Here is a 72089-nt window from a genome sequence, read left to right as displayed (position 1 = left end):
CCACCCTCAAAAGTATAATTAGCAAGCATGGTGGAAATTTTAGCTTCTGGTATCTTTCTTTTATTAGTAACAATATCTTTCATATACTTAGCATAAGGATTCATTTTCAGCATATTAGTTAATCGCATACGCAAAAAGATAGGTCTAATCATTTCAGCAAAGTGCTCAAAATCCTCATCATCCTTTTTCTTGGATGGTTTGGGAGGAAAAGGCATGGGTTTCTGAACCCAAGGCTCTCTTTCTTTTCCATGTTTCCTAGCAACAAAGTCTTTCTTATCATAACGTTGATTCTTTGATTGTGGGTTATTAAGATCAACAGCAGGTTCAATTTCTATATAATTATCATTACTAGGTTGAGCATCATCATGAATATTATCATTAACATTATCACTAGTTTCAGGTTCATTACCAGATTGTGTTTCAACATCAGAAATAGAAATATCATTTAGATTCTCAGGTTTTTCAGCAATAGGTCCACTAGAAGCATGCAAAGTCCTATCACTTTTCTTTTTCTTTCTATTAGAAGGACTAGGTGCATCTACATTATTTCTCTGAGAATCTTGCTCAATTCTCTTAGAGTGGCCTTGAGGATACAGAGGTTCCTGAGTCATTCTACCACCTCTAGTCATAACTCTAACAACATTATCATTATTTTTACTATTCAATTCATTGAGCAAATCATTTTGAGCTTTAAGTACTTGTTCTACTTGAGTGGTAACCATAGAAGCATGTTTACTAATAAGTTTAAGTTCACCTTTGACATTAGCCATATAATCACCCAAGTGTTCAAGCATATTTGAATTGTATTTCAATTGTCTACCAAAATAAGCATTAAAATCTTCTTGCTTAGCCATAAATTTATCAAACTCATCTAAGCATGGGCTAGCAAACTTAGTAAATGGGATTTCAGCTTTAGCATAGCTATAGAGAGAATTTACCTTTACTACCTGTGTCGGGTTATCAAGACCATGTTTTTCTTCAACATGCAGTAAATTAAGACCATGCATTTCTTCAATAGGACATAAATTCTTAACATCTTCAGCTTTAATACCTTTTTCTTTCATAGATTTCTTTGCCTCTTGCATATCTTCAGGAATGAGAAATAGAATACCCCTCTTCTTCAGAGTTGGTTTAGGAATAGGCTCAGGAACTGGCTCAGGAAGTGTCCAATTATTTTCATTTTCCAACATATTATTCAATAGAATTTCAGCTTCATCTGGCGTTCTTTCCCTGAAAACAGAACCAGCACAACTATCCAGGTAATCTCTGGAAGCATCGGTTAGTCCATTATAAAAGATATCAATTTTTCATTTTTCTTAAGAGGATGATCAGGCAAAGAATTAAGTAATTGGAGAAGCCTCCCCCAAGCATGTGGGAGACTCTCTTCTTAAATTTACACAAAATTATATATATCCCTTAAAGCAGCTTGTTTCTTATGAGCAGGGAAATATTTAGCAGAGAAGTAATAAATCATATCCTGGGGACTACGCACACAACCAGTATCAAGAGAATTAAACCATATCTTAGCTTCACCCTTTAATGAGAACGGAAATATTTTAAGGATATAAAAGTAGCAAGTTCTCTCATCATTAGTGAACAGGGTGGCTATATCATTTAATTTAGTAAAATGTGCCACAACAGTTTCAGATTCATAGCCATGAAAAGGATCAGATTCAACCAAAGTAATTATATCAGGTTCAACAGAGAATTCATAATTCTTATCGGTAACACAGATAGGTGAAGTAGAAAAAGCAGGGTTAGGTTTCATTCTAGCATTTAGAGATTGCTTATTCCATTTAGCTAATAACCTCTTGAGTTCGTATCTATCTTTGCAAGCTAAAATAGCTACAGAAGCTTCTTTATCAAAAATATAACCCTTAGGAATAACAGGCAAGTCTTCATCATTACTTTCATCAATATTATCAGATTCAATATTTTCATTCTCTCTAGCCCAAGCAAGTTGTTCATCAAGAAATTCACCAAGTGGCACAGTAGTATCAAGCATAGAAGTAGTTTCATCATAAGTATCATGCATAGCAGAAGTGGCATCATCAATAACATGCAACATATCAGAACGAATAGCAGAAGCATGTTTAGGTGTCGCAAGCTTACTCAAAACAGAAGGTGAATCAAGTGCAGAGCTAGATGGCAGTTCCTTACCTCCCCTCGTAGTTGAGGGATAAATCTTGGTTTTTGGATCTCTCAAGATCTTCATAATGATAAGCAGATATAAATCCCGAGTGACTCAAAGAATAGAGCTATGCTCCCCGGCAACGGCGCCAGAAAATAGTCTTGATAACCCACAAGTATAGGGGATCGCAACAGTTTTCGAGGGTAGAGTATTCAACCCAAATTTATTGATTCGACACAAGGGGAGCCAAAGAATATTATCAAGTATTAGCAGCTCAGTTGTCAATTCAACCACACCTGGAAACTTAATATCTGTAGCAAAGTGTTTAGTAGCAAAGTAATGTGATAGTAGTGGTAACGGTAGCAAAAGTAATATTTTTGGTATTTTGTAGTGATGATAGCAATAGCAACGGAAAAGTAAATAAGCGAGGAACAATATATGGAAAGCTCGTAGGCAATGGATCACTGATGGAGAATTATGTCAGATGCGGTTCATCATGTAACAGTCATAACCTAGGGTGACACAGAACTAGCTCCAGTTCATCAATGTAATGTAGGCATGTATTCCGAATATAGTCATATGTGCTTATGGAAAAGAACTTGCATGACATCTTTTGTCCTACCCTCCCGTGGCAACGGGGTCCTTACGGAAACTAAGGGATATTAAGGCCTCCTTTTAATAGAGTACCGGAACAAAGCATTAACACATAGTGAATACATGAACTCCTCAAACTACGGTCGTCACCGGTAAGTATCCCGATTATTGTCACTTCGGGGTTAACGAATCATAACACATAATAGGTGACTATAGACTTGAAAGATAGGATCAAGAACTCTCATATATTGATGAAAACATAATAGGTTCAGATCTGAAATCATGGCACTCGGGCCCTAGTGACAAGCATTAAGCATAGCAAAGTCATAGCAACATCAATCTCAGAACATAGTGGATACTAGGGATCAAACCCTAACAAAACTAACTCAATTACATGATAGATCACATCCAACCCATCACCGTCCAGCAAGCCTACGATGGATTACTCACGCACGACGGTGAGCATCATGAAATTGGTGATGGAGGATGGTTGATGATGACGATGGCGACGGATTCCCCTCTCCGGAGCCCCGAACGGACTCTAGATCAGCCCTCCCGAGAGGTTTTAGGGCTTGGCGGCGGCTCTATATCGTAAACGCGATGATTTCTTCTCTTTGATTTTTTATCCCCGAAACCAAATATATAGAGTTGGAGTTGGAGTCGGAGGAGCTCCAGGGGGCCCACGAGGTAGGGGGACGCGCCCCCACCCTCGTGGACAGGTGGTGGGCCCCCTTGGCCTTCATCTTTTGCAAGGATTTTTTATATTTTCCAAAAAGGTGTTCGTGAAGTTTCAGGTCATTCCGAGAACTTTTGTTTCTGCAGATAAATAACATCATGGTAATTCTGCTGAAAACAACGTCAGTCCGGGTTAGTTCCATTCAAATCATACAAGTTAGAGTCCAAAGCAAAGGCAAAAGTGTTTGGAAAAGTAGATACGACGGAGACATATCACCTACCTGGCGTTCCAAGTAAATTTGTATGTGCCAAACTCTAAACCTTCAAATAAACATTATGTTTTGTATGCTCGAATAGCTCATGTATCAACTAGGGATGTCTGTATCCTCCATGCTAGGCAGGTTATTCTCAAGAGGAGTGGACTTCGCTCCTCACTCACGAGAAAATGGCTGGTCACCGGGATGCCCAGTCCCATGCTTTATGCAAATCAAATCAAAATAACTACAAACAAAACTCCCCCGGGACTCTTGTTAGTTGGAGGAACTCGTTGTTTCGAGCAAGCCATGGATTGATGCTTGTTGGTGGAGGGGGAGTATAAACTTTACCATTCTGTTTGGGAACCGCCTATAATGTGTGTAGCATGGAAGATATCGAGATCTCTCGGTTGTTATGTTGACAATGAAAGTATACCGCTCAAAATATTAGTCATATCTATTTCAAAACGAGCTCTAGCACGTCTACAAATCCCTGCTTCCCTCTGCGAAGGGCCTATCCGTTTACTTTTATGTTGAGTCATCATCCTCTTATTAAAAAGCACCAATTGGAGAGCACCACTGTCATTTGCATCCATTACTGTTAGTTTACATTGAGTATGACTTGACTGGATCTCTTTTACCATGAATTACAATGTCTAGTCGGTCCTTGATCTTTAAAGGTGCTCTGCATTTATGTTTTGCGGTCTTAGAAAGGGCTAGCGAGATACCATCTTGTTATATCATATTATGATTGTTTTGAGAAAGTGTTGTCATCCGAGATTTATTATTATTGCTCGCTAGTTGATTATACTATTGATATGAGTAAACATGAGACCTAAATGTTATTGTGAATATGGTTAGTTCATAATCTTTGCTAAAAACTTGAATGCTGGCTTTACATATTTACAACAACAAGAGCAAACAGAGTTTGTAAAAGTTTTTCTTTATCACTTTTAGTTTATCAACTGAATTGCTTGAGGACAAGCAAAGGTTTAAGCTTGGGGGAGTTGATACGTCTCCGTCGTATCTACTTTTGCAAACACTTTTGCCCTTGTTTTAGACTCTAACTTGCATGATTTGAATGGAACTAACCCGGACTGACGCTATTTTCAGCAGAATTGCCGTGGTGTTATTTTGTGCGGAAATAGAAGTTCTCGGAATGAAGTGAAAATCAACGGAGATTATTTTTGGAATATATAAAGAATACTGGAAGAAAGATCCACGTTAGGGGCCCACACCCTGTCCACGAGGGTGGGGGCGCGCCCTACCCCCCTGGGCATGCCCCCTGCCTCCTGGCCCCCCTGACGCTCCACCGACCTCAACTCCAACTCCATATATTCGTGTCCGGGGAGAAAAAAATCAAAGTGAAGGATTCATCGTGTTTTACGATACGGAGCCGCCGCCAAGCCCTAAACTTTCTTGGGAGGGCTGATCTGGAGTCCGTTCGGGGCTCCGGAGAGTAGAATCCGTCGCCATCATCATCATCAACAACCTTCCTCCGCCACCAATTTCATGATGCTCACCGCCGTGCGTGAGTAATTCCATCATAGGCTTGCTGGACGGTGATGGGTTGGATGAGATTTATCATGTAATCTAGTTAGTTTCGTTAGGGTTTGATCCCTAGTATCCACTATGTTCTGAGATTGATGTTGCTATGACTTTGTTATGCTTAATGCTTGTCACTAGGGCCCGAGTGCCATGATTTCAGATCTGAACCTATTATGTTTTCATGAATATATGTGAGCCTGCCAATAATGTTTTCATGATTTCATGATTTCAGATCTGAACCTATTATGTTTTCATGAATGATTGTCACTATCAGCTTCACTAGAGCCCGCCAATAATGTCATCTTACTTGGGGATGACCCTTTCTTAACTCTCTTTATGTCCCTCGGCTAAACATACGCTGGCGGCAGCGGTGGCGTTTGCTCCTTCTGATCAGCAGGGCGTAACAAGGGTGCATATGTCCTAGCATGAGCAGTAGGGGTCGGCGTAACCACGGAGACCGCCATCTTCTCTTTCGCGGTTGTACTGTCTGTCCTCATCACAGCAGGGATCACGGCGCTCACATCTAGCTCCTGGTTCAGATTTCTTCGCGCCGTCGAATCCTCCTTTACCTGCCCGACACCATCAGCTTCGGTATCCTTCAGAGGGCTTGTAACTTCATCCATAATTCCGTATCCTCCGGTTCATCACCCAATCCAACTTCCTGCGAAGACCTCTTATGTGGTGGTGATTTCCCATGAGGTGGGCGCTGCGGGGGAGCAGCACCCCGGCCGCCGGACCTCCCATCTCTACCCCGTCCACGGGTCGAGCGAACACCTTGCGGTCCAGGAACTATCTTCCTCCGTCGAGCCAACATCCAGCCGCCCCATTGCATGTGTTTCTCCTCCCAAACTCCATCTCCACACTCCTCGTGATTATGTCCCATCAGGCCACACACCTTACAAAAATAGGGGATCTTCTCATACTTGACAGGGAGCAGTTTTCTTTATTCACCCGTAACATTCAGCGGTATCACACGTGTAAGAGGTTTATCCACCAGAACCCTTGCCCGGACTCTGACATAATCTCCCTCATAGAAGAGGTGAGGCGTAAGCTGAGTTTCCTTCACTCTCCTGATGCGCCTTGCTAGTTGGTCCACGACCTCTGGCTTGCGGTAGAGCTCTGGGATTTTGTGAATCTGAGCCTGCACAAAAAGGCCATCGAAAACCATAGACGTAGGATCCACCTTGCCATCATAGTCCTCAATCAACATGCCCATCCCTCTAAACAGCCACGGACCACCATGGACCCCTTCTTCCAATCCCCTAAGCAAAACATCTGGAAAATAAAAAGGTTCTCACCAGCTTCTCTGTAGGTTGGCACCCGTGCTAGCCCCAGACTGATTTCAAAGTTTTAAACATCGCCGATGAGCTGAAAGTACGTGTGGTGTTCACCTTCCCGATTGCCAGCCAACATGCATCTGTTTCAAATTTCTTCACCTCCTCTTCCCCAACAACCCCATCATCCAGTTCATCATATTTCAGATCCAGGTGTTCCAGCATCTCTTCCAGCTTCTTCCCTTGCCATCCCGACGAGGAAGACGACCCCTCCTGAGCCGCCATCTAGGGTTTCGCCCGGCTGCTGAAGACAGGCTAAGAAAACCTTCCGGTCACCACCCTACCCCCACACCCTGGTAGCAGATCAAAGCGATCCGTGGGTGGAAGAGGGAAGGATTGGCCGGCGGTAAAGCAGAAGACTCGACGGTGATCGAGTCGCCGCCAGAGGCGATAAAACCCTAAGCGAGAGGGTCAACAACAATGGAGCGGATGTCCGTATACTTGTGTCAGCTAGCTCTATCTCTAACAATATGGGACATTTATCTGATTTTGCCGTGGTTAGATGTTCAACATAGGTGAAAGGGAAGAGCGCCGACCAGCAAGGCGACCCCAAAGCTCGATCCAAGCGTACGTGGAAAAATTGTCCACCTGCCACCTTCTTCTCCCATGTCCAGTCCAATCCTCGATATCCCAGGTCAGCGAGCCCACAAACATCCACATCCTCTCTAAAAGCCTCAATCTGAGTACTGTCTCTGTAATGCCCCGAGACCGATGTGCCAGGTGTCCTCCAGTTATTCGCTGTTGTTGCTTTGTCATTGCTTGCGTGTCATGCATTGCATATCATGTCATCATGTCCATTTCATTTGCATACATGTTCGTCTCATGCATCCGAGCATTTTCCCCGTTGTCTGTTTTGCATTCCGGCGCTCCGTTCTCCTCCGGTGGTTATTTCTACCTTGTTCTCGTGTGTGGGGATTAAACATTTCCGGATTGGACCGAGACTTGCCAAGCGGCCTTGGTTTACTACCGGTAGACCGCCTGTCAAGTTTCGTACCATTTGGACTTCGTTTGATGCTCCAACGGTTAACCGAGGGACCGAGAAGGCCTCGTGTGTGTTGCAGCCCAACACCCTTCCAATTTGGCCCAAAACCCACCTAAACCTCCTCCATCATCTAGAGCGTTCGATCACGATCGCGTGGCCGAAAACCGCACCTCATTTGGACTCTCCTAGCTCCCTCTATGCCTATAAATAGCCCCTCCTCCGAAATTTCGGATCTCTTCCCCCGAAACCCTAATTTTTCCTCTCTCCTCGCGCCGCCGGACGAAATCCGGATGGCCGGACACGTCCGACCTGCGCAGCGCCGCCGCCCGCAGCCATTCAGGGCGTGCCATGTGGCACCCCGGCGACCACCGCCGCCGCGGCCCGCCAGGCCCATCACAGGCCCGCGCGAGCCCACAGCCGCTGCCGCCTACCTCCCGCGCCTTGGAGCGCCCGACCTCCGGCGCCTCCTTCCTGCCATCCGGCGCCGCCGCGGGCAGTTCGCCGCGCCACCATGCCATCTCACCGGGGCCCGCACCTCGCCACTACCCATCGCCTCGCCGCGCTCGCCGTCTGGCCCCGTTCCTCGGCGTCCGCGCCCGGATCTGGCGAGATCCGGCCGGATCCGCCCCGGATCTGCCTCGCCGGCGCCGCCCCTGCCGTCTCCGACGACCTTCGCCGACGAGCCGGCCATCCTCGTGAACTGCCCCGTTGACCACTGTTGACCCGAGGTCGTTTTCTTCTAAGTCCCCGAGATTTCCATGTTTCAAATGCCCATGTTCATCATGTCGTAACTTTGCATCCGTAGATCCGTTTTAGGTGTGTAGCATATCAAAATGTTCGCTCAGAGAGCACATCATTTCATCTCATTGCATCATTTTCATTTGAGCTCATCTTGATGCCCGAAATTCTGTTGGAAGAGAGCTATTTGAGTTAATTGTCAGATCTGCTGCACCAAATAGCTATTTGTCATTTTTGCCATGATTATTGTGTGCATGATATGCTCCTGAGCTCTACATGAGTTTTGTTATATGCTTTGCCATCTTTCCAGAGATGCTATCCATGTATTTTTTTGATATGTGTGGTGACTAGCACAAGCTTGCAAAGTGGAGCGTTCGTTAATGCTGATTTCAGGGACTTAGCAATTCCACTAAGTCCTTGGACTGTTTTTATCAATATGCCATATGTTCATGTTGTTTCCTAGTGATCCGTGCCTCTTTTGAGGATGATCAGTAAGGATGTTTTGTTAATCTTATAGTGCTATATCCATCCATGTCTTTGTTTGCAATTATGGAGCAACCTAGCTTGAGTCATTCGAGCTCTACTTTTGCTATTTCGTAATTCCGGGCAGATTGTCTACTTGTTAGCGATTTTGCCGAGGATGTTGTAGTTGATCCGTGCATGCTATGTTGTTGTTCTTGCCATGTATAGCTTATATAATATGTATTCTTGATGGGTGTATGCTTAGTTTGTCATGCTTTGCTCTGTAGTGAGTGCATCGAGCTCGTAAACATGCCTACTCGTTAACAGATTTGCATGCTCCAGTTTTTCTCCAAGTCTGTAACATGATTATGTTTTTGCCATGTTCACATGCTTGCAATTGTATTTTCTGATCCCTTTTGGCTCAAGATCACTAAGGGACTTTTGTTAAGCTCTTTGAATAGCTTCATTACATGCTTTGCTTTGCCATGTTAAGTTCCTATAGCATCTAGTTTTCTTGCTCCTAAGTGTGCTACCTGATCTGAAATTCTAGGCTTGTGTTAATTTCACTAAGTTTGAAACCTGTTTATCAATTGCACTTTTTCCATGCTTATTTGAATCTGTTAATGGATGAACTGGCCATAACTCAGTGTTCATCTTTTGTCAAGCGTTACGAATGGATCCCTGCCATGTATTTTGTTGCCATGTTTGAGTGTTGTAGCATGTTTAACTTGTTGCATTTAGATGGCTACTTGCTGTTTATCGCAGACTGGTGCCATATTTGTTTTGCTTGCCATTTCCAAACCGTGCATCCGATTCCGGCGATCTTTATATCGATTTCAACCGAAATCACCTCACCTTTCCAGTGGCACTCTTGGAATTCCAAGTTGAGGCCAGGTTCATTCATTCCTTTGCAAATCATGCATATGCATCACATACCGCATCCCGCATATCATCCCATGTTCACGTGTTGGTTGTTTACTATGTTGTGTGCTTCTTTTCCGGTGTTGCTTCTTCGGGTTGGTTCCGGTAACGTCGCATTTGTGAGGACCCATTCGTCTTCGTCCGCTTGTCTTCTTCATGAACTCGTTCTTCTTCCTTGCGGGTTTTTCAGGCAAGATGACCATACCCTCGAAATCACTTTTATCTTTGCTTGCTAGTTGCTCGCTCTTTTGCTATGCCTATGCTGCGATGCCTACCACTTGCTTATCATGCCTCCCATATTGTTGAACCAAGCCTCTAACCCACCTTGTCCTAGCAAACCGTTGTTTGGCTATGTTACCGCTTTGCTCAGCCCCTCTTATAGTGTTGTTAGTTGCAGGTGAAGATTGAAGTTTGTTCCTTGTTGGAACATGGGGATGTTGTTCCTTGTTGGAACATGTTTACTTGTTGGGATATCACAATATCTCTTATTTAATTAATGCATCTATATACTTGGTAAAGGGTGGAAGGCTCGGCCTTATGTCTGGTGTTTTGTTCCACTCTTGCCGCCCTAGTTTCCGTCATATCGGTGTTATGTTCCCGGATTTTGCGTTCCTCACGCGGTTGGGCTATAATGGGAACCCCTTGACAGTTCGCCTTGAATAAAACTCCTCCAGCAATGCCCAACCTTGGTTTTACCATTTTCCACCTAGCCTTTTCTTTCCCTTGGGTTCTGCAGACTCAAGGGTCATCATTATTTTAACCCCCCCGGGCCAGTGCTCCTCTGAGTGTTGGTCCAACCCGTCAGCCGCCGGTGGCCACCAGGGGCAACTCTGGGCTGGCCTACCGGAAGTTTGGACAATCTGAGTGTGCCCTGAGAACGAGATATGTGCAGATCCTATCGGGATTTGTCGGCACATTCGGGCGGTGTTGCTGGACTTGTTTTACCATTGTCGAGGATGTCTTGTAACCTGGATGCCGAGTCTGATCGGATTGTCTGGGGAGAAGGAATATCCTTCGTTGACCCTGAGATCTTGTGATGGGCTAAGTTGGGACACCCCTGCAAGGATTTGAACTTTCGAAAGCCGTGCCCGCGGTTATGGGCAGATGGGAATTTGTTAATGTCCGGTTGTAGAAAACCTGAAGTTGACCTTAATTAAAATACATCAACCGCGTGTGTTACCGTGATGGTCTCTTTCCGGCAGAGTCCGAGAAGTGAACACGGTGTTGGAGTAATGTTTGACGTAGGTTGTTCTAGGATCACTTCTTGATCATAGTTTCATGATCGTGCTTTGCCTTCTCTTCTCGCTCTCATTTGCGTATGTTTAGCCACCATATATGCTAGTCGCTTGCTGCAGCTCCACCTCATACCTTTACCTTACCTATAAGCTTAAATAGTCTTGATCGCGAGGGTGTGAGATTGCTGAGTCCCTGTGACTCACAGATACTTCCAAAACCAGTTGGCAGGTGCCGATGTTACCATGCAGACGACACAACCAAGCTCACGGAGGAGCTCGATGAAGATTTTGTCCTTTGTGTTGTTTCGTTCTAGTTGATCAGTAGTGGAGCCCAGTTGGGGTCGATCGGGGACCTTGTCGCATTTGGGGTTTTTCTTTTATTTTGGTTCCGTAGTCGGACCTTGATTGTATCTGATTGATGTAATGTTTTAATTCATGTATTGTGTGAAGTGGCGATTGTAAGCCAACTATGTATCTTTTCCCTTATTGTATTACATGGGTTGTTTGCGAAGATTACCTCACTTGCGACATTACTTTCAATGTGGTTATGCCTCTAAGTCGTGCTTCGCACATGGGAGATATAGCCGCATCGAGGGCGTTACAGTCTCGTGCATTGGGACCATGTTGTTCTTCCGGCCTCAGGATCTTGTTAAAGTCACCGATACACAACCAGGGGAGAGTGCTTTCCCCTTGCAATCTCTTCATTGGGTTCCAAGTTTTATATCGTAGGGTCCGGGTTGCTTCTCCATAGAAACATGATAACCTGCACTGTTCCTTTCCCTGCTCTTGCACCCAAGCATCCACATGATACTCTGAAAAAAATTGCAACATCCACCGAGTTCTTCCAAAAGATACAAATGCCACCACTCCTACCATTGCTACCAACACCAAAACTGAAATCGAATCCTATGGAAAAGCGAAGACCTTCAACACGACTCTTCTGTAATTGAGTTTCTACTAAGCAAAGGATAGAAGACGAACTAAGCTCCACTAGATCGCGGAGTTCTCGAACTGACGCGGGATCGCCTATCCCACGACAGTTCCAGCTTAGGATTTTCATTGGGCCTGGCGGCGCTACGAGCTGGAGCCCACCAATAATGCCATCTTCTCCTTGTCATTCTTCAAAGGTGACCCTGACTTCTTCGCTTTCTTGGCGTCCCGAGGGGACACGTAAGTTGGAGGCAGCGGTGGAACGTCCAAAGCAGCGCCGTCGACCACTGATGTCTACTACACAACCTTCTTCTTGTAGACGTTGTTGGGCCTCCAAGTGCAGAGGTTTGTAGGACAGTAGCAAATTTCCCTCAAGTGGATGACCTAAGGTTTATCAATCCGTAGGAGGCGTAGGATGAAGATGGTCTCTCTCAAGCAACCCTGCAACCAAATAACAAAGAGTCTCTTGTGTCCCCAACACACCCAATACAATGGTAAATTGTATAGGTGCACTAGTTCGGCGAAGAGATGGTGATACAAGTGGTATATGGATGGTAGATATAGGTTTTTGTAATCTGAAAATATAAAAACAGCAAGGTAACTAATGATAAAAGTGAGCACAAACGGTATTGCAATGCGTTGAAACAAGGCCTAGGTTTCATACTTTCACTAGTGCAAGTTCCATCAACAATAATAACATAATTGGATCATATAACTATCCCTCAACATGCAACAAAGAGTCACTCCAAAGTCACTAATAGCGGAGAACAAACAAAGAGATCATGGTAGGGTACGAAACCACCTCAAAGTTATTCTTTCCAATCAATCTATTGGGCTATTCCTATAAGTGTCACAAACAGCCCTAGAGTTCGTACTAGAATAACACCTTAAGACACAAATCAACCAAAACCCTAATGTCACCTAGATACTCCAATGTCACCTCAAGTATCCGTGGGTATGATTATAAGATATGCATCACACAATCTCAGATTCATCTATTCAACCAACACATAGAACCTCAAAGAGTGCCCCAAAGTTTCTACCGGAGATTCAACACGAAAACGTGTGCCAACCCCTATGCATAGGTTCATGGGCGGAACCCGCAAGTTGATCACCAAAACATACATCAAGTGGATCAATAGAATACCCCATTGTCACCACGGATATCCCACGCAAGACATACATCAAGTGTTCTCAAATCCTTAAAGACTCAATCCGATAAGATAACTTCAAAGGGAAAACTAAATCCATTACAAAAGAGTAGAGGGGGAGAAACATCATAAGATCCAACTATAATAGAAAAGCTCGCAATACAAGATCATATCACCTCAAGAACACGAGAGAGAGAGGGAGAGAGATCAAACACATAGCTAGTGGTACATACCATCAACCCCGAGGGAGAACTACTCCCTCCTCATCATGGAGAGCGCCGGGATGATGAAGATGGCCACTGAAGAGGGATTCCCCCTCCGGCAGGGTGCCGGAACGGGTCTAAATTGGTTTTCGGTGGCTACGGAGGCTTCTGGCGGCGGAACTCCCAATTTATTCTGCTCTTGGATGTATATATGGGAGGAAGAAGTACGTCGGTGGACCTCCGGGCTGTCCACGAGGCAGGGGGCGCGCCCCTCACCCTCATGGGCAGCCCAGAACTCTCCTGGTCCATCTCCGATACTCCGTGGGCTTCTTCTTGTCCAAAAATAAGTTCCGTGAAGTTTCAGGTCAATTGGACTCCGTTTGGTTTTCCTTTTCTATGATACTCTAAAACAAGGAAAAAACAGAAACTGGCACTGGGCTCTAGGTTAATAGGTTAGTCCCAAAAATAATATAAAATAGCATATAAATGCATATAAAACATCCAAGGTTGATAATATAATAGCATGGAACAATCAAAAATTATAGATACGTTGGAGACGTATCAGCATCCCCAAGCTTAATTCCTGCTTGTCCTCGAGTAGGTAAATGATAAAAACAGAATTTTTGATGTGGAATGCTACCTAAGACATTTCTGTAAGTAATTCTTCTTTATTGTGGTAAGAATATTTAGATCCATAAGATTCAAGACAAAATTTTAATATTGACATAAAAACAATAATACTTCAAGCATACTAACAAAGCAATTATGTCTTCTCAAAATAACATGGCCAAAGAAAGTTCATCCCTACAAAATCATATAGTTTGGTCATGCTCCATTTTCGTCGCACAAAAATGCTCTCATCATGCACAACCCCGATGACAAGCCAAGCAATTGTTTCATACTTTAGTAATCTCAAACTTTTTTCAACTTTCATGCAATACATGAGCGTGAGCCATGGATATAGCACTATGGGTGGAATAGAATATGATGGTGGGGGTTATGTGGAGAAGACAAAAAAAGGAGAAAGTCTCACATCGACGCGGCTAATCAATGGGCTAGGGAGATTCCCATCAATTGATGTCAATGCAAGGAGTAGGGATTGCCATGCAACGGATGCACTAGAGCTATAAATGTATGAAAGCTCAACAAAAGAAACTAAGTGGGTGTGCATCCAACTTTCTTGCTCACGAAGACCTACGGCATTTGAGGAATCCCATTGTTGGAATATACAAGCCAAGTTCTATAATGAAAATTTCGCACTAGTATATGAAAGTGAAAAAACAAGAGACTCTCTATCATGAAGATCATGGTGCTACTTTGAAGCACAAGTGTGAAAAAATGATAGTAGCATTGTCCCTTTTTTTGGCCTTTATCTTTTTTTATTTGGCCCCTTTTTTTTATTTGGCCTTACTCTTCTTTTGGGGACAATGTTATTTTAATTATGATCATCACACTTCTATTTATTTACAACTCAAAGATTACAACTCGATACTAGAACAAGATATGACTCTATATGAATGCCTCCGGCGATGTACCGGGATTGCGATGAATCAAGAGTGACATGTATGAAAAATTATGAACGGTGGCTTTGCCACAAATACGATGTCAACTACATGATCATGCAAAGCAATATCACAATGATGATGTGTGTCATAATAAACAGAACGGTGGAAAGTTGCATGGCAATATATCTTGGAATGGCTATGGAAATGCCATAATAGGTAGGTATGGTGGCTGTTTTGAGGAAGATATAAGGAGGTTTATGTGTGATAGAGTGTATCATATCACGGGGTTTGGATGCACCGACGAAGTTTGCACCAACTCTCAAGGTGAGAAAGGGCAATGCACGGTACCGAAGAGGCTAGCAATGATGGAAGGGTGAGAGTGCGTATAATCCATGGACTCAACATTAGTCATAAAGAACTCACATACTTATTGAAAAAATATACAAGTCATCAAAAACCAAGCACTACACGCATGCTCCTAGGGGGATAGATTGGTAGGAAAAGACCATCGCTCGTCCCCGACCGCCACTCATAAGGAAGACAATCAAATAACACCTCATGTTTCAAATTTGTTACACAACATTTACCATACGTGCATGCTACGGGACTTCCAAACTTCAACACAAGTATTTCTCAAATTCACAACTACTCAACTAGCACAACTTTAATATCACTATCTCCATATCTCAAAACATTCATCAAGTATCAAACTTCTCTTAGTATTCAATGCACTTATATGAAAGTTTTTATTATATCCCTCTTGGATGCCCATCATATTAGGACTAGTTTCATAACCAAAGCAAACTACCATGTTGTTCTAAAGACTCTCAAAATAATATAAGTGAAGCACGAGAGTTCATCTATTTCTTTAAAAGAAAACCACCACCGTGCTCTAAAAGGATATAAGTGAAGCACTAGAGCAACGACAAACTACTCTGAAAGATATAAGTGAAGATCAATGAGTAATTGAATAATTATGCAACTATATGAAGACTCTCTAACATTTAATAATTTCAGATCCTGGTATTTTATTCAAGCAGCAAGCAAAACTAAATAAAATAAAATGACGCTCCAAGAAAAACACATATCATGTGGTAAATAAAAATATAGCTCCAAGTAAAGTTACCGATGAACGAAGACGAAAGAGGAGATGCCTTCCGGGGCATCCCCAAGCTTAGGCTCTTGGTTGTCCTTGAATATTGTCTTGGGGTGCCTTGGGCATCCCCAAGCTTAGGCTCTTGCCACTCCTTATTCCATAGTCCATCGAATCTTTACCCAAAACTTGAAAACTTCACAGCACAAAACTTAAAGTAGAAAACTCGTGAGCTCCGTTAGCGAAAGAAAACAAAACACCACTTCAAGGTACTTTAATGAAATCATTCTTAATTCATATTGGTGTTAAACCTACTTTATTCCAACTTCTCTATGGTTCATACCCTCCGATACTACTCATAGATTCATCAAAATAAGCAAACAACACATAGAAAACAGAATCTGTCAAAAACAGAACAGTCTGTAGTAATATGTAGCTAACGCAAACTTCTGGAACCCCAAAAATTCTAAAATAAATTGATGGACGTGAGGAATTTATCTATTAATCATCTTCAAAAATAATTAACTAAATAGCACTTTTCAAATAAAAATGGCAGCAATTCTCGTGAGCGCTAAAGTTTCTGTTTTTTACAGCAAGATCAACAAGACTTTCCCCAAGTCTTCCCAACGGTTCTACTTGGCACAAACACTAGTTAAAACATAAAAAACTCAATCATAACAGAGGATAGATAAATTATTCATTACTAAACAGGAGCAAAAAGTAAGGAATAAAAATAAAGTTGGGTTGCCTCCCAACAAGCGCTATCGTTTGACGCCCCTAACTAGGCATGATGATTTCAATGATGCTCACATAAAGGATAAGAATTGAAACATAAAGAGAGCATCATGAAGAATATGAATAGCACATTTAAGTCTAACCCACTTCCTATGCATAGGTATTTTGTGAGGAAACAACTTATAGGAACAATAATCAACTAGCATAGGAAGGCAAAACAAGCATAACTTCAAAACTTTAAGCACATAGAGAGGAAACTTGATATTATGACAATTCCTACAAGCATATGTTCCTCCCTCATAATAATTTTCAGTAGCATCATGAATGAATTCAACAATATAACCATCACATAAAGCATTCTTTTCATGATCTACAAGCATAGAAATTTTATTACTCTCCACACAAGCAAAATTCTTCTCATGAATAATAGTGGGAGCAAACTCAACAAAATAATTATCATGTGAGGCATAATCCAATTGAAAACTAAAATCATGATGACAAGTTTTATGGATATCATTAATCTTTATAGCATACAAGTCATCACAATAATCATCATAGATAGCAACTTTGTTCTCATAATCAATTGGAACCTGAGGGAGTCCTGGATTAGGGGGTCTCCGGACAGCCAGACTATCTCCATTGGTCGGACTGATAGACTATGAGGATATAAGATTGAAGACTTCGTCTCGTGTCCGGATGGAACTCTACTTGGCGTGGAAGGAAAGCTAGGCAATACGTATATGGATATCTCCTCCTTTGTAACTAACCTTGTGTAACCCTAACCCTCTCCGGTGTCTATATAAACCGGAGGGCTTTAGTCCGTAGGACAACAATCACAACATACAATCATATCGTAGGCTAGCTTCTAGGGTTTAGCCTCTCTGATCTCGTGGTAGATCTACTCTTGTAACACCCATATCTTCAATATTAATCAAGCAGGACGTAGGGTTTTACCTCCATCAAGAGGGCCCGAACCTGGGTAAAACTTCGTGTCCCTTGCCTCCTGTTACCATCCGGCCTAGACGCACAGTTCGGGACCCCCTACCCGAGATCCGCCGGTTTTGACACCGACATTGGTGCTTTCATTGAGAGTTCCGCTGTGTTGTCGCTAAGAGGAAGGATGTCTCGTCCCGTCTTCAAAGACGGCACTATCGCTGAGGGAGCTCTGGCTATCGGCCAAACTCTCCGGCTAGGTGGTTTTCTTATGACCACCTGTTCGGCCGCTGCGCCGACGATGACTTCTCGGGTCATCGAAAGCAATCTTCACATCAACTGGAACTCGCCGAGCAATTAGATCCAATGGAGCTCTCTTCCCTGAACGAGCTCTTGGATCGTATCGCCACCCTGGGAGTCGCTACAGACTACGATCAGATTGGGCCTAAACCTGATCTGAGAGAAATTAACTCCTCCCAGGTCACCCATCACGTTGCGGTGGTGGAAGAACAATGCGGCAAAACTTCATCTATCTTAAGGACTAGTTACGTCTGGATTCCCGATCCCTCCAAGCCGGATACCCGCGGAGGGGAGGATGTCACTCAAAGCCTGAACCTAGAATCAGGCAGCGGGCCGGATTTACCGGAAAACATCTAAGAATCCAAACTTTCGAGTTTGGAAACTCCTTGGCCACTGAGCCTTAGATTGGGTGAGGATTCGGATTTAATTCCACCCACCCACCCAAACGTACGCGATCTATCCCAAATTAGGCAAGAGCCAGCAGAGACAGTACACCATTACTGGGCCAGATTCCTCCTGGTCAAGAACATGATAAAGGACTGCCGCGAGGAAGATGCAATTTCACTCTTCTGCAATAATTGCACGGACAAGGGAATCCTCAACGCCATAAGTCATCACGAAATTACACGCTTTGCCGACTTGGTGTCCATAGTACGAAAGTACTATGATATGGAAAGCACCTGGAAAACCGAAATAAAATTTTGGGATAATCCGGCCCTGAATACAAACCCAGTCCGAAATAAAAGGGTGCATTATCACAATACACCTGGGTTAACTACCAAAAAGCAAAAGCCCTCTACGGGGCAAGGAACCGTACTGGAGGGATGGCTCAACGGACCCTGCAAAATTCATAGTACAACGGATGCGATACCAACGTAGCCTTAGAGCATGCTGGATACTCCGGCAGGTGGCCAAAAGTGGTGAGGATCTACTCCTCCCAAAAACCAAAGAGTACCACCCCGAGGGCAACAGTACGGTCTTAACGGTCTTCGAGACCTTTGCGTCAAATAAAAGACGGAAGCGAACACTCCGCAGCATGTCTAAAATCTGCCACATAGCAGAAGCAAATCCTTGGAGCGACACGGCTATTACCTTCAATGCCAGTGACGAACCTAAATTCCAAACAGCCCGAGTACCAACCGCACTGGTCTTCAGTCCAATCATGGACGGCTTTCGACTCACCAAGGTACTCATGGACGGCGGCAGCGGATTAAACCTCATCTACGAGGAAACTCTTCAAAAGATGGAAATAGACTGGAGCCGCATTAAGCAAAGTAGCACAACCTTTAGAGGAATCATCCCCAGTCAGGAAGCACGCTGCGCCGGAAAAATCACACTAGACGTGGTATTCGGCATGCCGGATAATTATAGGTCCAAAGCAATTACATTCCGAGTGGCCCCGTTTAGCAGCGGATACCACGCTCTATTAGGGCGGGAGGCGTTCACAATCTTCCAAGCCATACCCCATTACGGGTACATGAAGCTCAAAATGCCCGGGCCCAACAGAGTCATCACTCTTGTTAGTGATCCGGACATAGCACTCTGCGCCGAAAATAAGACAGCTGCACTGGCCCTTGAGGCACTATCCAAAGCCCTAGCGCCCGAAGAACTAACTGCGCTGCGCTCCACGGTAAACAGGGACGACGTGATACTCGATAAAAGATCCAAGTCCACCTCCTTTAAGCCGGCGGACAAAATAGTCAAATTCCAAGTCCATCCAACGGACCCTACAAAAACAGCTTCCATCGGGGCACAATTAAACCCTGATGTTGATGCCGCACTACGAGAGTTCCTACGCAAGAACTGGGATATTTTTGCCTAGCACCCTTCAGACATGCCAGGAATCCCACGCAGGCTGGCTAAACACAGCCTAAATATCATAAAAGGGTTCAAGCCAGTCAAGCAGGCTCTTCGACGTTTCTCCGAGCCTAAAAGACAAGCCATGGGAGAGGAACTAGCCAAGCTATTGGAGGCCGGATTCATCAGAGACATAAAACATCCGAACTGGCTAGCAAACTTGGTGATGGTACCAAAGAAGGACAAATCCTGGCACTTGTGCCTCGATTTTAAGGACCTTAACAAGGCCTGCCCAAAGGATCCCTTCCCCCTCCCCCGCATCGATCAAATCATTAATGCTACCGCAGGACACGATTCATTGTGTTTCCTCGATGCATACTCCGGCTACCACCAAATCAAAATGGTAGATCCAGACCAATCCGCAACGGCATTCATCACACCATACGGCCCATTCTGCTTCAACACAATGCCCTTCGGGCTAAAAAAACGCCGGTGCAACATGTCAGCGCATGATTCAGACATGCCTGGCAAACCAGATCGGCAAAACAGTGGAGGCATACGTGGATGACGTGGTCATTGAAACCAAGCATGTTGAAACTCTAGTAGACGACTTGAGGCTCACATTCGACAACCTCCGAACATATGACATCAAGCTCAATCCGGAAAAATGCGTCTTTGGTGTACCAGCAGGAAAGCTCTTGGGATTCATTGTCTCCAGTAGAGGTATTGAAGCTAATCCGGCCAAAATCCGAGCATTGTCATAGTTGGCTACCCCAACAGACCTCAAACAAATACAATAACTAACTAGATGTGTGGCGGCTCTAAGCCGCTTTATCTCCCGCTTGGGAGAAAGGCATTACCCCTTTATCGCCTCCTCCGGCGTACCGAACACTTCGAATGGACGGACGCCGCCACGACCGGACTCAATGAAATAAAAGCCATGTTGGCAACAAACCCAGTCCTGGCCGCACCAAATATTGGCGAACCAATGCTATTATACATTGCGGCAACTCATCAAGTGGTAAGCGCAGTGCTTGTCGTCGAGCGAGAAGTGGACGGACACAAATTTCCCATTCAGAAGCCGGTTTACTACGTGTCCACTGTCCTTACTCCATGCAAATCGGTACCCACATTATCAAAAGATAGCGTACGCGGTATTTATGGCATCCAGGAAGCTGGGACACTACTTTCAAGAGTGTTCGATAACGGTAGCCTCGGAAGTACCACTTAACGATATTATAAACAACCGCGACGCGACGGGTCGGATTGCCAAATGGGCCATTGAGCTCCTCTTGTTCGACATAACTTACAAGCCACGGAGAGCTATTAAATCGCAAGTTTTGGCTGACTTCGTCGCTGAATGGACGGAAGCCGAACTCCCTAAAGAGTACGATACATATTCAAACTGGATCATGCACTTCGATGGCTCCAAAATGTTGGCTGGTCTGGGGGCCAGTGTCGTTTTGACGTCCCCAACAGGAGACACGGTTCAATACGTACTGCAGATAATGTATACGGACTCCAACAATGCAGCCGAATACGAGGCCCTTCTACATGGTCTCCGGATGGCAGTATCCATGGGCATTCAACGCCTAGAGGTGCGCGGGGATTCAAACCTTGCAATATCCCAAATAAATGGAGACTTTGATGCCAAGGATCCAAAAATGGCCGCTTATTGCAATGTCGTCCTAAAAATGTTAGCCCGGTTCGAGGGGCTCGAATTTCACCATGTGGCTCGAGAAAACAATCAGGCGGCGGATATCCTCGCCCGCATTGGTGCAAAACGCGACGCGGTCCCTCCCAACATTTTTCTGGAAAGACTTTTCAAGCCATCCGTAGCATGGGAAGGGGACACCGGTAACAACAGTCCGGACCCGGCCAAGATACCCGATACCGAACTCTCTGACACAATCGGAGGCTCCGCCACCGAAATAACACAATCAGCCCACGAAATAATGGCTATTATTGCCCCGTGGACAGAACCATTCCTAGCCTACTTAACTAGACAGGAACTCCTGGAGGACCAAAATGAGGCACATTGCATAGTGCGGCGATCAAAGTCCTACAGGGTCCATGAGGGAGAATTGTACAAAAAAAGCGCTACCAGAGTCCTTCAACTGTGCATCTCCGAAGAGGAAGGACGGAACCTTTTGGTAGAAATTCATGCCGGACTCGGCGGTCATCACGCCGCAGCCCGAGCTCTTGTGAGCAAGGCCTTCCGTACAGGATTCTATTGGCCAACGGCCCGGGCAGACGCACAGGACTTAGTCCAGCGTTGCGCCGGTTGCCAGCTCTTTGCAAATCAAAGCCATATGCCACCCACCGCCCTCCGAACAATCCCCATTACATGGCCCTTTGCGGTCTGGGGGCTTGACATGGTTGGACCCCTTAAAGGTGGAACCCACAAGAAAAAATACTTATTGTTCATGGTGGATAAATTCACCAAATGGATAGAGGCCAAACCGGTTAAAACAGCCGAATCCGGACCAGTGATAGATTTCATATCCGGGGTTGTACATCGCTACGGCATCCCCCGCAGTATCATCACTAATAACGGCATGAACTTCATGGCCGACGAGGTAAAACTCTGGTGCAGCAAAATGGGCATCAAGCTCGATTATGCTTCAGTCTACCATCCACAAACCAACGGTCAAGTCGAATGAGCAAATGGTCTTATAATGAGCGGCATTAAACCCAGACTAGTGCACTCCTTAACAGAGTCTGACACGCACTGGGTAGAGGAGCTCGACTCCGTACTCTGGGGGCTGCGGACCACGCCGAATCGTAGTACCGGATACACACCATTTTTTATGGTGTACGTCGCAGAGGCAGTCCTGCCCTGTGACATAATTCATGACTCACCTCGAGTGCGCATGTACAAAGAAAGAGAAGCCGAGCTCGATCGGCAGGATAGTCTGGATAGCTTGGAGGAAGAGCGCGACGTAGCCAAAGCCCATTCTGCATTTTACCAGCAACAGGCCCGCAGATACCAAAGCAGAGAAGTACGAGCCAAAACTTATAACGTTGGCGAACTAGTTCTCCGGCTGCTGGATAAGAAAAAGAACAAGCTAGAGCCCAAATGGGAAGGTCCCTTCGTCATCGACCAAGTTCTGACCGGTGGAGCGTACCGACTGCGGGATGCATCGACTAGTCGACTCGAGCCGAACCCATGGAACGCAGCCAGGCTCCGAAGATTCTACGCCTAGCACTGGACTTTATGTTAGTCCCTTCCCTTTGTCCATTTTCTGCATATGCGTCGTCTGTCTTGTTTCCCTTTCTTTCTTTTATTCCTCTAGGCCTTCAAGGGTCACCTTGTGCCTCACTTGTACACTACAGAGGTGCTAGCCGCACTATCTACACCTGGGGGCTTCTTTCATAGAAGCTTAAATTATTTACCTGGGCATCACGCCCAACACATGCGTTATACTTCCACATGTACCTTTTTTCACCATTATATGCATCGATGTGACTTAAGTTTTGGCCAAGCTGGGTTGCCTGGCTCTTGTATTTATGCCCTACGTTCCCGTTAACTCAGGTAGGGCATAAGGGGAGCACCTCTGCGATTGTTAACACCGGGTCAGCCGGACGTGTACCTCAGACTGGGTGAAGCCGAAAGCTAGCGTTCTTAAGAGAATATTCGGTCGGTGAACAAAAGATGACTTTTATTTATTAACCATATCTGCCCCCAGACGTTTTTACTGCGCTTCTTGTCGCAGTCCGGACATGCACTTTAGGCATGCCTACCCAGGGAAAGGAACCCTTAACGGAACTATTTGTTGGAAATATGCCCTAGAGGCAATAATAAAAGCATTATTATTATATTTCCTTGTTCATGATAATTGTCTTTATTCATGCTATAATTGTGTTATCCGGAAATCATAATGCATGTGTGAATAACAGACACCAACATGTCCCTAGTGAGCCTCTAGTTGACTAGCTCGTTGATCAACAGATAGTCATGGTTTCCTGACTATGGACACTGGATGTCATTGATAACGAGATCACATCATTGGGAGAATGATGTGATGGACGAGACCCAATCCTAAACATAGCACAAGATCGTATAGTTCGTTTGCTAGAGTTTTGCAATGTCAAAGTATCTTTTCCTTAGCCCATGAGATCGTGTAACTCCCGGATACCGTAGGAGTGCTTTGGGTATGCCAAACGTCAGAACGTAACTGGGTGACTATAAAGGTAGACTACGGGTATCTCCGAAAGTGTCTGTTGGGTGACATGGATCAAGACTGGGATTTGTCACTCCGTATGACGGAGAGGTATCACTGGGCCCACTCGGTAATGCATCATCATAATGAGCTCAGAGTGACCAAGTGTCTGGTCACGGGATCATGCATTACGGTACGAGTAAAGTGACTTGCCGGTAACGAGATTGAACGAGGTATTGGGATACCGACGATCGAATCTCGGGCAAGTAACATATCGATAGACAAAGGGAATAGCGTACGGGGTTGATTGAATCCTCAACATCGTGGTTCATCCGATGAGATCATCGTGGAGCATGTGGGAGCCAACATGGGTATCCAGATCCCGCTGTTGGTTATTGACCGGAGAGTCGTCTCGGTCATGTCTGCTTGTCTCTCGAACCCGTAGGGTCTACACACTTAAGGTTCAGTTACGCTAGGGTTGTAGGGATATGTATATGCAGTAACCCGAATGTTGTTCGGAGTCCCGGATGAGATCCCGGACGTCACGAGGAGTTCCGGAATGGTCCGGAGGTAAAGATTTATATATGGGAAGTCTTGTTTCGGGCATCGGGACAAGTTTCGGGGTTATCGGTATTGTACCGGGACCACCGGAAGGGTCCCGGGGGTCCACCGGGTGGGTCCACCTGTCCCGGGGGGCCACATGGGCTGTAAGGGGGTGCGCCTTGGCCTAATGGTCCAAGGGCACCAGCCCCACATAGGCCCATGCGCCTAGGGTTTAAGGGGGGAAGAGTCCTAGGAGGGTAAGGCACCTCCTAGGTGCCTTGGGGGGGAGGGAAACCCCCCTAGGCCGCCGCACCCCCTAGGAGATTGGATCTCCTAGGGCCGGCCACCCCCCCCTTGGCACCCCTATATATAGTGGGGGAGAGGAGGGACTTCATACCTGAACGCCTCGGCCTTTGGTTGCCTCCTTCTCCCTCCCCAACACCTCCTCAACCTCCATAGTGCTTAGCGAAGCTCTGCCGGAGTACTGCAGCTCCATCAACACCACACCGTCGTGCTGCTGCTGGTGCCATCTCCCTCAACCTCTCCTCCCTCCCTTGCTGGATCAAGAAGGAGGAGACGTGGCTGTTCCGTACGTGTGTTGAACGCGGAGGTGCCGTCCGTTCGGCGCTGGTCATCGGTGATTTGGATCACGTCGAGTACGACTACATCATCACCGTTCTTTTGAACGCTTCCACTCGCGATCTACAAAGGTATGTAGATGCATCTAATCACTCGTTGCTAGATGAACTCCTAGATGATCTTGGTGAAACGAGTAGGAAATTTTTTTGTTTTCTGCAACGTTCCCCAACAGTGGCATCATGAGCTAGGTCTATGCGTAGTTCTTCTTGCGCGAGTAGAACACAATTTGTTGTGGGCGTAGATTTGTCAACTTTCTTGCCGTTACTAGTCCTTTCTTGCTTCAGCGGTATTGTGGGATGAAGCTGGCCCGGACCAACCTTACACGTACGCTTACGTGAGACCGGTTCCACCGACTAACATGCACTAGTTGCATAAGGTGGCTGGCGGGTGTCTGTCTCTCCTACTTTAGTTGGAGCGGAATCGATGAACAGGGTCCTTATGAAGGGTAAATAGAAGTTGACAAATCACGTTGTGGCTTTAACGTAGGTAAGAAAACGTTCTTGCTAGAACCCTAATTCAGCCACGTAAAACTTGCAACAACAATTAGAGGACGTCTAACTTGTTTTTGCAGCAAGTGGTTTGTGATATGATATGGCCAAAGTTGTGATGAATGATGAATGATCTATATGTGATGTATGAGATGTTCATGCTATTGTAATAGGATTCACGACTTGCATGTCGATGAGTATGACAACCGGCAGGAGCCATAGGAGTTGTCTTTATTCTTTTATATGACCTGCGTGTCATCAAGAAACGCCATGTAAATTACTTTACTTTATTGCTAAACGCGTTAGCCATAGTAGTAGAAGTAATAGTTGGCGAGCAACTTCATGGAGACACGGTGATGGAGATCATGATGATGGAGATCATGGTGTCAAGCCGGTGACAAGATGATCATGGAGCCCCAAGATGGAGATCAAAGGAGCTATGTGATATTGGCCATATCATGTCACGTTTATTATTTGATTGCATGTGATGTTTATCATGTTTTGCATCTTGTTTACTTAGAACGACGGTAGTAAATAAGATGATCCCTCACAATAATTTCAAGAAGTGTTCCCCCTAACTGTGCACCGTTGCGACAGTTTGCTGTTTCAAAACACCACGTGATGATCGGGTGTTTTATTCAGACGTTCACATACAACGGGTGTAAGACAGATTTACACATGCAAACACTTAGGTTGACTTGACGAGCCTAGCATGTACAGACATGGCCTCGGAACACAGAAGACCGAAAGGTCGAGCATGAGTCGTATAGAAGATACGATCAACATGAAGATGTTCACCGATGTTGACTAGTCCGTCTCACGTGATGATCGGACACGGTCTAGTTTAACTCGGATCATGTAATACTTAGATGACCAGAGGGATGTCTAATCTAAGTGGGAGTTCACTAATAATTTGATTAGTTGAACTTAATTATCATGAACTTAGTCTAAAATCTTAGCAATATGTCTTGTAGATCAAATGGCCAACGTAGTCCTCAACTTCAACGCGTTCCTAGAGAAAACTAAGCTGAAAGACGATGGCAGCAACTATACGGACTGGGTCCGGAACCTGAGGATCATCCTCATAGCTGCCAAGAAAGATTATGTCCTACAAGCACCGCTTGGTGACGCACCCGTTCTCCCTGCAGAACAAGATGTTATGAACGCTTGGCAGGCACGTTTCGATGACTACTCCCTCGTTCAGTGCGGCATGCTTTACAGCCTAGAGCCGGGGCTCCAAAAGCGTTTTGAGAGACATGGAGCATATGAGATGTTCGAAGAGCTGAAAATGGTTTTCCAAGCTCATGCCCGGGTCGAGAGATATGAAGTCTCCGACAAATTCTTTAGCTGTAAGATGGAGGAAAACAGTTCTGTCAGTGAGCACATACTCACTATGTCTGGGTTGCATAACCGCTTGACTCAGCTGGGAGTTAATCTCCCGGATGATGCGGTCATTGACAGAATCCTCTAGTCGCTTCCACCAAGCTACAAGAGCTTTGTGATGAACTTCAATATGTAGGGGATGGAAAAGACCATTCCTGAAGTATTTGCTATGCTGAAATCAGCAGAGGTAGAAGTCAGAAAGGAACATCAAGTGTTGATGGTCAATAAAACCACTAAGTTCAAGAAAGGCAAGGGTAAAAAGAACTTCAAGAAGGACGGCAAGGAGGTTGTCGCGCCCGGCAAGCAAGCTGCTGGGAAGAAGCCAAAGAATGGACCCAAGCCCGAGACTGAGTGCTTTTATTGCAAGGGAAGCGGTCACTGGAAGCGGAACTGCCCTAAGTACTTAGCGGATAAGAAGGCCGGCAAAACAAAAGGTATATGTGATATACATGTAATTGATGTGTACCTTACTAGTGCCCGTAGTAGCTCCTGGGTATTTGATACCGGTGCAGTTGCTCACATTTGTAACTCAAAGCAGGGGCTGCGAAATAAGCGGAAACTGGCAAAGGACGAGGTGACGATGCGCGCCGGGAATGGTTCCAAGGTCAATGTGATCGCCGTCGGCACGCTACCTCTGCATCTCCCTTCGGGATTAGTTTTAAACCTTAATAATTGTTATTTAGTGCCAGCTTTGAGCATGAACATTGTATCGAGATCTCGTTTAATTCGAGATGGCTACTCTTTTAAATCTGAGAATAATGGTTGTTCCATTTTTATGAGAGATATGTTTTATGGTCATGCTCCTATGGTGAATGGTTTATTCCTTATGAATCTCGAACGTGATGCTACACATATTCATAATGTGAGTACCAAAAGAAGTAAGGTTGATAATGATAGTCCCACATACTTGTGGCACTGCCGCCTTGGTCACATAGGTGTTAAACGCATGAAGAAGCTCCATGCTGATGGACTTTTAGAGTCTCTTGATTATGAATCATTTGACACGTGCGAACCATGCCTTATGGGTAAAATGACCAAGACTCCGTTCTCAGGAACAATGGAGCGAGCAACCGACTTATTGGAAATCATACATACTGATGTGTGCGGTCCGATGAGTATTGAGGCTCGCGGTGGCTATCGTTATGTTCTCACCCTCACTGATGATTTAAGTAGGTATGGGTATATCTACTTAATGAAACACAAGTCTGAAACCTTTGAAAAGTTCAAGGAAATTCAGAGTGAGGTTGAAAATCAACGTGACAGGAAAATCAAGTTTCTACGATCAGATCGTGGAGGAGAATACTTGAGTCACAAGTTTGGGGCACACTTAAGAAAATGTGGAATAGTTTCACAACTCACGCCGCCTGGAACACCTCAGCGTAATGGTGTGTCCGAACGTCGTAATCGCACTCTGTTAGATATGGTGCGATCTATGATGTCTCTTACCGATTTACCGCTTTCCTTTTGGGGCTATGCTTTAGAGACTGCCGCATTCACTTTAAATAGGGCTCCGTCGAAATCCGTTGAGACGACACCGTATGAATTATGGTTTGGGAAGAAACCTAAGCTGTCGTTTCTAAAAGTTTGGGGATGCGATGCTTATGTCAAGAAACTTCAACCTGAAAAGCTCGAACCCAAATCGGAAAAATGCGTCTTCATAGGATACCCAAAAGAAACTATTGGGTACACCTTCTACCTCAGATCCGAAGGCAAGATCTTTGTTGCCAAGAATGGGTCCTTTCTGGAGAAAGAGTTTCTCTCGAAAGAAGTAAGTGGGAGGAAAGTAGAGCTTGATGAAGTATTACCTCTTGAACCGGAAAATGGCGCAACTCAAGAAAATGTTCCTGAGGTGCCTGCACCGACTAGAGAGGAAGTTAATGAAAATGATCAAGATACTTCTGATCAAGCCCCTACTGAAATTCGAAGGTCCACAAGGACACGTTCCGCACCAGAGTGGTACGGCAACCCTGTCTTGGAAATCATGTTGTTAGACAACGGTGAACCTTCGAACTATGAAGAAGCGATGGCGGGACCGGATTCCGACAAATGGCTGGAAGCCATGAAATCCGAGATAGGATCCATGTATGAAAACAAAGTATGGACTTTGACTGACTTGCCCGTTGAGCGGCGAGCCATAGAAAATAAATGGATCTTTAAGAGGAAGACAGACGCGGATGGTAATGTGACCATCTATAAAGCTCGGCTTGTCGCTAAGGGTTATCGACAAGTTCAAGGGGTTGACTACGATGAGACTTTCTCACCGGTAGCGAAGCTGAAGTCCGTCCGAATCATGTTAGCAATTGCCGCATTCTATGATTACGAAATATGGCAAATGGACGTCAGAACGGCATTCCTTAATGGTTTCCTTAAGGAAGAATTGTATATGATGCAGCCGGAAGGTTTTGTCGATCCTAAGAATGCTGACAAAGTGTGCAAGCTCCAACGCTCGATTTATGGGCTGGTGCAAGCATCTCGGAGTTGGAACATTCGCTTTGATGAGATGATCAAAGCGTTTGGGTTTACACAGACTTATGGAGAAGCCTGCGTTTACAAGAAAGTGAGTGGGAGCTCTGTAGCATTTCTCATATTATATGTAGATGACATACTTTTGATGGGAAATGATATAGAACTCTTGGACAGCATCAAGGCCTACTTGAATAAAAGTTTTTCAATGAAGGACCTTGGAGAAGCTGCTTATATATTAGGCATCAAAATCTATAGAGATAGATCAAGACGCCTCATAGGTCTTTCACAAAGCACATACCTTGATAAGATATTGAAGAAGTTCAATATGGATCAATCCAAGAAGGGGTTCTTGCCTGTGTTGCAAGGTATGAAATTGAGCTCAGCTCAATGTCCGACCACGGCAGAAGATATAGAAGAGATGAGCGTCATCCCCTATGCCTCAGCCATAGGTTCTATTATGTATGCCATGCTGTGTACCAGACCTGATGTAAACCTTGCCGTAAGTTTGGTAGGAAGGTACCAAAGTAATCCCGGCAAGGAACACTGGACAGCGGTCAAGTATATCCTGAAGTACCTGAAAAGGACTAAGGAAATGTTTCTCGTTTATGGAGGTGACGAAGAGCTCGTCGTAAAAGGTTACGTCGACGCTAGCTTCGACACAGATCTGGATGACTCTAAGTCACAAACCGGATACGTGTATATTTTGAATGGTGGGGCAGTGAGCTGGTGCAGTTGCAAGCAAAGCGTCGTGGCGGGATCTACATGTGAAGCGGAGTACATGGCAGCCTCGGAGGCAGCACATGAAGCAATATGGGTGAAGGAGTTCATTACCGACCTAGGAGTCATACCCAATGCGTCGGGGCCGATCAAGCTCTTCTGTGACAACTCTGGAGCTATTGCACTTGCCAAGGAGCCCAGGTTTCACAAGAAGACAAGGCACATCAAGCGTCGCTTCAACTCCATTCGTGAAAATGTTCAAGATGGAGACATAGAGATTTGTAAAGTACATACGGACCTGAATGTAGCAGATCCGTTGACTAAACCTCTCCCTAGAGCAAAACATGATCAACACCAGAATTCCATGGGTGTTCGATTCATCACAATGTAACTAGATTATTGACTCTAGTGCAAGTGGGAGACTGTTGGAAATATGCCCTAGAGGCAATAATAAAAGCATTATTATTATATTTCCTTGTTCATGATAATTGTCTTTATTCATGCTATAATTGTGTTATCCGGAAATCATAATGCATGTGTGAATAACAGACACCAACATGTCCCTAGTGAGCCTCTAGTTGACTAGCTCGTTGATCAACAGATAGTCATGGTTTCCTGACTATGGACACTGGATGTCATTGATAACAAGATCACATCATTGGGAGAATGATGTGATGGACGAGACCCAATCCTAAACATAGCACAAGATCGTATAGTTCGTTTGCTAGAGTTTTGCAATGTCAAAGTATCTTTTCCTTAGACCATGAGATCGTGTAACTCCCGGATACCGTAGGAGTGCTTTGGGTATGCCAAACGTCACAACGTAACTGGGTGACTATAAAGGTAGACTACGGGTATCTCCGAAAGTGTCTGTTGGGTGACATGGATCAAGACTGGGATTTGTCACTCCGTATGACGGAGAGGTATCACTGGGCCCACTCGGTAATGCATCATCATAATGAGCTCAGAGTGACCAAGTGTCTGGTCACGGGATCATGCATTACGGTACGAGTAAAGTGACTTGCCGGTAACGAGATTGAACGAGGTATTGGGATACCGACGATCGAATCTCGGGCAAGTAACATATCGATAGACAAAGGGAATAGCGTACGGGGTTGATTGAATCCTCGACATCATGGTTCATCCGATGAGATCATCGTGGAGCATGTGGGAGCCAACATGGGTATCCAGATCCCGCTGTTGGTTATTGACCGGAGAGTCGTCTCGGTCATGTCTGCTTGTCTCTCGAACCCGTAGGGTCTACACACTTAAGGTTCAGTTACGCTAGGGTTGTAGGGATATGTATATGCAGTAACCCGAATGTTGTTCGGAGTCCCGGATGAGATCCCGGACGTCACGAGGAGTTCCGGAATGGTCCGGAGGTAAAGATTTATATATGGGAAGTCTTGTTTCGGGCATCGGGACAAGTTTCGGGGTTATCGGTATTGTACCGGGACCACCGGAAGGGTCCCGGGGGTCCACCGGGTGGGTCCACCTGTCCCGGGGGGCCACATGGGCTGTAAGGGGGTGCGCCTTGGCCTAATGGGCCAAGGGCACCAGCCCCACATATGCCCATGCGCCTAGGGTTTAAGGGGGGAAGAGTCCTAGGAGGGTAAGGCACCTCCTAGGTGCCTTGGGGGGGAGGGAAACCCCCCTAGGCCGCCGCACCCCCTAGGAGATTGGATCTCCTAGGGCCGGCCACCCCCCCTTGGCACCCCTATATATAGTGGGGGAGAGGAGGGACTTCATACCTGAACGCCTCGGCCTTTGGTTGCCTCCTTCTCCCTCCCCAACACCTCCTCAACCTCCATAGTGCTTAGCGAAGCTCTGCCGGAGTACTGCAGCTCCATCAACACCACGCCGTCGTGCTGCTGCTGGTGCCATCTCCCTCAACCTCTCCTCCCTCCCTTGCTGGATCAAGAAGGAGGAGACGTGGCTGTTCCGTACGTGTGTTGAACGCGGAGGTGCCGTCCGTTCGGCGCTGGTCATCGGTGATTTGGATCACGTCGAGTACGACTACATCATCACCGTTCTTTTGAACGCTTCCGCTCGCGATCTACAAAGGTATGTAGATGCATCTAATCACTCGTTGCTAGATGAACTCCTAGATGATCTTGGTGAAACGAGTAGGAAATTTTTTTGTTTTCTGCAACGTTCCCCAACACATGCGTTATACTTCCGCATGTACCTTTTTTCACCATTATATGCATCGATGTGACTTAAGTTTTGGCCAAGCTGGGTTGCCTGGCTCTTGTATTTATGCCCTACGTTCCCGTTAACTCAGGTAGGGCATAAGGGGAGCACCTCTGCGATTGTTAACACCGGGTCAGCCGGACGTGTACCTCAGACTGGGTGAAGCCGAAAGCTAGCGTTCTTAAGAGAATATTCGGTCGGTGAACAAAAGATGACTTTTATTTATTAACCATATCTGCCCCCAGACGTTTTTACTGCGCTTCTTGTCGCAGTCCGGACATGCACTTTAGGCATGCCTACCCAGGGAAAGGAACCCTTAACGGAACTATTCTCTCTAGAAGATGTTTCTTACTACCCATGTAATATAACATAACTAGTTGGGCACTTGTCTGATAAAGCACTAATGACCCCTACGCCTAGTCTCCACACATGCCCCGGTTCTTATATAACCGAGAGGGTATTCGGATACACTCCGGACTGTCGGGTCCCGAGGTTGAAGCGAAAAGGTCCGCCATGACAAACGATCTACAATCCGGCTAGAAGGCATCATATATGTCACTTTACAATTACATAGTCAATTTGACTGGTTGAATTCCTCTTCAATGCCATCCAATAGGCTGTCTAGTCTACAGTCCTGTTGGGAATACTTTGCGGCCAATTCTACTTGGCCATACACTAAATTTACAGGGATCTCCTTGCCATCAGGCCCCACAGGTCCGACTTCGGCCATGTGGTTTGGGTCAGCCTTCGTGTACCGTGTCTTCACCATCGCCCAAGCTTCCCTGGCGCCCTGACGGTAGGTCGATATCTTCCATAATCGGAAGCGCCGCCATGCTCCCTTCAGCTTTTCTGCAAGCTTGCCAAGGCCTTCGGGTAGGGAGACGGACGTCCACAAGGCCTGGGCAACGCCTTGCATCACCTGCCGAACTTGTTCGTGCAACTGTGCGAGCTCAGGAAGAAGATCACCCGTCGAACTAGGCATCTCCTCGGCAGGACGACCTGTTAACATACCTACAAACATAACTCTGTCAGCCAGCTTCCCCGCCGAACTCTTTTTAAGTTCGTTCAAGCACTTACTAAATATGTCGCGCCGAAGCCGTCGATTCTCCTTAACAGAGTCTGACAGTTGGGCTCGAACATCTTTCAGTTCCACGCCCAGCTTGGTGTTGGCATCTTGGAGATCATTCTTCTCCTGCCTCACCCTTGTAAGCACGCTCTCACCAGCCTTCAGCTGGCGTTTGAGTTGTTGCTTATCCAGATTCACTCCAGCGTCATCTGCAATTTTTTCGTCAGATTTGCATATAAAGCCGCACTATAATATGATACTTATCATTTGACGGATATGTTACCAGCGGGGGTCTCTTTGGGCTCCCCTGCGGCGGACAGTGCGGCCTGAAGTTGGGCTTTGCACTCTTCCAGCTCCTGGGACAGTTGAGTATTCTTTTCTGTAAGAACCTACATAACAAATGATCCTTAAATCAGTTATCCTAACTGTTTCAAGTCTCAGGGGCTAATGATATATATAATCATCAAATTTTCTCACCCGTGTGTCTTTTACATACTGCTCTGTGGCTCTGGCTAGACCATCTTGAGCGGCACAGAGGTGCGCGTCTCCCGAGTTGAAGGCATCCAATGCCTCTGGGGAGAAACAAGTGTCACGAAGAACAGTCCGGCGATGCCTGTGGTTCATGGCACTTTCCACCTCGGAATGGGTGGCGGACAGTCTATCTGTATCCTCTGTCAGAGGAGCACCCGACGCACGCCTTGTACTCGTTCCCACCTCTGAGTCTGACCTTGGAGCCCGGCTTGTGGAGGCGCGATTGGTAGCCTCTCCGGGTATAGTCCGGCGAGCGCTCTTTTTCCTGAAAAGAAGGCATGAGCGTTAGTATGCCTCTGAAAATAATGTCTTGTAATAAAAACGGCGCGCCATACCGCTGCACCGGTGCCTCAATCCGGACTGCGGATCTTTTCAGCCTACCTGGCCTAGCGGCCCCTTGTTGGCTAGTTGCCACGGGCTCGGCCTTCTGCCCCGAGGACCTCCCCTACAAAACACGGCTGTTATACAGCAATAAAAAGAGCACAAGGACCTGTGCTGGGATTTCGGTCTCAGTCACCTGTGAGGCTGGAACAAGCCCAGGGTAATCGGCCGTAATGGCCACCAAGGTATTGTCATTACTCCCTTGGTAAAATACCCTGTCGATCAGCTCCACGGATATGTCCGGATCCTCCTGGGAGGCCGGGTCAAGGGACCGTCCAGGGTCCTCGGGCTGTGGGGGAGGGCTGTTTATCTCCTTTACTACCTGGCAGCTCCTGCGATGAAATCGCTAGAATGAATACTTAAACTACAGGAATACAAAACAGATGGGCGAGAAAAATCTCCGCTTACCCAGCTCGGAGGATTGTACATGGAGAATCCGCCCTGCGGGTTGACATGGAGGAATTCCTCCTCTTCTCCCTTGTACAAAGTGGACAAGATCTTTATTAGATTAGCAGCCGATCCCGGCCCTTTGCGGCCGTGGCGGGTGGCGTCATCCTCCCCATTGAAATCCCACATGGGGTGGCCTCTATACTGGAGCGGCTGCACCCCTGCATAATGCATATAGCCATGACCTCGATCATGGTCAATCCGGATCGAGCTAAAGAACTTATCCAGCTCATCAGATAAAGAATATCTTGGTCATCTTCCTCCAGGGGACTCCGTGGACGCCAGCTCTGACGCTTCTTCAAGGGGGCGTTGTCAAACTCTGGAAGGCCGATCCGAATAGGGTCCGGAAGGGGGACATCTTCTATATAAAACCATTCTGAAGGCCAGTCTTCGAACGTCTTCTTTGGGGTCCGGTATCCGGTCCCGGCGATACGCCACACTTCGGCTCCGCCCACTTGATATATTGATCCCTTCTTAGAACGGGGCACAAGGCAGAACAGCTTCTTCCACAGAGCTAAATGAGCCTCGCAGCCCAAAAATAACTCGCAAAGGGCTACGAATCCCGCGATGTGCTGCAGGGAGGCAGGCGTAAGGTTGTGCAGCTGGAGGCCATAGAACTCCAGAAGCCCTCGGAGAAACGGATGGATTGGGAATCTGAGCCCTCTTACCAGATAAGGGACAAGGCACACCCGCTCTCCCTTGGAGGGATTGGGACGGCTCTCCGCTTGCTCTCCGGCAGTATAGGTGGCAAGCCCGGCTCGAACTGGGACCAGGTACGCTGGGGGAAGAAATCCCTTGGACTGAAGCATCACCAATTTGCTATGCGGGATGGTACATCTCTCCCAATCTCCAGGCTTGAAGCTAGGGGTGCGAGAGGAGGAGCTGCGTCGACCGGCCATGGTGGAATGGATCTCTGTCGGGTACGCTCTGATGAAGACTCGGCAAGGGAGGATGATGTGATTTGGATCTGAATCCTCGTCTTTTTAAATAGGCGTCTCATTTACATAGCTAGGGGTAAATGTGAAAACGCCCTGGCTCTTCGCATTCGCTCGACACGTGGAAAGTGGCCATTATTGGGCGTGGAAGCCAAGAAATACAAACCATCACAAGGAACCGGACATTATTTCGATAGGTACACAGAATTTGGAGGAGGAACCCGCCTTGCAATGCCGAAGACAACTGCGCGCCGGACTCATCGTCATTGAAGCCTGGTTCGGGGGCTACTGAGGGAGTCCTGGATTAGGGGGTCTCCGGACAGCCGGACTATCTCCATTGGCCGGACTGATAGACTATGAGGATATAAGATTGAAGACTTTGTCTCGTGTCCGGATGGAACTCTACTTGGCGTGGAAGGCAAGCTAGGCAATACGTATATGGATATCTCCTCCTTTGTAACTGACCTTGTGTAACCCTAACCCTCTCCGGTGTCTATATAAACCGGAGGGCTTTAGTCCGTAGGACAACAATCACAACATACAATCATACCGTAGGCTAGCTTCTAGGGTTTAGCCTCTCTAATCTCGTGGTAGATCTACTCTTGTAACACCCATATCTTCAATATTAATCAAGCAGGAAGTAGGGTTTTACCTCCATCAAGAGGGCCCGAACCTGGGTAAAACTTCGTGTCCCTTGCCTCCTGTTACCATCCAACCTAGACGCATAGTTCGGGACCCCCTACCCGAGATCCGCCGGTTTTGACACCGACAGAACCTCTTCCGGAATAGTGGAATCATTACTAAATAAAGTCATGACCTCTCCGAAACCACTTTCATCAACATAATCATCATAAATAGGAGGCATGCTTTCATCATAATAAATTTGCTCATCAAAACTTGGGGGACAGAAAATATCATCTTCATCAAACATAGATTCCCCAAGCTTGTGGCTTTGCATATCATTAGCATCATGGATATTCAAGGAATTCATACTAACAACATTGCAATCTTGCTCATGATTCAAATATTTAGTGCCAAACATTCTAATGCACTCTTCTTCTAACACTTTGGTACAATTTAACTTTTCCATCATACTCACGAAAGATATTAAAAAGATGAAGCGTATGAGGCAAACTCAATTCCATATTTTTTTGTAATTTTATCTTATAAACTAAACTAGTGATAAGACAAGAAACTAAAAGACTCGATTGCAAGATCTAAAGATATACCTTCAAGCGCTAACCTCCCCGGCAACGGCACCAGAAAAGAGCTTGATGTCTACTACACAACCTTCTTCTTGTAGACGTTGTTGGGCCTCCAAGTGCAGAGGTTTGTAGGACAGTAGCAAATTTCCCTCAAGTGGATGACCTAAGGTTTATCAATCCGTAGGAGGCGTAGGATGAAGATGGTCTCTCTCAAGCAACCCTGCAACCAAATAACAAAGAGTATCTTGTGTCCCCAACACACCCAATACAATGGTAAATTGTATAGGTGCACTAGTTCGGCGAAGAGATGGTGATACAAGTGGTATATGGATGGTAGATATAGGTTTTTGTAATCTGAAAATATAAAAACCAGCAAGGTAACTAATGATAAAAGTGAGCACAAACGGTATTGCAATGCGTTGAAACAAGGCCTAGGGTTCATACTTTCACTAGTGCAAGTTTCATCAACAATAATAACATAATTGGATCATATAACTATCCCTCAACATGCAACAAAGAGTCACTCCAAAGTCACTAATAGCGGAGAACAAACGAAGAGATCATGGTAGGGTACGAAACCACCTCAAAGTTATTCTTTCCAATCAATCTGTTGGGCTATTCCTATAAGTGTCACAAACAGCCCTAGAGTTCGTACTAGAATAACACCTTAAGACACAAATCAACCAAAACCCTAATGTCACCTAGATACTCCAATGTCACCTCAAGTATCCGTGGGTATGATTATAAGATATGCATCACACAATCTCATATTCATCTATTCAACCAAAACATAGAACCTCAAAGAGTGCCCCAAAGTTTCTACCGGAGAGTCAAGACGAAAACGTGTGCCAACCCCTATGCATAGGTTCATGGGCGGAACCCGCAAGTTGATCACCAAAACATACATCAAGTGGATCAATAGAATACCCCATTGTCATCACGGATATCCCACGCAAGACATACATCAAGTGTTCTCAAATCCTTAAAGACTCAGTCCGATAAGATAACTTCAAAGGGAAAACTCAATCCATTACAAAAGAGTAGAGGGGGAGAAACATCATAATATCCAACTATAATAGCAAAGCTCACGATACAAGATCATATCACCTCAAGAACACGAGAGAGAGAGAGAGAGAGAGAGAGATCAAACACATAGCTACTGGTACATACCCTCAGCCCCGAGGGAGAACTACTCCCTCCTTGTCATGGAGAGCGCCGGGATGATGAAGATGGCCACCGGAGAGGGATTCCCCCTCCGGCAGGGTGCCGGAATGGGTCTAGATTGGTTTTCGGTGGCTACGGAGGCTTATGGCGGCGGAACTCCCGATTTATTCTGCTCTTGGATGTTTTTAGGGTATATGAGTATATATGGGAGGAAGAAGTACATCGGTGGACCTCAGGGTTGTCCACGAAGCAGGGGAGCACGCCCAGGGGGTGGGCGCGCTCCTCACCCTCGTGGGCAGCCCGAGACTCTCCTGGTTCATCTTCGATACTCCGTGAGCTTCTTCTTGTCCTAAAATAAGTTCCGTGAAGTTTCAGGTCAATTGGACTCCGTTTGATTTTCCTTTTCTGCGATACTCTAAAACAGGGAAAAAACAGAAACTGGCACTGGGCTCTAGGTTAATAGGTTAGTCCCAAAAATAATATAAATTAGCATATAAATGCATATAGAACATCCAGGGTTGATAATATAATAGCATGGAACAATAAAAAATTATAGATACGTTGGAGACGTATCAACCACCTCCCGCCCACTGATCTTCTCCAGACCTTCACCAGTGGATGGGTTACCCACTCTCTCCAGGCTGAGCGCAAGGTTTAGATTCTTGCGTGTTGTAGGTGCATTAAGGTTCTCGTTCTCCCCCGCCCCCTGCTTCAGAGGACTCGTGACTTCACCGTCTTCCATTCCCGTCTCCAGCCCAGCCTCCTCTGAGGAGCGTTTGCGTGGCGGCGTTCTCTGACGGAAGGTCGTGCCTCTGCCTGTTCTTCCTCTGCCCCGCCCTCCAGTGCGGCCTCCGCGAGGGACTCGGTCGCCCTATTGGTCTGAGGCAGTCTCCCTCCTCTGAGCAAGCATCCAGCTTCCCCATTGTTTGTCCTTCTCCTCCCAGACACCATCTCCACACTCCTCATGATTGTGGCCCATGAAACCACAGACTTTGAAAAAGTAAGGTATTTTCTCGTACTTAACAGGGAGGCGACGTCTTCCTTCGCCGACCACATTCAGGGGCGTCACCCTTGTGAGAGGCTTATTCACCAGCACTCTTGCACGAACCCTAACATAATCACCCTCGTAAAAGAGGCGAGGTGCAAGCTAGATTTCCTTCACTCGACCAATGCGGCGAGCTAGCTGATCCACAACTTATTCTTTGCGGTATAATTCTCGTATGTTGTGAATCTGAGCCCAAACGTATAAGCCGTCAAACTCGAAGGTTGTAGGTTCCTTCTTACCATCATAGTCTTCAATCAGCATGCCCATACCCCTAAACAGCCATGGTCCTCCATGCACCACCCTCTTCCAATCCCCTAAGAAGAACATCTCGAAGATAAAAAGATTCTCTCCCGCTTCCCTATACTTTGGCACATGAGCTACTCCCCAGATCGACTTCAGCGTCTCGAACATCGCTGAAGAGCTAAAGATGCGAGTCGTATTGACTTTCCCAATCGCCAACCATCTTGCATCTACTTCAAACTTCTTCACCTCTTCTGCCCCAACCACCACATCATCAAGTTCGTCGTCCTGGAGGTCCAGATGTTGTAGCATCTCATCCAGGTTCTCCCCCATCCAACCCGCCGAAGAGGATCCTACCGGTTTCGTCATCTAGGGTTTAGCCAACAGCCGCCAAGGAACCGCCTAGGAGAACCAATCCGTGCCTCTGGCTCGAGCCGAAGGAAGGAGGCGTCAGCGACGGGATCAGCCGGCGGTAGGTGGATACGGTGATCTAGACGGCGATGAGATTGCCGCCAGAGGCAAAAACCCTAAGCGAGAGGGTAGGTTTATCAAACCCTTGGTGGATCAGAGCAGACAGGTGGGAAGTTGTTCTGGACCGTGGCCCATGTTGCGCTACGCGTGCTGACGATTTTTTCCAGTCAGTGTTTTAAAAAAAAATCCGGGTTTCTGCTAGAATAATTTGGAGTGGCATTTATCAAATTAACCCTTTTCAAAAATGACCTTGATTTAAAAAAACATGAATATTATTATTTACGAATTTTAAAAATCTTCCCAAATTTATAACATGATCAAAAATTGGTAATACATGTTTGCAATTTAAAAATGGAAAAGGAATTAGAAAATAGAAGAAAAAATGAACAGAACAAATGGAAAAAGGAAATAGAAAAGAGAAGAAAAAACAAACATAAAAAAAGAATACTTGTAAAATTGATAGACCAACACATGGAAAAGGGAAAAAAATGCGAGAAGAACATTCCCAACATCGGGAAATACAATGGTGTGGTGTCCCATTACGTCAAGGGTGCATGTTTCACATATTGTTTTGCGAGACTTTTTTTTACAAGGAAAAAACCTTTCAATCCATTCATCAAACATCATGACAATACAAAAAACACGAGAAGTAACAAAGATTACATCCATGTTTATAGACAATCTAGCGATGACTACAACCACTAGAGCGTCGAAGGCGTGCCACCGTTCCCCTCCCTCCCCGAAGTCGAGCAAATCTTGTTGAAATAGACAACCAGGAAATAATGAGATGGTCATTTAAGGAAATGATTTATCCTAGCAAATGATCATATACACTTCGTACATCTATATCGAATACGGAAGACAAGATGTATTAGAGGGATTCACTTCTGAATTAATTACCCACAACTAGTGGGAAATGAGATTTTCCGTTTAGGGCACTTTCCGATCATGTTTTTTTTAAATTAATTTCCGATCTTGATTTGATATATCATATCCTTTCTTTCGTTTTTTTTATTGAGTGGATACCCTTTCTTTGGAGACCTCCTCTTCGGCGTCTTAGGCACCGGTTCCCTTAGCGGGCGCTCACAGCAGCTTCGCATGGGCCGGCCCAGCTACCAGCCTCTCGTTCGCTCTATCCCCATCACAACGATGTTGCATTTGTTCATTCACAAACCTGAAAAACACATGGGTAAAAACAAATATGAATTCGAAAACATTTCATGAATTTGTAAAGTTCATCAATTCTAAAACAAAAAAGTTCATCAATTTTGAAACACATTTCACAAAAAAATTGAATTTTTTATTGATTTTGTAAAAAATTCACCGAATTTGAAAAAAGTTCATCGAATTTGAAAAAAGGTTCATCAAATTTGAAAAGAAACGTTCATCAAACTTGAAAAGAGTTCATCGAATTTGGACAAAAAAATCATCGGATTTGAAAAAAAGTTCATCAAAGTTGAAAAAATAATTTCATCAAATTTGAAAAAGTTCATCGAAATATGAAAAAGATTCATCAAAATTTAAAAAAAAATCACTGATTTCAAAAAAATAAAATTAATTTGAAAAATTAATCAACTTTCAGAAAAGAATCATGAAGAAAAAAAGTTTCTCAAATTTGATAAAAGAAAGGAAAAAAGCGACAGAAAAAATGGAAAAAAAAGACACGCAAAAAGAGGAGGAAAAACATGCAAAAGAATGACAACAAGTCAAGTGGTCTGTTGGTTGACGAGTCGTACCCTTAAATTGGTACTCGCGGGATCGAATACTAGTTCTCCCTCATCAGCGCGCCAGCTGATGCTCTCTCAGCAGCCCGCCTGTCACGCTTTGGGTGTTTCCTTTAGAATTTTTTTCCACACGCGTTTTGGGCTTTTTAAATGTTTTTTTTGTTCTTTTGAAGTTTTGGTTTTTCACCGGTCATTCTTAGCTATTGGAAAAAAAATCGAAATTTTTTTACGTGAAAAAATGGGTTTTGGGTTTTTTCGACGTTTCTATTTTTTACCTGCCTTCCTTAGCTATAGGAACAAAAAAAATTGAAATTTATTTTTACGTGAAAAAGCATGTTTTTTTTGTTTTCTTTCACGATAGTCACGATTTTGCTTCCGCGAGAGGCATTGTTTTACTTTCGCGAGAGTCACGGCCGTGCCTCTCGAAAACGAAAAAAAATGTATTTTCTGTTTTTTTCCTTCCGTTAGAGTCACGGTTTTGCTTCTGAGAGGGGCACGGTTGTGTTTTCGTGAGAGTCATGGTCGTGCCTCGGTAACAAAAAAAATATGTTTTTTATTATTTTTCTTCTGTGAGAGACACGTTTTTGCTTCCGCGAGAGACACGGTTGTGCTTTCGCAAGGGCACAACCATGCCTCTCAAAAAATGAAAAAAATGCATTTTTTCTCTTTCGTGAGAGGCGTAATTGTGCTTTCGCGAGAGGCACGGCCATGCCTCCTCGGAAAAGAAAAAAAACATGTTTTCTCTTTTTTTTCTGTGATAGGCACAGTTGTGATTTCACGAGAGGCACGGGCGTGTCTCTTTCGGAAACGGAAAAAATTCGTGCTCCCGGTTCATTTTTTCGTTCGGTTTTTTAGACCGTTTTTTTTTTGTGAAAACAAATGTTTGTCAAAATCTATCAACATGGTATCTAATTTTGAAGATCTTGACGCGAGGAATCCAACGGTGAAAACGGTGCAAGATTTAGACACACGGATTAAGAGATAAAACGTTTTGAATAAACCGATCTACGAAAAAAAGGAAATCTCCTCAGGTTGCGACAAATGACGCACATGCAGCACGCCACTTGTCACAGTCTGAAAAGGTGGGAGTGATCTTTACGACGAGTACTTCTCAATTAGTGATTTCGCTGTATCAGGCGCAGAAGGCGCCGAATATGATTTAGCCTTTTTTTTCGTTGTTGTTGAAGGCGATCCTTTGTCATATCACAGGCCTAGTGCATGCACGGCCCAAGCCATCACGAAAATGCAAGCTGAAGCCATCCCTATATGGTCCAAAATCTACGGCCCAAACTCTAGGATACTCTGTGATGAAATCAAAGTTGAGAATGCTTCCCCTGTATAATAATCAGAAAATAGGAAGTCGAGAATGCAGGACGAAACGAGCAATTTATGTCTGTCTTCGTAGGAGCGACCACTCCACAGAGAATTTAAGACGGAAACACGTTAAGCCAATTACAGTGAAGTCGACGATGCAGCCAACCACAACGGCGGTCGATCATTGCTTGCCACTGACAATGATCTGGAGGGAGACACAGGCTGGTCATCATCGTGCCAAGTTATCGCCGCAGGCTCCGGCCACCACAGTCCATGATCAACTTCCTTGCAGTGACTATTCAGCCTTTAATCTCCACACGCGGTGGCCCTTGCCTCGCCGGTAATGGGGACGGAGTGATCTGCGGTTTCTTCAGCTTTGGCGTGGTGTTCGTGTTCGTGCGTGCGTTCCACTACCCCGTCACTCCCCAGTCCACCCACCCCAACGGCTAGGAATCACAAAATCTCTCGTGTGCAACCACACTCCTCGACCCTCGTCGTCGCCGGCTTTTCTGCTGCCCTCCTTTTCTTCCACGGCGGGAGGTGGCAGGAGCTGATGCCCGTTTTTGTGCCGGGTGGCTAGGCAACTGTTGGTCCTCAGCCAAGCATCTCTTAACCTGAGCTCTATGTCGCGCACTAGCCTCCACTAGCAGTTCGCCCATCACGCCGACCATTTCATTGTTGCGCCGTTGACATGCAACAATAACAAACAACAAATGATCATCCGAAGGCTCACCGTCAAGAGCTTGTCAAACATGACATGGAGTATTACTTAAACATATCCGTTATTTGGATGGAAACGCCGGAGCATCATCAAGGGGGTTGGATCCTGATTAGGATGACGTGATTAGGTTGAATCTTGCAGCAACCAAAGCCATGTTAATCGCTTACAGTAAAAGCGATGTTTGGATGCCTTCAAGTACGCAAATTCCTCTTCTTTGCGAAGGACATGAATCCATACAGGCCAGTTGGAGTACGCTACGCTGTAGAGCCGCCAGCTGAAGCATGAGCCACGAAGACGCAAAATCAGAGCACCGCCAGGGCGGCAACAAAGTACTCCACTAGGAAGGAGTACTCGGCAGCAAACTCCTTTTTTATGGACGAAATTCCATTATTTCAGTACAGCACGAACAAGCAACACACTGATAACTCCACTCGTCAATCATTATCCGCGATTAAATTTTCTAGCTAAAAAAGATCATCATCCTGCACGTTGCTTGCACTCCTTGATCTGTCCATAACCGGCCCAGTGAGACCCAGCAGCCGGCCAGCCAAGCCAAGCTTTCGCCAATGGTCGCCGTCTTCAACAAGGACGTCCTCAGCTGGTACCTCATCACGCTCAAGCTCAAGGAGACCGTCGACGCCAACCTCAACAAGTCCCCGTCGCCGTCGCCGCACTGGCAGGCGCTCCCCCGCAGCCTGCTCGTCGCCAACGGCACGCCGGGGGCAGCGGAGACGTTGACGCGCCAGGACCGGGACCAGCAGGCCGCGGCCCCGGCGCAGTCGTCGCCGGCGCACAGCCCCAAGCCGCAGGACCCGGAATGGGTGGTGACCATCCGCGGGAAGCTGGCGCAGGCGCGCGCGGAGGAGGCGGCGTGCCCGTGGGCGCGGCTCTCCGTGTACCGCGTGCCCAAGTCGCTCCGCGAGGGCGACGAGCGCGCCTACATGCCGCAGGTGGTGTCCATCGGCCCGCTCCACGCCGGCAAGCGGCGGCTGCGCGAGATGGAGCGCCACAAGTGGCGCGCGCTGCACCACGTGCTCAAACGCACGGGCCACGACGTCACCGCCTACCTCGACGCGCTGCGGCCCATGGAGGAGCGGGTGCGGTCCTGCTACGACGGCCGCGTCGCATGGATGCCGGCCAACGACTTCGCGCAGTGCCTGGTGCTGGACGGGACCTTCGTGCTGGAGCTGTTCCGCGGCGCGCTGGACGGCGCCAAGGGGTTCGTGGACGACCTGGGCTACTCGCGGCACGACCCCGTCTTCGCCATGCGCGGCGCCATGCACGCCATCCGTAGCGACATGATCCTGCTGGAGAACCAGATACCGCTGTTCGTGCTGGACCTGCTGCTCGGGATCCAGCTGGGCCACCCGGAGCAGACGGGGGCCGTGGCCAGCCTCGCCGTGCGCTTCTTCGACCCGCTGATGCCGACGGACACGCCGCTGCACCGGAAAGACCGGTTCAAGCTTGAGTCCTCCGTGGACGCCGACGCGGCGGCCGCGGCGGCGTTCGACCCGCTGTCAAACCCGATGCTGCACTGCCTGGACGTGTTCCGGCGCAGCCTCCTCCGCGCAGGGATGCAGCCCACCCCGCCGCCGGCGGCGCGGCTGTGGCTGAAGAAGTGGTCGGGGCTGCGGCGCGTGGCCGACAAGCGGCGGCAGCAGTTCGTGCACTGCGTGTCGGAGCTCCGTGAAGCCGGCATCCGGTGCCGGCGGCGGCGCAACACGGACCGGTTCTGGGACATCCGGTTCGACAAGGGGGTGCTCCACATCCCGCGGATCCTGATCCACGACGGCAGCAAGGCGCTGTTCCTGAACCTGATCGCGTTCGAGCAGTGCCACATGGACATCGCGACGCCGGGCGGGAACAACATCACCTCCTACGCCATCTTCATGGACAACCTGATAAACTCGGCGGAGGACGTCAAGTACCTGCACGACCGGGGCATCATCGAGCACTGGCTGGGCAGCGACGGCGAGGTGGCGGAGCTGTTCAACCGGCTGTGCCTGGAGGTGGTGTTCGACATCAACGACAGCTACCTCTCCGGGCTGTCGGACCAGGTGAACCGGTACTACGACCACAAGTGGAGCACCTGGGTGGCCAGCCTGCAGCACAACTACTTCACCAACCCGTGGGCCATCGTCTCCGTCGTCGCTGGCGTCTTCCTCCTGCTGCTCACCATGATGCAGACCTTCTACAGCGCATACAGCTACTATCGACCGCCCGCCTAGCCTTAGCTCCAGCTCCAGCTCCAGCTCCAGCCACCAGCAGGTGGATTGGTTCACTGTTCGACATTTTTTCTTTTCTTTTTTGTTGCTTGCGTTGCAGTTTTGATTGATTGATTGGTTGGTTCTCTTGCCAAGGAAGAACTCTTCTCCCCCCTTTGAGTTGCATCCTGTTAATATACGTACTCGATTCTGGTGGGAGAAGCATTTTTGTGGCAAAAATAAGCAAATGCATTGTATTAATCGTCTGTTCTTGGGACATCTTGAGGGGTTTGAGCATTTGCAAGGTCAAATGCTAGTCTTGTTTTAGGCTTGATTCTAAGGTTTTCCACACGTGGAAGGAAGAAGGCCCCAAGTTTTCCGTCCTTCCACGTCTCAGTTACATGTGGGCATATATAAATCTTTTCTTATCTAGATGTAGATCAGCAACACGCGCGGATGCGCCAATCTCCGTATTTTCTTTTGAAGAGAAGATAACGACACTATGATTCGTACGATGCTTCTACTCTACAGTAGTCGTCAGGATCCATCCTCGGCCCCTAGCGTGCAGCATTGGAGCCACAAGGCTTTCATTCACACAGCCATGGAATGGAAGCGCCCAGACGGGTCCTTTTTTCCTTTTGATACCAATTCAATTCTTCCAGTGAGCAGCATCGATGCTCTCCCCTAAGAAAAAATACAATTGATTAAATAAAAAAACAGAACAGCATCGATGCATATGCTCTAGTGCCATGCCTAATTCAGAGCATAAAGGGCATCATATACTACTATCAACTTGACAATGGCCCCAACATGTGCAAATGTTGTGCAAAAAGCCAAATGTCAGGGCAATCTTTCTTTTTTGGCAACAATATACTGTTTTCTGCAATCACCTTATCAGGCAAAAAGCCAAATGTCAGGACAATCTTTTCTTTAAGATGATGTCAGGGCAATCTTGAAGGAACATGCGTACCATCTTTTTACAATTATAAAGAACACAAAGGCTGATTCGTACTTTGCAAAAAGATGAGCATTTCAAAGGCTAGGAACAAAGCCACAGCCCAACAAATAAATTTTTCGAGTACAAAAGTTCTACACGGCCACTATAGTACGAACGTACGATACAGCTCTAGTTACACGCTTCACATCAGCTGGTATGTATGTATGATACAGCTCTAGCACATAGCATCCGCTTCAAGACACATACAATGTGTCGATCGCGTGCAATTCAGTAGCTGCTTCTCTCATGTTCATTCGTTCGTTAGGATCCTGGCTTGCGCAAGAAAGTGCCACTTTCAGCAAGGACAGCAGGCACCGGTGGACTTCGTTTTCTCCTTCCAGATTATCCTGAGAACAGTCTTGACATTCTTCTCGGAGAGAAGCGTCAAGGATATCAAGTATCTGATCCGGAAAGTTCCTCTTGACAAAGTTCACGATGTCAAGCCCCTCGCAGAACATAGGGTCGGTCGGCCTTCTTCCTGTCAGCATCTCCAGCAGCACTATCCCAAAACTGTACGCGTCTCCAGACGTCGATAGGTAGCCACCTCCCGCATACTCTGAACACCATGTAAAACGTTTAATAACATAAGTTCATGTAAACAACCGCTTCGTTGCATGCATTCAAATTTACAGCAAGAAACATATTGTTACCTGGAGCAATATATCCAATCGTGCCCCTCAGAGTTATTGTACCCATTGAACTCGAACCTCCAGCTGCCGCTGATTTGGATTTGATGTACAACCTTGCGATGCCAAAGTCCCCCAAACGAGCTGTCATATCATAATCTAGGAGGATATTGCTGGGCTTCAAATCACAGTGAACAATAGGATTCTCACAGTCATGGTGTATATATTGCAATGCATCGGCTATATCAACAGCTATTTTCATTCTTTGAGAGAGGTCCAGTTGCTTTGGGGCTTTTCCATCTCCTGCCGGGTGCAGCCAAGTGTCCAGGTTGCCGTTGGGCATGAACTGGTAGACTAGAGCTTTGAAATCCCGGCCTTGGTTATCAATTGTTGAGCATGCAGTCAGAATTGGAAGAAGATTACGGTGCCGAATGTTTCTCAGTGCTTTACATTCTGAGATGAAACTTTTATCCGCGCCTTGCATGTCAAGGTCAAAAACTTTCACTGCCACAACCATCTGTTTTTGGTTTAGCTTTGCTCTGTACACTGAACCGCAGCTTCCTCTCCCAATCAAGTTATATACTGTGAAGTTCTCAGTAGCCTGTGGTAGATCCTTATAAGATACTTTAGGGAATTGCTCATCGGAAGAAGGCAACGATAACTGCATCCTCAGCATCCTCTTTCTGAGAAGGGATAAGCAGACTACTAATATGAGTAACAAGATGCCTAATATAGGGACCAATACTCTCACCAAATAGTATTGCCATCTAGATCTTCTATGAGAAGCAGCGGGGCATGAAGGCATATGTAGGTCCAGCACACCTCCACAAAGCCGCCAATTGCCTTTCAGGGAAATGGCTGTTGTATTTTTGAATATTCCTTCTACTGGTACTTCTCCTTCAAGATGATTGTCGGATAGATCCAACTGGGTGAGAAGTTGCAGTTTGCTTAGAGCAATTGGGATAGAGCCTGAGAGATTGTTATGTGAAAGGTTGAGCTCGATCAAGCTGTTCAGACTCCCTAGAAACATGGGAATGCTTCCCGAGAGGAAGTTCCGGTCCAATTTGATGGCTTGCGATTGCTGGCATGTGCGCAAAGTAGGTGGAATTTCCCCTGTAAGCTTGTTGGATGAAAGATCTAGATAGTTGAGTTGTTGAAGATTACTGATGTGAGGAATTTGGCCTTCTAGACTGTTGTGGGATAGCGCACATTGGGCAATTGTGGCTATACTAAAAAGCTCTTTTGGTATATTTTCTTGAAGATTGTTATAGCTGAGGTCTAAATACAAGAGTTGCTGAAGGTTTTCGAAACTTGATGGAATGGGACCGTGGAATTGATTATTTGCCAGAAACAGTTCTGACAGCTTGGAGTTATTGCCAATGGAAGTTGGAATCTGCCCGGTGAAATTGTTCTGTTGAAGATATAAACCTTGCAAATTAGCAAGATTTCCAACCCATCCATCAATCGGACCAGTCAAACTGTTCTCCTCCAGTCCTAGCTTAGTTAGTCTATGGAGATTTCCTATGCTTGACGGAACTAATCCATATAGCATATTCCTACCAAACACGAGGTTGTTAACATTAGACGAAAGGTTGCCAACAGAATTTGGCAAGTTTCCTTGTAGCCGATTTGCATAGAGTGAAAGCATCTCTAGAGAAGTGCAGTTGCTCAATGCATCCAAGAATTCCCAGCCCCAGCTGTCATTTGCTTCAAGACTGTTTGTGTCAAGACCTAGCTTACTGAGCTTCGGAAGTTTACCAAGAGAAGGTGGGACTCGTCCTCTAAACCCGTGATTATATGCTAAGTTTATCAGCTGTAGCTCGGATGCATTGCCTAATGAGTCAGGGATAAGACCTTCCAGCATGTTACCACCCAATGTAAGAAGTCGGAGGTTAGGGAGAGCATCACCCATGTTAGATGGTAGAGTACCAACTAGCATATTCAACTCCAGCGCCATTTGATTTAGCAGAGACAGATTAAAAATGGCCTTTGGGACTCTACCTGATAGCTTGTTTTCACCAAGGAGTAAGTTTGACATCTTGGACAACTTCCCAAACTCATCAGGAATGCCTCCCTCTAACCGGTTATACATCAGAATAACATGTTCTAGAGAAGTGATATTGCCAAGGCCTGGTGGAATGACCCCGGTAAGATCATTATAAGAAAGCCACAAGCGTGTCAGGTTGGAGAGAAGGGATATTTCTGCGGGAATTTCACCCACCAATAAGTTTCTTGAGAGGTCTAACGCCCTCAAGTTGGAGCAGTTTGTGAGCGTCACTGGAATAATCCCTTGTAGCGAGTTGTGACTCAGGTCAAGAAACTCCAGCTCTCGCAGCCGGCCAAAATGTGGTATCTGACCAGAGAACTTGCTTCTGGAAAGGTTAAGATAAGTAAGATATGACATGTTTCCAAGGGAAGGAGAGATTTCCCCGACAAAACTCTGCTCAGACAGGTCCAGCTCTGCAACACGCTCATGCTCTGTGAGGCTGCACTTCACACCCTGCCAGTTGCAGAAATGAATGCTGGTGTTCCATGTGCTCAAGAGCCCTTTCGGATCTTCGGTGATTGCGCGCTTGAAATCAAGAAGCGACAGCATATCTGTATCGTTCCCATGGAGGACGGCGCAAATGACGCTTCCAGATCCATGAGACAATAACAACAGTGCCCATGCTACGAGCACGAAGAGCTTCATGACATAGCTTTTTCGCTCCCTCACTATTTCATGATGCAAAACCGGAGTTTAAATGCACCTGATTCACATGTAAAAGATCTGAATGAAGCGAAAAGTACGATGTATGAAAGGAAGTAGTGCACGAAATATTCATAGATGGAAGAAGCGTGCACCTACCTCTAGTCTTCAGAAGCACAGCATATCACAGGAGACAGGACCATGTCTAATATTGGTTTAGGTGGAGATGAGTGCTGTAGTTTGCCCTTCTGAGAGGGATTAAGTGGCAATAGAGATGGCGTTAGCGTTACGCAGCATTAAACATATCTAATTGCCGCGCACACGTTGACACTTGACACCTTTAATTGCTTTTAAAAATATGCTCTAGTGCTGAATCGCCGGCCGCCCTACTTTGTTTTTAGCAAATTCAGTCTTGTATGCACACTTAGCAGGTATCCCCGTTCTTTGTCGCTTTTACACCTTGTTTGGAACTATTCAAGCTTCTTAATTGTACAGGCTGATGCGGTGCCGTATATAGTTCTAAATAAGGGTTTAACAAGTGCAGCGTCAGTACTCTAAGCATCTGAAGTACCGTGTTTTTAGCATATGTTATCATATAATATTGACCTCTTGAAGAGCTCAGAGCTTTGTACAATGCGCATGGTTGGTGGTAGCCATGACGAGAATTCCCCAACTTTCAGCTCGAATTTAACAAGCTTTCAGTTTCAGCTAATATATAATGCAGACTTTTCAACTAGATTTGTAAGAGGAAAAATCGCACCTCGGAGTTTAGGGCGCGGCGCCCTCGCCGGCGACGGAGAGGAAGAGTGCGGCGCCCTCGCCGCCGACGGAGAAGACAGCCGAGGCCTGGGAGGGAGGACGTGCCATAGGGGAGGGAGGCGCGGGAGTGGCGGTGCCGCGCCTGGCCTTGGGGCCTTGGGGGTAATAGCGGCGGCGGTGTTGCTAGGGTTTGGCTGGACGGCCTGAGGCAGGCCGCAGGCGTGGGTAGCTGCTGCTGGTTCTGTCACGCAACTAGTAGCTGATTTTAAATTTGGTACTCCCTCGGTTACAAATAAAAGATGTTCTACGCGAGGCGTAATTTTGTCTGAATCAAATATGTATAGGCACGTTTTAGTATGATTGTTCATTCATTTTAATCTATATTTATTCCATATTAATAATATTTAAAACATCTTGTATTTGTATTTGTGAACGGCAGGAGTATCGATTTTTTGGTGTTATTTCTTTCCGTTTCACGCTTTGAATTATGTGTCATTGTTGTTTTGGTCTACATGATATAGTAGTAAAAGACAAAAAAAAAACTCAATGAAAAGGAAAACCAGCTATTCCCTTCGTTTCTAAATATTTGTCTTTCTAGATATTTCAACAAGTGACTACAAACGAAGCAAAATGAGTAAATCTACACTCTAAAATATGTCTACATACATCCTTATGTGGTAGCCATTTAAAATGTGTAAAAAGACAATTATTTAAGAACGGAGGAAGTAGATGCTAATTGGACCAACTCTGACGCCAAGTGGTTAGAAGGTCAGCAACTAACAACTTATTATATTTTCTTACTTCCCACTTGTATCTCAAAGACAAAACCTGGAAGTGCCAATCCTTTAAACAATAAAATATCATGCATAGCGCAAAGCCACGTAAAATCATTTTAATATTTTCTGAAAACTTCAAAAAATATCTTTGTGATTTTCTGAATTTTATAAGATAGCAAACAAAAAAGTAAAAAAAAAAGGAACAAGAAAATGTTTTTATTTTTTTAAGTTGATAGCACACAATCAAGAACCAAAATAAGAACATGTACTGTTTTTTGTTTTTAGTAGAAACAAATAAAACATGATAAAAAAGGTAAAACATTTTTGTAATTTTCAAATTTCTCAAGAAAATAAAAAGATAACAATCAATCTAGGGCTAACGAAATAGATGGAATAAAACATAATATGGGTCATCATGCTCTATGCAATGCTATAATTTATCACTTAAACTCATAATGTGCACGTGGGGGCTACAATCAGTATTGGCCATACATTTTGACGTGTGTCTGACTAGAGGATTTACGAACATACCAGCATATAATGTGATCACAGTTTATGGAAATAGCATGTCACGATTGTATGATTGTTTAGTTTCACATGTTTATGTTTGAGGTAAATACACCAGAAGTCATAGAACTTGCACGCGATGGTCAGTTTGATGCACAAACTTGTAAAATACGTGTTTCTGGTCATCAAACTTGCACGAGCATTCATATACGGTCACATTTCATGTACACGAACGTATCCATGGCCTATGTGGCATTCCAGTGTGGCCAGGGCCCACTGTCATCCGCTGTAGCATCTAAATCTGCAGAGAAGCCTTTGCCTTTTTTTATTTTCGTATTAAGCCCCTAAAAATAAAATTAAAAAGCAAGCGATATGGGGTTTTGAAGCTGCAACGTGCCCTAGTAGTCTCACGTGTACAACCACCAGACTATTGATTATTCATGTCTATATAGCACGACTAATTTCTGTATCATATAAACATTGACTGAAAATAAATTGTACAAGAAATGTAACACGGAAAAAATGAGCACAGTGGCTCGACCATGTGACCTTGTGGTCAAGGTTAACTAAGATTACCACCGACAACACAACACGTCCAGATGTAAGAAAATAATTTATATTCTTGTGTTTGTGACATTCAAAAAATATTTATGTGTTACAAAAAAAGGTATGCGACATTTTAAAAAGTTTCAAAAACTTGTATTTAAAAAAATGTTAATCAACACAACATGTCCAAATTAACATTTTTTCAAATACAAGTTTTGAAATTTATGTGTATTGAAACATATACTCCATATGATACACATATGTTTTGATGTTTTAAATACTCCAGTATACATCTATGTTATGATACATATATATATATTTTAAATACTCCAGTATACATCTATGTTTGGAGTATTTTAAAAAGTATATGCTTAATACTTTTGAAACATATGATTAACATTTTTTTCAAATACAAGTTTTGAAACTTTTTTCAACTTTGTTTTTAACATTTTCGGATGGTACAAAACATTTTTAAGCTACACAAACAGCTTTATACATTGTATAGGCATTTAAAAAATGTCATGACCAGTTTTTTGGGAATGCACGAACATTTTTAAAATGCAACGTATCATTTTTAATTACACAAATGTGGTTTACAATGTTTAAACATTTTTCTAAATGTCACACACCTTTTTTGTAACACATAAACATTTATTAAATATCACAAACACAAAATATAATTTTTTTTCTTACATAGAACAAGAAGGAATAACAACATGAAAAATATTTATCCCATTTGGATATGTTGTGTTTTCGAAACCCGATGGTAATCTTAGTTAACATTGATCACGAGGTCACATAGTCGAGCCACGGTGCTCCCTTTTTTGGGGTTACATTTCTTGTAAAATTGATTTTTCGGCCATGTTTATATGATATAAAAATTATTTGTGCTACCTAGACATGAATGATCATCGGTTTGGTGGTTGTTAACCCGAGCCTAGTAGTGGCACGTCCCTAGTTCGTAACCGAACCATCCCTTGTTTTTCCATTTTATTTTAGGGGCTTTATACGTAAATAAAAAATAATTTTATTTTAGGGGCTTAATAAGTTAAAAAAAATAAGTGTATAATACGTAAATAAAGAAAAAGTCTGCAGATCTAGCATGCGTCGCGGGCTTACGGTGGGCCCTGGCCATGCTGGCATGCCACATAGACCACGGATACATCCGCGTACATGGAATGTGACCGTATATGAACGTTTGTGCAAGTTTGATGACCAGAAACACGTATTTTACAAGTTTATGCACCAAACTGACCGTCACGTGCAAGTTCTATGACTCCTGGTGTATTTACCTCTTTATGTTTATATGCAAGGCTGTCACATCTATAAGAGACGCTGATAGCGAACCTATGAAACTCGATCCATTTTCATGCCTAAGCAAACTTTCAAACTCTCATTTACTTGCACTTTTACTTCCAATTATTTCACTTTTATTTAAACCACTTGACATGAGTGGTAAGCTATATCAAAAACTGTTACTTTATTTACAAAATGCAAAAGTACTTCAAATACCATTATCTACTCACAATTTGTTGCAACCAGCAAAGATAGTGCGATTGACAACCTGTTGGTTGTTGTCAGCCAGCCTCGTGCACCAAGTGTCAAAATTCATCATCGCCCCGAGAGTCATGCCATCGGTAGGGTGGTGTAGGGTGGGGAGGTCGCATTCCACTACCTCCTTCACATGAGCGAGGACTTGATACACTAGTCGTTGCGTTGGACGCGCAAGAGGCGGTGGCATCATAGGCGGCCGTGGCCGCCAGCTGTGCGTCGTTCACGCCGGCAACTAACCCTCATTGGCGTCACTTCGACGAAGAGGTCAGTCCGTCCATGTCCATCGTCAAACTTACCTCCATTGGCGACGGCCAAGTCGCGGACTTCGACGAGGAGGAGTAGAGCATGGGAAACGATGACGCCTAGTTTCCCATATGGGTCAGTCTGTGCCCCATGTCCTACTCTTCCCCGCCGGCGACCGCGCCTTCACTTCCTGGGGCTCGCCACCACTGGACATGGAGACAGAAGGGAACAACAAGGGCTTGGAGGCCAGATGCTTTTGGGAGCTCATGGTGGTCGCCCGTGAAGATTTAGACTAGATTAACTTTCGAACGCTTTTGTTTAGTTAGATATGTCAAAAATATTATGTATTTGGTCCGATTTAGATGAAACTCATCCGGGTTGCATGAAGTCGTCCGGTTTGTTTAAGTCTAGTTTAAAATGTATGCGAGCATGGTTGGATGACCATCTTTAGCATGAGTGTCCGTGGAATTGTCCGGATCAGTACGTAGACAAATAATCTGTCCGTTTTAGGGGTCCGCATCGAAGATGCCCTTGTGTAGCAAAATTTAACCGAGAAAACCATGTACCGCAGTGGTGAATAGCACATGAAGAAACCGGTTGAGGAGGGAAGACCCGTGGAGTGAGGCCAATTCCAACGCGCGATCCCATTTGCTCCGCATGTGTCTGTTTCGGCCCAAATGAACAAACACGATGGCTCAACGTGTGACCGCAACCCTAAATTGTGTCCGGTTGGCGTCGAGCTCGACTCATTTTCGAAGCAAAATAGCTCCTGATTTGTGTCTAGACGGGCAACGACCAGGCGCGCATGCGTCCTCTTCTCGTCCACCCTCAGGCCCGCGCGTCAGCCATCCAACTACATCCCACCAGCCCCATTTAAGCCACACGCGTGGGCAGGCCTGTTTGTTAGCCACCTAGCCGCCCTGAAGCGTCCTTTTTAACGCCAACCCGTGTACCAGTCAGTCCACATCGTCTTCACCAGTGCCTCTTCACCACCTCCCACTTCCTTCCTGCCCTCTCCACCCCCGACAAGCCTAGAGCACGTCTCCGGCCGCCGCCACCACCCGCAATGGGCATGTGGAAGTGGGTACCCAGCAAGAAGGCCAAGGACGACCATGAGGCGGGCTCGTCTTCACCGGCCGAGGAGCGGGTCGAGGAGCACTGCCGGATTCTCCATCTCTCTGGTCGCCACACATCAAGCCCTACGTCGAGATTGTGATCTGCCGTAGGTACTTGGAGACGGCCACCCCGCTTCCATGGCCGGATGCACAAGTGCCGAATGGGTGGCATTTGAGCCCGGATCGGGTGCCTATGCCGACCGTCCCAGCGAGCGACCGCGTCCGCCTCCAAGAGTTCAACCATCAGCGCCACCAGATCCCGACGCATCTCCTCGACAACCCAAGGTACGACATTGAGTCGCTTCTTTGGGATATGCGGTTCGGTGATGAGCATGACGTGCAGCGACAAACCTACTTTGCCAACCGTGCGCAGAGCCCACCACCGGTGCGTGCTCCTAGCCCTCCCCATGCCCGCGGGCGTGCCAGGACACACGCACGTCCTCGCCTCCATCGCCACCGCCGCGTCATCCGACGACGGTCGAAGAGGAGGAGCTAGTGCGACCGGTGCTCGAGGACATCCGGAGGGAGTACAAGCGGATCCAGAGGGAGTAGCGAGACGAACTCGAGGTCCAGATGGCATTGTCGGCCATCGCCGATGTCGCCATCCCGGAGCTTGAGGGATTGGTGGAGCGGGACGACGCGGAGCCTCGGTGGAACCCAGAGGCGGAGGGCCAACATTGGTCGTGGACTATGACTCTGCCATGCACCCCGGAGCTGGTGTCAGCGCCGGCCGTGCGGGTTGGGGCCGACGCGTGGTCACCGCCCAGCGCGCCCTCGCCACCCCTTGCAGTGCAGCCGCCGGCGCCACTAGCCCATGTGTGGCAGCCGCCTCCCTTCATCGACCTCAGCACGAACAAGGAAGACGGCATGCAGTGCGGACGGCGGAGACGGCCAATCTAGGATTTCATTTGGTTTAAGGTCATTTTTTATTAATTTATTTTTAATGCACGTGGATAGTTCGGCTGTGAACTTTTTAATGTAATATGTAGTTCGTTTAAATTGCTTTTTTTATATCTTTTGTTTATATTTGCATTTAAGTTAAGCGGACGTTTTTGTCAACTGCGGCGGGCCATTGGGTGCACCTGTAGAAGGACGGTCAAAACCTAACACGGTCGTCCATTTTACCGACGGAAAGTGGACAAAACGACTGTCCCGGTCTAGCGTTGGAGTTGGTTTGAGATAGAAAAGTAAAAATGGCACAAATTTGGTTAAATGAGGTAATCCCAATCAAGAATGTCAAAAGAGAGGATTTTACCTTTTTTTGTTTGCAATTGAGATGTGTACATGATTTTTACTGGAAGCCTCAAAATCACGCTTTAAGGGCTGATCAACGACGCCTGATTCAGGCGGGCCCCGCGATCGCGAGCGCGCGATACATGGGCCTCGAACGATGATCGATACATGATGGGCCCCGCGATCAACAACGCATCGCTTGTCGATCGAAGCCAGTCGGGGACACGTATGCTCGATTCCCGTCCCGATCACAACCCAACCTTCCCCCGCTGCATCCTCCATGTCTGTTCTCACAGGCATACGCTTGCGAAAGCTAGCCCGCTGCTCGATCGTCGACGACCTCGACCAGGAAGCGAATTAAGCGCCGGCCGGGCGCGGCGGCATGCTAGGGCCGTCGGTCAAGCGGCTGGCGCGGCTGGCCGCCACGAGGCCGCTGGAGAAGGCCGGGATGGCGCTGGTCCTCGCCGCCACGCTGGCCTCCGCCGCCGCCGCGCTGCTGCTGCTCGCCTGCCCCGCGTCGCCCCGCTGCTCGACGGCCGTCGGGTCCGCCCTGTCGGCGCCCAGGAAGCTCTGGGGCTGCGGGGCCTCCGCGTCGGCGCCCGGTGCGGTGGCGCGGGACTGCGACTTCTTCGACGGGGAGTGGGTGCGGGACGACAGCTACCCGCTCTACGAGTCCAAGGACTGCCCGTTCCTCGACGGCGGGTTCCGGTGCTCGGAGAACGGCCGCCCCGACGCCTCCTACACCAGATGGCGGTGGCAGCCGTCGTGCTGCGATGCGATCTCCCCAGGTCCGTTGGTTGACCCCTTTTCTCGTGTGTCGTCTTTTACAGTTTTACTTATTTTTTAGTGAGACATTTTACAGTTTTACTTAGTCATTTAGCTACGCACCAGACCAAATAAGATCAAATTGATTCGCTCGTAAGTTTGTACCGAAGCAACTCTGTATTGAAACTGAAAGGTTGTATAGTCGGTGATGTTGATAAGTTAAATCTACTCGAGCGATTGTACCACTAATTTTTTTAGAAATGAATTCTAGCACTAATTATTACTGAGAAGATCACCTTTGAGCAACGGGACTTCCCTTTGTTTTAGAATAGCAAATGGACTTCCTGTCAGTGCCAATACTATAACCGTGTCTATCTGAATATCTGATGTTTGTGGTTTTGGGCCTAGGGATTATCTGAATATCCACACTTTATTCAAGTATTCTGGCACAATTTATGTCATTTTCTATGTCATAATCTGGATTTCTGTGATTTCTTAGGTTTCATGCTAAGAGTATGCTAGAGAGGCTACGAAACAAAAGAGTGGTATTCGTCGGCGATTCGATTGGAAGGAACCAATGGGAGTCTCTGCTTTGTATGCTCTCTACTGCTGTCCCAGACAAGAGCTTCATCTATGAGATCAATGGCAGACCCATCACAAAGCATGATGGGTTCTTTATATTCAAGTTCAGAGACTACAATTGCACTGTCGAGTATTACAGGTCCCCGTTTCTAGTCCCGCAAGGTCATGGACCGGCTGGAGCCCCCAAGTTTGTTAAGAGTACGGTCAGGGTGGATTCCATGGATTGGATGTCTGGCCGGTGTAAGTGGAGGGATGCTGATCTGTTAATCTTCAACTCTGGGCATTGGTGGACAAAAGACAAAACAATTGGATGGTAAGCAAGTAGCTATCATATATCTGCATATTTATGTTGAGTTAATGGCTTTTCCTGTTTCATGGAACTGGCAGTACTTTTGCATTCAAATTAGTAGCTAAGTTGCAAACCCTGTCAGCTAGTTCTTCATATGTAATTATTTCTATGTTTTGTTCTGCGATAATTTCTGTGTTTTTATGTGAGTAATTTCATAGAGAAATAGCTATCTGCGTGTGATCAAAGATTTATGTAACAGTGTCCTTATTAGTTTCACTCTATCCGTCACCTTCAAGAATTTATCTTCCAGTTTCGAGAATATACCATAGATTCATTATGCTTTATGTGTGCTTTGTGCTGATTGATAGACAATTCTTTGTAATTATGTTTTTGTTAATCAGAACAGTTAGTTCATCATAATTGCACCCGTCATCTGTCTGAAACCAGGTTTACATTTATACACCAGGGGTGCGTATTTCCAAGAAGGGAATGAGGTGAAGATGAATATGAGCGTCAGCGATGCATACAGAAGATCAATAAAAACACTGTTCGACTGGCTTCAGAAAAATGTTAATGCAAACAAGACCCAGGCCATCTTCCGAACCTATTCTCCTACGCACTTCAGGTCTGTACCATGTCAATACAACTAGTTTCCTTTTTTCCTTTGACAATAAACATAGCTAGTGTTAATAAGTTGTTCGTTGTGGTACTTGATTAAATTGCAAAATGATCCTCACCCTCCATGATCGACCACTGTTAATTTCTCTGCAGCGGTGGTGACTGGAATTCTGGAGGGTTTTGTCAGCAAGAAACACTTCCAGACATGACACCGTTCAAATCGCTGGAGCAATGGGCCGACATGCTGAAGCCCGTGAACGATGTTCTAGGGAGCCATCACAGGCCCAGGCTGCCTGGGTTGGATATACTGAACGTGACCCGGATGACGGCCCAACGAAAAGACGGCCACCTCTCAGTGTTCAGAAGTCCTTTGAGTTCAAGGCAAGCCCATACGAACAAGACATCAGAAATCAAAGAGGTAGAGGATTGCAGCCACTGGTGCCTGCCTGGAGTCCCTGATGTCTGGAATGAGCTTCTCTACGCCCTCTTCATGAAAAGGCAGATCATGTTGGAGCAAACAATGCCTCCGTTTCTGGCTCAAGAACACTGATAGGCAAATTACAGGGGATATATCTACTTGATTGCTGAAGAGGAAATTAAAGTCCAGCAGGTCTCATGACAAGGGGTTTCTGTTAATAGGAATCAATGAGGGCTGTGGCCTCGATTATCAGTGTGAATAGCACAAAACTACTCATGCACCCTTTGTTTACCGAAAAATGGGAATTTCGCTGACGCAAACGTTGGATCAAGATGATACACACCCACAAAGAGTTTATACACGGACACCTGTAAATATACAACGTGAAAGACATCATAGCAATTTATATTGTCAAAATATTTCTCATCATAAATCTAATAAGTTTCATTTTGCCAATCCAATTTTTTTTGTATCGCTTTGCAACCAAAGTTTGAAAATTGTGACTACACGTTACTAGTAAGTCATCTAGTTAAGAACGGTACAGTTTCAAAAAAGTTACCATTCAAACCTCTTTAAAAAAAATCCTTTGTTTCTCCTATGATGCAATCAAATAAACCAAAATCCTGTAGGATCGAGATGGACATGTCATGCCAGTCCTATATTCCCATGCTTTTAGAATCCTACAAATCAAAGTGGCGCTAATCTCTCGGGAGGTTTGAAAGAAGCGCAACACGAGGGTTTTCCCCACACTATCACCCCGGTGATGGGTGCGCGGGCGCTAAGCATTTGCGTAATTTAATGCTGCATGAGTACTACTACTAATTTTTCGCCTCAAAGCGGCCTTTGTCTTGAACTACTTTCTTAATCAGTGAAAGTGGCAAAATCTTTTGCCTAAAAAATGACCTGAATTATTACATCATTATGATTCGCTGAGGGAAAGAGAAAAGGCAGCCACTTGTGACCACGTACGTACCTAGCGAGACATGCATGCCGGGCATGCAAGCACCTGAATCAAGCGGACCGTAATAGTGGATGAGAAAGGGCACACTAGAAAAGTACAAACAACAACAATGTGGACAGAGACCAGCCGTCGCAACGACCAAGCAGCTGCGTCGTGCGGGTAAGCTCACGAGAGTAGACGCGCAGTGCTTTCGCCCTCTTTAACAAGTGTACCGGCCGCGTACGTGGAGCCAGCTGCCGGCCCTCGCCGGCATGGCGGTGGCGGGCCCTTACGGGTGCAAGGCCGAGTAGGTCCGGTACTTGTACTCCTCCGCCGCCGCGGGCTCCTCCCTGGCCGAGGCGGCGTCGACGGCGTACCACTTGGGGTGGCACGGCACGTACTTGCTGACGGGGCACGTCATCCTGCTCCAGTTGTCGTGGAAGAACTGGGCGCACTCGTGGAAGGAGCGCTGGTTGGGCGCCCAGAGGATGCAGTTGCGGTCGACGTTGAGCTTCCCCTCCCTGACCAGGTCCCAGCAGCAGGGCCCGAGCCACGTGAAGTAGTTGCCGGAGAGCGTGAGGTTGGCGAGGCGGCCGTCGTAGGCGAGCCGGCAGAGCGAGTCGTGCACCACGCCGTACAGCAGGTTGTCCGCCAGGTTGAGCTGCTCCACGCTCCGCAGGCACGCGTACGACAGCGGGATGGTGCCGGTGAGGCGGTTGGTGCCGGCGTCGATGACCGTGGCCCTGGCCAGCAGGCCGAGCTCGTAGGGGAGGCAGCCGCCGAGGCTGTTGTTGAGGAAGAGCACCTCCAGGAGCGTGCCGGCGGCGCGGCCGATGGAGGAGGGGATGGGCCCCGTGAAGTCGTTGTTGGCGAGGGAGAGGTAGTTGACGGGCGAGTCGCCGAGGTTGTCCGGGAGCTGGCCGGAGAAGCGGTTGTTGTTGACGAAGATGGCCTCCACCTCCGGGAAGGAGCCGAAGAGCCCCGCCGGCAGCTCGCCGAAGAAGCTGTTGAAGCGGATGTCGATGAAGGTGGCGTTGGTGAGCCCCAGCACGTCCGTCGGGAACGGGGCCGGCGCCAGCTTGTTGTTGCTCAGGTCCAGCTCGTAGAAGTACTGCAGGCCCCGGAGGTTGGGCACGGCGCCGCCGAAGCTGTTGGAGTTGGCGTGGAACAGCGCGAGGTCCGGCAGGCCGTCCACGAAGCCCTGCAGCGAGTCGGACCGCAGGTTGAAGCCGTTGAGGTCGACGGACGCGACGGTCCGGTCGCTGACGTTGATCGGCCGCCCGCAGAAGAAGCCCTTGTAGGAGCCGCAGAGGTCGGTGCCGGCCCAGGTGGCGGTGACGCCCTTGGGGTCGCAGATCACCGTCTTCCTGAACTTCTGGATCACCAGGTACGCCCTGTACAGCCGCTCGTTCTCGAACTGGCACGCCCTCGGCTCGGACGACGGCGCCGGCCGGGGCATCAAGCTGTCGTCGTACCCGCCGCCACCGCCAACCCCGACGTCGCTAGCCCCTCCGTCCTGGCTGTCGCCTACGGCGAGGCCCCGCCGGCTCGGACGGGTGGTGCCCGCCGCGAGCGCGAGCGCAATGCAGGAGGCCAGGACGCAGAAGAGAGCGAGGCGGCGAGGAAGCGGGCGAGCCATTGTCCGATCACGGGAGGAGGCGTCGGTGGCAGAAATGAGAACACACCACACAGTGCCTTGCGCTTAACTGTATATATATGCCTAGCTAGGGAAGCCGGCAAGGTTGGCGCGGCGTCGTCTCCCGCGGTTGCATGGCGCCAATCCATTATGGTCGTAGCATGCATGCATGCATGCAGACTGACTACCTACTGGGGATTGCTGAAACCTGCAGTACTCTTCAGGCGACTTGTCCAAGGAGGCAAGGATGGTTCGGAACAGCTGCAACTTTCTCTAGTTAGCTTTTTTTTAGATGAGCTTTCTGTGGTTAGCTGCTGCTTGTTGCAGTGGTTGGACGCGGATACCACTCAGGTGTGGGGTGGCATCATAAACACCGACCCGCTGATGAAGGTGGAGCGCGACGGCGCCATCGAGTGGCCTCATCCTATGGACGCGCAGTCAGCGTCTAAGTGAAATCTATGCTACTGTAGCTAACACCCAGTTACTTGGGCCTGCAACCGATGTGCGTACGTGACCACCGAATTAGTTTAATGGGTCCACTCCCTACCCCCCGTAGAGAGCAACTAATTAACGAGCGCTTTTTCAGAAGTGTCGCAACAATCAGCGCCACTTGGCGCGCTTACAGTCATTCGTCACGTGTCGCGCTTTGGGTGCTTCCTCCGGATTTTTTTTATTTTTTCGCACGCGTTTCTGGTTTTTTGAACATTTTTTTTCGTTTCTTTGACGTTTTGGTTTTTCACCGGTCTTCCTTAGCTTTTAATCAATTTTTAAAAAAAATTTATTTTGCGCGAAAAACATGTTTTTTTTCTTTCATGAGAGTTACGATTTTACTTCCGCGAGAGACACGGTTTTGCTTTCGCGAGAGTCACGGTCGTGCCTCTCGAAAACGGAAAAAAACGTGTTTTCTATTTTTTTTTTCTTTCGCGAGAGTCACGGTTTTGCTTCCGTGAGAGCCACGGCCGTGTCTCTCGGAAACGAAAAAAACGCGTTTTCTGTTTTTTTTCTTTCGCGGGAGTTACAGTTTTGCTTCCGCGAGAAGCATGGTTGTGCTTTCGCAAGAGACAACGTCGTGCCTCTCGAAAAGGAAAAAACGCGTTTTCTATTTTTTTCCTTTCGCGAGAGTCACGGTTTTGCTTCCGCAAGAGTCACGGTTGTGTTTTCGCGAGAGTCATGGCCGTGCCTTCTCGGAAATGAAAAAACATGTTTTTTTCTCGCGAGAGTCACGGTTTTGCTTTCGCGATAGGCACGGTTGTGATTTCGTGAGAGGCATGGGCATGCCTCTTTCGGAAAGGGAAAAAACCTGTGCTCCCGGTTCGGTTTTTTCGTCCTTTTTTCGTGAAAAAAAGTTCGTCAAAACCTATCAACATGGTATCTAGTTTTGAAGATCTCAACGCGAGGAATCCAACGGTGAAAACGGTTCGAGATTTGGACGCATGGTTTGAGAGATAAAACATTTTGAATAAATGGATGTACGAAAAAAGGGAAAAACTCCCAGGTTGCGACAAGTGATGCGCTGCATGTGCGTCACTTGTCGCAATTAGGGGAATTGGAGTGATCTTTGCAACGAGTACTCCTTAATTAGTGATTTCGGGTGTTTATACATTGCTCAAAATAAAAACTCCAGTATTTATACTAGTGGGCTTTAACACATTTTAAGGCCATTTTTTATGGCTTAAAAAATAAGCCGTCTCCTCTTTAGCTTTTCCTATAAGTCGTCTCTCTTATTTATTGAGGCTTCTAAACTAGTTATAGGATTACTAATTTAGAAGTCTCAACAAATTTTTGAAGCGGCTTATTTTTTAAGCTGGGAAGAGGCAGCTTATTTTTAAGCCGCCCAAAAGAACTGACCCTTAATCAGTGGATCTCGAATCCCTTTCCCTGGGTTCTTATGAGCAGCTATTAGTGACACTCCAAAAAAACAGTTATTAATATGCCTCTATCATCTATTTAATGATTTATCCAAATCCTCCATTTCCCCTTTCAAGAAGTCCAAAATGGATGATAACTATATTGGGATACCATATGATGTTGGAAGATCTGTAAATGGTGTTTTCAAATATTTGGAGGACATGGTTTAAAGGATGGATATAGCAGACATTATTATTAGACAGATAAATAGGTGACCCCAATATCCTTCTGCTTGGCCGCACGGCTTAGCCCATCGTCTCTAACTAAAAAGACATTGTGTATGTGAGCAAGCCGCGGAGACCTCCTAGTCGGCGCCTTGTGTGGCGGTTAGGAGTTTTGGCACCCACGCGCCTGCAGCCATGGGCTGGCCCATTCACACGGCGACACAGTCGCTTCCCCATGGTACACTTGGTTCGCTTGGTAGACTCAAAAAAAAAAAACTTGGTTCGCTTGGTCGATGGTTGACCAGTCAACCATTGACTTTTGAAGAAAATGCAAAAGTTTCATGAATTCAAAAAAGTTCACGGACCTGAAAAAAGTTTGCAAAATTTAAAAAAGTTCATCAATTCAAAAACATGAGGTTTGAAAAAAGTTGATCAATTATTGTCTAGTCTAGTGGCTGATAGTCTGATCACTATAGCGTTAGCGGCTGGGTTCAATTCCTCGTGGAGCACAATTCTTTTAAACGACCTTACTTGAACAGGATCTGTTCTATAGGCTCGTACCGTTGCATCCTTTAAAAAAGTCCCTGCTCCCTCCCACCTGCTCCCTCACGCCGGCGGCCACTCCGGCCCCGGCGTCCACCTTCCTCGGCGTCGGCCGCCCCAGCCGCACCGCCCAGCCCGCGACCTCGGTCATGGCCTCCCCCCCCCCCCGGCCTCCGCCGCTGTCGGGCGCTCCCGCGAGGATAGATGGGTAGAGTCGAGCCCTTCCTCCGCCGGGTCGCCGCTCACCTACCGCCAGATCCTCTGCCGCCCGCCATCGCCGTCCCGGGCGCCCGCTCCCTCCCGTTCTCCTTCCCCTGCGACATCGCCGTCGGGCCCAGCTCCGCCGCCTGCCCCGCGCCCGCCTCCCCGCTCCGAGATCTGCCGGAGGCCCTTGGAGGAGGTGGTTGCGCGCGTGCCTTGGCAGGTGGTGGCGAGCCGCAAGCGGCCCCGTCCGCGCGCGCCGGACAATCGCCGGCGCGGCCCGGACGTGCGGCCCCGCCCCAGGCCGTCTTGGCTTCGCGAGGGCGACTGTCCACGGTGCTTGGGCTCCGGTCACCCCCTCTCTGATTGCAGGAAGGATATTCGTTGCCATCGCTGTCGTTTCTTTGGCCACAAGGCCAAGTCTTGCACCCTTCCCCGGGCCGTCGCGTCGTCCTCCCATGGTTCCCCCCCTCCGCTTCGGCGCCGTGTTCCCGCTCCGGTCGCCGCGGACGGCCACCCCTCGTCCTCAGGATCCTTGGCCGCCACGCGTACCTCCTCGGGCTTGCTCACGCCCGCGACGGGGGCTTCTGGGGCTGGTGCGCCCGTGCTCTCCGGGTCTACCCAGGGCGCCGGATCGCCCCCGGGACACGCATCCCCTGAGTCCTCCGGGTGGACTGCGGCGGCCTCGTCTCGGGCCGCCCTGCCGTCTCCGGCCACCTCTGCCCCTGCGTCTTCCTCGCGGCCTTCCTCGCCGACCTCGGTCGCCTCTTCCGTCGCCACGCCGCTCTCCGGGCACCCTGCTTTTCGCCCTGCGGCCGTTGTGTGCTACCTACCGCGCTCCAGGAGATCATCGAGGCTGAGCGTGCGCTGGAGCGTGCGCTGCTCGTCATCGTCGCGGGCTGCCGCACGGGCGTGTCGCGGAAGGAGGTTGCCGACGCCATTTGCTCCCAGTGTGATCTTGCCGCTGCGGAGTTCACCATTCACAAGCACGCTCCAGAAGATTTCCTTCTCTGCTTCTCCAGCATGGAGTCCCGTGCCCGCGTCACCCTGAGCCGCGTTCGCACCTCCGGTTCCAGCTGATCTTCCATCCATGGGGTCGCGAGGCCGGCTCCGAGCCCGTTAAGGCGCTCTTCCTTGTGTCCCTCGAGCTCTACGACATCCCTGATCACGCTTGGCACCGGGCGGCCGCCGAGACCTTGCTCGTCCCCTTCTGCAAGGTCAAGCACCTCGCCCCCGAGACGTGCAACCTCGCCGACATGTCCGTCTTTCATTTGAGCGCATGGACCATCAACCCGGACGCGATTCCGCGCTCTTCCGAGCTCCTCCTGCCGGGCGACGACGCTGTGGAGCTTGACACCGACCCGGACCGCGCCGAGCGCCTCGCGCTTGGGCTCGCGCGCTTCCTCGTCCGTATCCAAGTGGCTTCCTGCATCAATTACCGCCGGCCACCCCCGCCTGCTTCCGAGGATGGAGCTGCACAGGACTCCCCCCCCGCTGCCTCTGCGCTGGCCGCAGCATCACCAGTTCCCCCCTGCCCGCTCCGGCGGCTCTTGGCGGCACCCTGGTCGGGGCGGCCGCCGGCGCGGCCGTCGCCATGCGCACGTGCCTCCTCCGTGCCGTGGTTGGGAGGGAATCTTGGGGCCCCACCCTGATGCTTTTCCCTCCGCTGACCGGGTCTCCGCGCGGCTCTGATTGGGCGACACCCCCCTGCTGACCGATGTTGGGCCACGTGACGCGCCAGACGCGCCATCCCCGGCGCTGGAGACCAGCCCATCCGACCCTGTGCATACCTTTGGGTCCCAGGTGTCCCGAGATGCGTGCATTTCAAACCGGCCAACCAGCGCCACGCCTTCCTCCCCAAGCCCCACTGGGGTTTCCCTGGCGATCCCAATCAGCCAATCAGGAGTCGACAACGCCCCTCCTTGTGATGATGGGCCTGTGTCGCGCCTGCTGGGCGACATTGAGGGGCCCATCCGGACACTCCCGCCTGTTGCTAACTCGGCCGACGCGGGAGATTCGTCTGCGGCCAATCCCACGCCTCCCCTCCCCCTGTCCACATGCAGCCCGGATCCTGTGCCGACCGAGGCCCCAGCACGCTTGGTCGCGGCCTCTCCTAACACGCCCTCCCTCTGCATGGACCACGCCGATCCCGAGCCTATGGCGGGCCCACCCTACTTGGACGTGGTCTTGCGTGCTGCACCCATCAGTCCGGTCGAGGACAGGCCGGCCCCACCACCCATGCAGCCCATACAAACTGCAGATGTTTCCGCGCCCGACGTGGATCTTTCTTCTTTCATCGATGCCATCTCCACCAGGGCGTCCGCTCTACTCCCGACGCCCAAGCCTCGGCGACGTAGAAAGGAGCTACCGGCCAACTTCACCCCCCGCTGCAGTTTCCGGATTGTGCACGCGGATCAAGGGCTAAACTCCGAGATGAAAGCCAAGCGGGTGTTACTACGCCGTCTCGGTCTCATCTCTTGCGACGATGCGCCAATCTCCGACGAGGTGCTTGCCAAATACGCCCTCCTCTTCGAGCATCCACTTGCATTAGACGTGCTACAAACTTTCGCCGACTTCTTCGGGTGGCAACTGCCCAGCTCGCTGCCCCCTCCCCCGGGGCAGCTCATTGTCGCCTAGGTGGCTGCCTCTGCGCCGTCTATAACGTGCCCCCCACCTTTTCCTATGGATTGTAACCTCAAAACAATTTTTTGGAATGTCCATGGTCTTAACTCCGGCGCTAAGCGCTCCGCCGTCCGCAGCGTGATCTCCGCTACCGCACCTACCATAGTGTGTCTCCAAGAGACAAAGCTCACTCACGTCTCTGACGCCATTGTCGTGGACACGCTAGGTCCGTCCTTTGAGGACTATTTCTTCCTCCCCGCAGATGGCACACGCGGTGGCATCCTCCTTGCTTGGCAACGTTCTACCATCTCCCTCTCCAACCCCCTCATCGGTGAGCATCACGTTACGACCTTGGTCTCCTCCTTGGCTGGTGAGGGCCATTGGTGGCTCACCGGGGTGTACGGGCCTCAAGATGATGACGCCAAACTCGAGTTCCTTGCCGAGTTACATGACGTGCGCGAGTCCCGTATCGGCCCATGGCTAATTGGTGGATATTTCAACATGATCACCTCGGCCTCGGAGAAGAACAACTCTAACATCAACCGTCGCACCATGAACAGATTTAGGCGCTTCATCGCCGACAAGGAGCTTCGTGACCTCTATATGCACGGCCGACGATATACTTGGTCCAACGAGCACGACGCCCCCACTCTGGTTCGCAACGACCGCATTCTTTGCACCTCCAGTTGGGAGATCGCCCACCCGCACTGCCTACTCCGCTGCCTCTCCTTCGCGGCCTCCGATCACTGCCCGCTTCTTGTTGACTGCATGGCCCGCCCTCCGGGTGCACGACGTTTCCACTTTGAGAGATTTTGGCCGAAGTTAGAAGGTTTTCACCATGTGGTTGCTGAGGCTTGGGCCTCTTCGCCGCCGGACGCCGATCCCTTTAGACGGATCGTGACACGTCTCAAGGCGACTGCAAGGAGGCTGCAAAGCTGGAGTGCACGCACGATCGGCAATGTGTCCTTTCAGCTTATGGTGTCCCGCGAGCTCATTGCGAGATTGGAGGCTACTCAAGATCTACGTCCGTTATCCCCCCTCGAGACCTGGTTTCGTCGGAAGCTCAAGGCGTCCTACCTTGGCCTTGCTTCGCTCGAGCGATCCATCGCCAGACAACGTGTGCGTCTCTCTTGGCTCCGGAGTGATGATGCCACGGTATCCTACCTCAAAGTGCACGCTGCCCATCGCAAGCAAAGAAATCTTATGGCAAGTTTGCGCGTCGGCACCCAAATTGTCACCGACCACGATGAGATGACCGAGGCCGCCTTTGTCCACTTCTCTAACGCCCTTGGCAGCACTTCCGATCGCGATATCACGCTCGATCTTCATGCCCTTCGGGTGCCGCAGTTTGATCTTCTTGAGCTTGACGCGCCATTCACCGAGGAGGAGATTTGGAGCGCCGTCAAGAGCTTGCCGACCGGGAAGGCGCCCGGCCCCGATGGATTCACCGCCGAGTTCCTAGTCGCCTGTTGGGACACGATCAAGCCTGACTTTCTTGCGGCTTTCGACAAGCTCTACGCCATGAACGGTCGTGGGCTGCAGAAGCTCAACGAGGCACTTCTTACACTGTTTCCAAGTGTGCAGACGCGCAATCCCTCTTCGACTATAGACCCATCAGTCTCATACACATCTTCACCAAGCTAGTCGCGAAGCTTCTCTCCCTCCGTCTCGCTCCTCGGCTAAACACCATGGTCTCCACCAACCAGAGCGCGTTTATTGCAGGGCGATGCATCCACGACAACTACCTCCTCGTGCAGCAGACGGCTCGTCTCTTGCACAACCTGAAGGCGCCACGCATGCTTCTCAAGTTGGACATCGCTCGTGCGTTCGACATCATCTCCTGGCCCTTCCTTCTGCAACTTCTTCAGCACCTTGGGTTTGGCCCACGCTGGCGTGAATGGATTTCCATGCTTCTCTCCGCGGCCTCCACGAGAGTTCTCATCAACGGCCACCCAGGGCCTCCGATCGACCACGCTCACGGCCTTCGTCAAGGCGACCCGGTCTCACCCATGCTCTTCACCTTAGTCATCGACGTGCTGAACTCCATGTTGCTACGTGCGGTTGAGCTAGGCCTCCTTCATCGCTTGACCAATCATCACGCAGCTTCGAGCATATCACTTTATGCCGACGACGTGGTCATCTTCTGCCACCCGGACTCCCACGACCTCGCCACGGTCCGCAGGCTCCTCCACGTCTTTGGGCTCGCTTCTGGGCTTTAAACAAACTTTGACAAGTGCTCGGCCACTCCTATACAATGCACCGATGACCACATGGCCACTATAGCCGCGGAGATGTAGTGCCCCGTCACTCACTTTCCCATCACCTACCTCGGGCTGCCCCTCTCTATCTGCAAGGCCTCTTCGACGAGCTTGCAACCGATCATCGACAAGCTTGGGCTTAAGCTCTCCACATGGCGGGCATCCATGCTATCCAAGGGAGACCGTCTATCCCTTGTGCGCCACGTCCTCAGTGCCATCCCCACGCACTTCCTCATGGCCATCGCCTTCAACAGCACCGCCATCAAGAAGGTGAACCGGATCATCCGTGGATTCTTATGGGCAGGATCGGATAAGGCCAACGGTGGCTAGTGCCTCGTCAACTGGCAGCGCGTATGCTGGCCTATCTCCCTCGGTGGTCTCGGTATCCGGGACATACAACGTACGGGCATCTCTCTCCGTGTTCGTTGGCTATGGTTGCAACGCACCGATGCTACTCGCCCGTGGAGCCACCTTCACACCCCCCACGATGCGCACGCGAGTGCAATTTTCAGGGCCTCCACGACCTGGCAGCTTGGAGCGGGAGACTCTTACAGATTTTGGACTGACCACTGGATCTCTGGCACCTCTGTGGCCGAGATTGCCCCTCTCATTCTCGCTCTCGTCCCAAGGCGCCTTCGGAAGCAACGCTGCGTGTGTGAGGGTCTACACCAGCACTCTTGGGTACAGGATATCCGCGGTGCGCTTGGGCCGACGGCCATGGTGCAGTATGTTCAGCTTTGGCGCTTGGTGCGTCACACTACTCTCTCCAATGAGCCGGACACGCTACGCTGGCGTTGGACCTCATCTGCTACATACACGGCAAGCTCTTGCTACAAGGCCCTATTCTTCGGCGCTTGTGAAGACCCTTTCTGGCGGCTCACCTGGCGACCTTGGGCCCCGCTCCGCGTCAAGTTCTTCCTTTGGCTGGCCATGTAAAACCGATGCTGGACCGCGGAGCGCCTGGCTCGCCGCGGATTGCCCCACGATGACGCTTGCGTATTGTGTGACCAGGACGAAGAGACTATGCACCACCTTCTTGCCGGTTGCTCCTTCTCTCACCAAATTTGGCATGAGATCCTCGGCTGGGCACGTGTGCCCATCAGCCTCCCTGCCCCCGACACGCCATTCCAAGTGTGGTGGCAATCCTCCCTCGACATCGCGCCCGCTTCCATGCGCAAGGGTATATCCTCCCTCATCATCCTAGCTTGGTGGATTTGGAAGCAACGTAATGCCTGCATCTTTGACGGAGCGACACCATCGATCACCTTCACCTCCGACACCATCAAGGACGAGGCACGACTATGGGCCAAGGCGGGCGCCACCGAACTGCAAAACATTATCCCCGGTGCGTAGTCTCTAGTTTCTGATCGCGGGGCTGAGCATACCCCCATCTGTTGTGCTCCTTTGCTTGTACACCATGCCTACCGCGCACATGGCCTTGTTAGCGATGTAATCCCATGCTTGTACTCTTCTCCTATCAATACAAAGATGCGCAGCTTGCGTATTCGCGAAAAAAAGATACTGGAAAAAGGTTCACGGATTGGGAAAAAGTTCAGTGATTTTGGAAAAGAAATCATGAATTTGAAAATTCTCATTAATTTTGGAAAACAAATCATGGATTTGAAATTTTTCATGACTTGGAAAGGTTTGTAATTTGGAAACGTTTTGCAAAATGAGAAGAAGCTCACAGATTTGAAAAAAATACACAAGATTTAAAAAAAGTTTGTAATTTGAAAAAAAAGTCAACAGAAATTTGGAAAAAGTTCATGGATTTGTGAAAAATTCACGAATTTGATAGAAAATAAATGCAAAAAGAAAGAAAAAGGGTAAGAAGAAACTAAAACACAAAAAGAAAAAGAAAACGAAGAATGAAAAAAAAGATGAGAAAACAGGCAAAAACTCACGCTAGGGAAAAGCAAAAGAAAAACTTCCCAGAAAAACCGTCAATATAGTCAGGTTCCCGAAAAAAGCAGTGGAAAAAAAGACCTACACGGACCAACTCATTTACATACATAGTGTAGTGGATTTTTCTCAAAAAAAACATAGTGTAGTGGATTGGTGTGCACTGATTAGCGAATTGTACTATCACCGACACTTACGGCCCGAATAGGAGCTGGGTAAGCAACGAAAGACACGTGGGCTACACGTCATTTAGCATGCTTGGTCGCTCGTGGTAGCCCATGCAACTAATACATGGTTGTAGTTGGCCTATTTGGTAGCCCATGCAATTAGATTCATCTTCTCCATTGCTAGTGGTTATCTCTACCACTTTCTCTCTTACTCATTGCCGCCGCGCACCAATGCGGCTTTTGGCCACAAATGCAACCACCAATGCACATGACAAAAACAACATTCATCACTCCGTCCTCCATTACCCAGCAAATGCAGCGGAAAGTGCTACATTCGACTGAGTGGTTGTGTCATATCTCTTATCCTCCCCCGTCAATGTCTTTGGTACATCTCCCCCCTCCACACATCTCCATGGCTTCTTCTCTAAGCATCTACATCCTCTTCTGCTTTTCCTGCAATATTATATCAT

General features: G+C 47.6%; 3 protein-coding genes and 1 pseudogene across 5 annotated transcripts; 2 read left to right on the top strand and 2 right to left on the bottom strand.

Moving 5' to 3' along the window:
• The first annotated feature begins 43641 nt into the window (after positions 1-43641).
• On the top strand, positions 43642-45995 carry LOC123189704 (UPF0481 protein At3g47200-like). The gene has a single exon (XM_044602186.1). It carries the CDS (start codon positions 43924-43926, stop codon positions 45583-45585), a length of 1662 nt encoding a protein of 553 aa, XP_044458121.1. The 5' UTR covers positions 43642-43923; the 3' UTR covers positions 45586-45995.
• A 460-nt stretch (positions 45996-46455) lies between these two features.
• LOC123189702 (probable LRR receptor-like serine/threonine-protein kinase At3g47570) lies at positions 46456-50872 on the bottom strand. Of its 3 annotated transcripts, XM_044602183.1 has the most exons (4): positions 50634-50872; positions 50033-50121; positions 47209-49934; positions 46456-47114 (listed from the first exon to the last, which is right to left on the bottom strand). In XM_044602183.1, the coding sequence occupies exons 3-4, from the start codon at positions 49874-49876 to the stop codon at positions 46753-46755; spliced, it is 3030 nt and encodes a 1009-aa protein (XP_044458118.1). In that variant the 5' UTR covers positions 49877-49934; positions 50033-50121; positions 50634-50872; the 3' UTR covers positions 46456-46752. The 3 variants fall into 3 exon arrangements, with proteins under 3 accessions (XP_044458118.1, XP_044458119.1, XP_044458120.1); XM_044602184.1 differs by having other exon boundaries at positions 47209-50121; XM_044602185.1 differs by lacking the exon at positions 50033-50121.
• Positions 50873-56822: 5950 nt separating this feature from the next.
• On the top strand, positions 56823-59734 carry LOC123189701 (protein trichome birefringence-like 11; annotated as a pseudogene).
• Positions 59735-60280: 546 nt separating this feature from the next.
• On the bottom strand, positions 60281-61890 carry LOC123185685 (uncharacterized protein At4g06744-like). The gene has a single exon (XM_044597527.1). It carries the CDS (start codon positions 61855-61857, stop codon positions 60508-60510), a length of 1350 nt encoding a protein of 449 aa, XP_044453462.1. The 5' UTR covers positions 61858-61890; the 3' UTR covers positions 60281-60507.
• Between the last annotated feature and the right edge of the window lie 10199 nt (positions 61891-72089).

The sequence above is a fragment of the Triticum aestivum genome, chromosome 2A (genome assembly GCF_018294505.1).
Source record: "Triticum aestivum cultivar Chinese Spring chromosome 2A, IWGSC CS RefSeq v2.1, whole genome shotgun sequence".
Taxonomy (NCBI): Eukaryota; Viridiplantae; Streptophyta; class Magnoliopsida; order Poales; family Poaceae; genus Triticum; species Triticum aestivum.
This window is presented reverse-complemented; position numbering and strand designations above follow the sequence as displayed.

What these genes read in the sequence shown, in the direction of transcription:
- LOC123189702 (XM_044602184.1), bottom strand. Translation starts at nt 49,876, where the DNA reads ATGAAGCTCTTCGTGCTCGTAGCATGGGCACTGTTGTTATTGTCTCAT. An exon ending in GATTGGATATATTGCTCCAG is followed by an intron (nt 47,115 to 47,208) that starts GTAACAATATGT and finishes CATGGTGTTCAG; the next exon opens with AGTATGCGGGAGGTGGCTAC.
- LOC123185685 (XM_044597527.1), bottom strand. Translation starts at nt 61,857, where the DNA reads ATGGCTCGCCCGCTTCCTCGCCGCCTCGCTCTCTTCTGCGTCCTGGCC.
- LOC123189704 (XM_044602186.1), top strand. Translation starts at nt 43,924, where the DNA reads ATGGTCGCCGTCTTCAACAAGGACGTCCTCAGCTGGTACCTCATCACG.